Source organism: Equus asinus, chromosome 13 (assembly GCF_041296235.1).
Source record: "Equus asinus isolate D_3611 breed Donkey chromosome 13, EquAss-T2T_v2, whole genome shotgun sequence".
NCBI classification, from domain to species: Eukaryota; Metazoa; Chordata; class Mammalia; order Perissodactyla; family Equidae; genus Equus; species Equus asinus.
The window spans coordinates 15,731,772-15,803,860 of record NC_091802.1 but is presented as its reverse complement, the minus strand read 5'-3'; the positions used below and the strand labels follow the sequence as shown (position 1 = coordinate 15,803,860).

Sequence of the window (72,089 nt, the reverse complement as noted above, 5' to 3'; positions counted from 1 at the left end):
TCAGCACAAACTGGAACCACTCCTTGAGATACTAGGGCTGTGCTACAACTGAGCTCCTGGTCTTTATTCTAGGCTGTGCTGAAGCCTTTCTGGTGTTAAATGTGCAAAGAATTGTATTTCATCTTTTGTCTATGATTTGCCTTGAGGACGGTTATGGTGGAAGTTAAACTTTCTTTCTTTCTAGTATTTTGACAGGAAGTCTCCGAATTTGGAACTAGATGTTATCTAGTCCACTTCGTGTATGTATCACCTTTATAACAGTTCTGATTAATGTAATTATGCCATGATTTAGCCCTTCCTGTGGCAGAGAGGTCACTACCTTTCTGCAGAGGACCATGGTGAAGACTGTGAACTCTGGCTGGGTTTCAGTCCAGGCTCTGCCTCTTACTGCCTGTAACTGACCTTAGACATTTATTTAGTGTAGCTACTCATCTCTGTAATTGGAATAGCAACAGCAACAATCACAACACCCCCATAAAGCCGTTATGAGTATCAAATGAATTAATGTCTAAAAAGTTCTTAAATCAAGCATGGCAAATAATTAGCACTTAGTCGTTGTCAACTGTTATTTTACAATCTCTATACTACTGTGTTTATTGCCTGTAATATTACCCATCAAGTATTTATTTTACTACTAGTCATGTAAATGTTGGACAGTACTCTGAATGTTGAATGACATTTTCCTCTAGACATGCTTCAGTTTATGCCTCCTATTTGCTCTGTTGTTACCTTCTCCATGATGAGATCATGCTCCAGTGTCCAGGACATGGACTCTCAGATACAGAAAAGATGACATCCCATGATAATATTTTCTTCTTGGTAACCACATTTTGTTCTTGGTGTCCTTCTCGGTATCTCTTACTACATTCAAGTTTTGTTTACTGAGTACCCATTAGAGGCAAGGAATTGTGCAACGACATATAAGAAAACCATGAAGAAAATGATACTTTAACATTCAAACATTTGCAAAATATTTTCTGTGGAAAGTGACTACAGCTTTCTTTATGTATCAAAGGAATCTCTGACCTTCTCCTCCCTCCAAAGGTAAAAACTGCTTTGCTGAAAGGAACTAAGTTTAATAGTCTGTTGGCAAATTCCAGGCTTGGTAAATCCTTCTCACTGAAGATGTTTTTAAAAATCTATGAAATATATTTGCAGAGTAAGAAAAGAGGAATAACGTCTTAAATACTTGGAGGAAAAACTTATACTTGAAAGAAATTTGAGAAAGAGAAGAAAAAATTTTTTAGAAATTACTTTTTTTCATGTTCTTAAGACATCAAAAAAGGAGACAGTATAAAATGGAAATAAATTTACGTGAAACTTGAAATAGCGGACAAAAATTAATAAAGAGTAGAAAAAATATTTTAATTGACATTTTAGGCAAAATTGACATCAGAAAAGTAAATTCATAAGAAAAGTAAGAGGAAAAAATTTCTCTCATAAAAGAGAACCCTCCCCAAAGATATCAGCAGATTTCTCAGCAGAGACCTTGCAGTCCAGGAGATAATGGGATGATAAATTCAAACCGCTGGAAGAAAGCAACTGCCAACCAAGAATGTTTACCCCATAAAGTTGTCTTTCAGAAATGAATGTGAGACAAAGACTTTTTCTAACAAACAGAAGCTGAAGGAGTCCATTACCACTAGACCTGGTTTACAAGAAAGTCTCAAAGGAGTTATTCAAGCTTAAATGAAAGGTCACAAATTAGCAGCATAAAAACATATGAAAATATGCAACATATTAGTAAAGATAAGCAAATAATCAGACATACCAAGTGTCTTTTCTGACCACAATGATATGAAAGGAGAAATGAGTAAGAGGAGGAAAACTGGAAACACAAATGTGTGGAAGGTAAAACACATACTCTTTAACAATTGATGGGTTAAATAAGAAATCAAAGGAAAATTAAAAGTATATTTGAATCAAATGAAAATGGAAACACAACATACCAAAACCTACGGGATGCTGCAAAAACAGCTTTGAGAGAGAAATTTATTGTAATAAATATATTAAGAAAAAATAGAGGATTGCTCGGAAGATGGAGATGTAGGAGGATTCTGAAATTACCTCCTCATACAGACAACAAACTTACAACTACTCTCGGAACAATTACTCCTGAGAGAGAACTGAAAACTGTATAAAAAGAACACCCACAACAGGGGGCAGTGCTGACTGAGGTGAAAGAGGAAGAAATTTTTTTTTGGAGAGGACAAAGCCACATTCTAGCTGTGGTGCTTCATGGCAGGGAGCAATCTTAAGGTACAAAGCTTTTCTGGAGGAGTAGGAGAAGGAGCGCATAACCACAATAAGCGGCTTTTGGACTAAGTGAAGCTGAGAAGAGTGCCATAAGATGTGGCTTTGCTGTCTATTATCAACAACGAGGAATACCCACAGAAAAGCTATCAGACATAGGGGGAAAAAAAGCCTGCTCTTAAAAGACCCATACACAAATTCATCTATTTCAGAAAACAACCTAAAATCACCAGAAAGAAAGGTCCACAGTCCTTTGGTGAAAAGAGACTCACTTGATAGGCTGTGGGCACGACTTGGTGAGAAGTGAGACCTCACAGCCTGGGACCACCTCCCTAAGGATTGAGACATTGGTGGCAGCCATTATTATGACTTAGTACAGGTGTGCTGACAAAGATGCTGGCCTAGGCCAGTGGAGTTTTTCCCCTGGCCAGTTAAGTGCAGGGGTCTGCCCCACCCACAGGAGGACTGATTTAATCCAGCTCAGCCAGGCAAGTAGCCTGCCCTAGGGACTGACTCCACTCAACAGCAAGCCCTTGGGCAACTTGTGGGCCCAAATGGGTGGAGTGTGTTGGACCTCTGTGTTGGAGTGAGAGGGTCTGCCTCTGTGGGGCAGGGTGTGTCTGAGGGGCAGGGTGAATACAAGGGGCAGGCTGTGTTGGTGGAGTGTGTGGGGCCTCTGTAGTGGGGCAACTGGGTCTGCTTTAGTGGGTCAGGGCATGTGCATGGGGTGGGACTGTGTTGACAGGGTGTGTGGGCCTGCAGGGAGTGGAGCTTGTCAGATGTAGCAGACTTGTGCTTCTTAAATGGTCACATAGGGGATCAGCCCCAACTTTGAGTGCCTGAAACAGTTGTCTGCTGCTACACCTGGGACCAACCCCACCCAGCTGTACTCCTGAGAGAGCTGACAACAGCCTTGCAGGCTGGAAGTCTACAGCAATTGTAAGCCCCTGTGCCTAGCAACCAGCCATGCTAAGGCCTACTCACTTAACAGAAAAACTGCAGCAGGAATGTGCTATTAGACCTTATAGCCAACTGTGCTGGGGCTCCCCATACCTGATAAAGTGACTGAAGGGACCATAGCAGCCACACGCAGTTGAGCATTACCACCAGCCAGCCAGGGGGACAGCCTAGCCTCCCCTTGCACCTGAAGCAAGAGAAGCCCTGCCACAGCAGAAGGAATCACAGAACCCACATAGGGGACACTCCTGGAACATGTGGAACTGGTCACTAGAGGGAAGCACACTGCTGGGCCTCATAAGGCATCTCTTACATAAGGCCATCTCTGTAAGATTGGAAGAGGTAGCTGATCTGAATAATACATAAATACAAGCACAGAGACAGACACAAAATGAGGGGGAAAAAGAATATGCTCCAAATAAGGAAATAGGACTAATCCTCAGAAAAAGAACTAATTGACACAGAGTTAAACAATCTATCTGATAAGGAGTACAAATTAATTGTCACAAGGATGTTCACTGATCTCAGGAGAGAAATGGTTGAATTCAGTGAGAACTTCCACAAAGAATTAGGAAATATAAGAAAGAACCAATCAGTGGTGAAGAATACAATATTGGAAATGAAAATTCACTAGAGGGACTCAATAGCAGAGTAGATGATACAGAAGAATGGACCAGTGAGCTGGATGAAGGACTAGAGGAAATCACCCAAGCTGAACAGATAAAAGAAAAAAGAATTAAAAAGAAAAATGGCAGCCTAAGGGACCTCTGGAACAATATCAAGCACACTAACATCCATATTATAGGTGTTCCAGAAGGAGAAGAGAGAGACAAAGGGGGAGATAATCTATCTGAAGAAATAACAGTTGAAAACTTTCCTGACCTAGGAAGGAAACAGACATCCAGGTACAGGAGGCACAGAGGGCACCAAACAAGATAAACCCAAAGAGGCTCACACCAAGATACATTATAATTAAAATGTCAAGAATTAAAGATAAAGAGAGAATCCTAAAAGCTGCAAAAGAAAGGCAACAAATTACGTAAAAGGAAACCCCATAAGGTTACCAGCTGACTTCTCATCAGAAACCTTACAGGCTAGAAGGGAGTTGCATGATATATTTAAAGTGCTGAAAGAAAAAAAACTATAACCAAGAATACTCTACTTGGCAAGATTATCATTCAGAATGGAAGGAGAGAGAAAGAGTATTACAGATGAGCAAAAACTAAAGAAGTTTATCACCACGAAATCAGCCTTACAAGAAATGCTAAAGGGACTTATTTAAGAGGAAAAGAACCACAAATAGGAATAAGAAAATTATTTAAAAAAAATCCCAAACAATAAAATCACTGGTAAAGGCAAATATACAGTAAAGGTAGCAGATCAACCACCTATGAAACTAATTTGAAAGTGAAAAGAAAAAGTAATAAAATTATCTACTTCCATGATAAGAAAGTAATGGATACACAGGCACAAAAAGGAGGTTAAACTTGATATCAAAAACATAAAATGTGGGAGGAGGGGAGTAAAAGAATAGGGCTTTTAGCAAGAGGTCAAACTTAATGAGACCATCAACTTAATATAGATTGCTATATACATAGGTTATTATATATGAACCTCATGATAATCACAAACCAGAAACCTATAATAAATACAAAAAAAAATTAAGAGAAAGGAACCCCAGAGTGATACTAAACAAAACCATCAAACTGCAAGAGAGGAGAGCAAGAGAAGAAAGGAACAGAGAACTACTAAACACCCAGAAAAAAAAGTAACAGAATGGCAATAAGTATATTCTTATCAAGAGCTACCTTAAATGTCAATGGAGTTAATGCTCCAATCAAAAGGCATAGGGTAGCCTATTGAATAAAAAAAAAGACCCTTCTATATGCTGCGTACAGGAGACACACTTCAGACCTAAAGACACTCACAAATTGAAAGTGAAGGGATGGAAATGATACTCCATGCAAATGGCAATGACAAGAAAGCTGGGGTAGCAATACTTATATCAGACAAAATAGAGTTTAAAACAAAAAATGTAACAAAAGGCAAGAAAGGCACTACATAATGATAAAGGGAACAATTCAACAAGAGGTTATAACACTTTTAAACATCTACGTACCCAATATAGACGCACCTAAATAAGGCAATTATTATCAGACATAAAAGGAGAAATAGATAGCAACACAATAATAGTAGGAGACTTTAAGACTCCACTTACACCAATGGATAGATCATCCAAACAGAAGATCAATAGAGGAACACTGGCCTTAAATGACATTAGACAAGATGGATTTAGTAGATATATACAGAACATTCCATCCAAAAACTACAGAATACACATTCTTTTCAAATGCACATGGGACGTTCTCCAGGATAGATCCCATATTAGGCCACAAAACAAGTCTCAATAAATTCAAGATGACTGAAATGATACCAAGCTTCTTTTCTGACCAGAAAAGTATGAAACTAGACATCAATTACAGGGAAAAAATCAGAAAAGCCACAAATATTTGGAGATTAAACAAAATGCTTCTGAACAATGATTGGGTCAAGGAAGAAATCAAAGAAGAAATAAAAAAATACTTGGAGACAAATGAAAATGAAAATATGGCATGCCAATATCTATGGGATAGAGCAAAAGCAGTTCTAAGAGGGAAGTTTATAGCAATTCAGGCCTACCTCAACAAACAAAAAAAATTCCAAATAAACACTCTAATAGTGCACTAAAGGGAGTGGAAAAAAGAAGAACAAACAAAGCCCCACATCAGTAGAAGGAAGGAAATAATAAAAATCAGAGCAGAAATAAAGGAAATAGAGACTAAAAAAAAAAAAGCAGAAAAAAATCAATGAAACTAAGAGCTGGTTCTTTGAAAAGATAAACAAAATTCACAAGCCTTTAGCTAGACTCACCAAGAAAAAAAGAGAGAAGGCTCAAACCAATAAAATCAGGAATGAAAGAAGGGAAATTACAATGGACACTTCAGAAAAGCAAAAGATTGTAAAGGAATACTAAGAAAAGCTATATGCCAAAGAATTGGATAGTTTAGAAGAAATGGATAAATTCTTGGAATCACAAAACCTTCCAAAACTGGATCAAGAAGAAGTAGAGAATTTGAATAGACCAATCACCACTAAGGAGATCAAAACAGTAATCAAAACCCTCCCCCAAAATAAAAGTCCAGGACCAGATGACTTCCCTGGTGAGTTCTACCAAACTTTCAAAGAAGACTTAATACCTGTCCTTCTCAAACTCTTCCAAAAAATTGAAGAGGAAGAGAAGTTTACTAACTAATTCTATGAAGCCAACATTACCCTGATACCAAAACCAGACAAGGGCTTCAAAAAAAAAAAAAAAAAGAAAAGGAAAATTACAGGCCAATATCACTGATGAATGTCAATGCAAAAATCCTCACAAAATATTAGAAAATCAAATACAACAATATGTTAAAAATATCACACATCATGATCAAGTGGGATTCATTCTAGGGATGTAGGGATGGTTTGTCATCCGCAAATCAGTCAATGTGATATACCACGTTAACAAAATGAAGAATAAAAATCACATGATCATCTTAATAGATGCAGAAAAAGCATTTGAAGAGATACAACATCCATTTATGATAAAAACTCTAAATAAAATGGGTATAGAAGGAAAGTACCTCAACATAGTAAAGGCTATTTTTGACAAACCCATAGGTAACATCATTCTCAGTGGAGAAAAACTGAGAGCTCCCTCTAAGAACAGGAACCAGAGAAGGATACTCACTTTCACCACTCATATTTAACATCGTATTGGAAGTCCTAGCCAGAACAATCAGGCAAGACAAGAAATAAAAAGGATCCAAATTTGAAAGGAAGAAGTGAAACTGTCACTATTTGCGGATGTCATGATTTTATGTATAGAAAATTCTACAGAATCCACCAAAAAACTTTTAGAAATAATAAATGAATATGGTAAAGTTACAGAGTACAAATCAACATACAAAAATCAGTTGTGTTTTTATACATTAACAACGAAGTAGCAGCAAGGGAAATTAAGAATACAATCCCATTTACAATTGCAACAAAAAGAATAAAATATCTAGAATAAACTTAACCAAAGAGGTGAGAGATCCATACACTGAAAACTATAAAACATTCTTGAAAGAAATCCAAGAAGACACAAAGAAATGGAAAGATATTTTGTGCTCTTGGATTGGAAGAATTAGCATAGTTAAAATGTCCATACTTCCTAAAGCAATCTACAAATTCAATGCAATCCCTATCAAAGTTCCAAGAACATTTTTCACAGAAATAGAACAAAGAATTCTAAAATACATGTGGAACAACAAAAGACTCTGAATAGCCAAAGGAATCCTGAGAAAAAAGAACAAAGTTGGAAGTATCACACTCCCTGACTTCAACATATACTACAAAGCCATAGTAACCAAAACAGCATGGTACTGGCATAAAAAGAGACACACAGATCAATGGAACAGTATTGAGAGCCCAGAAAATACCCCACACATCTATGGACAGCTAAATTTTGACAAGGGAGCCAAGAACATACAATGGAGAAAGGAAAGTCTCTGCAATAAATAGTGTTGGGAAAACTGGACAGCCACATGCAAAAGAATGAAATTAGACCATTATTTTACACCATACCCAACAATTAACTCAAAATGGATTAAAGACTTTAATGTAAGACCCAAAATCATTAAAATTCTAGTAGAGAACAAAGGCAGTACACTCTTTGACGTCGGTCGTAGTAGCATATCTTCAAGTCCTATGTCTGACTAGGCAAGGGAAACAACACAAAGAATAAACAAATGGGACTACGTCAAACTAAAAAGCTTCTGCACAGCAAAGGAAACCATCAACAAAACGAAAAGACAACCTAAAAATTGGGAGATGAAATTTGCAAAGCATGTATCTGATGAGGGGTTAATATCCAAAACATATAAAGAAATCATACATCTTAACAACAAAAGAAACTAACAACACAATTAAAAAATGAGCAAAAGATCTGGACAGACATTTTTCTAAAGAAGATATACAGATGGCCAACAGACACATGACAAGATGTTCAACATCCTTAATTATTAGGGAAATGCTAATCAAAACTACACTGAGATATCACCTCATGCCAGTCCGAATGGATATATCTAATAAGACAGGAATTAACAAGTGTTGGAGAGGAGGAGGAGAAAGGGAATTCTCATACTCTGCTGCTGGGAATGTAAACTGGTGCAGCCACTATGGAAAACAGTATGGAGATTCCTAAAAAAATTAAGAGCAGAATTACCATAATATCCAGCTATTCCACTGCTGGGTATTTATTGAAAGTACATGAAAACATGAATGCATAAAGATATGTGCACCCCTGTGTTCATTGCAGCATTATTCACAATAGCTTAGACTTGGAGGCAACCTAGGTACCCATAAAGGGATGAATGGATAAAGAAGATATGGTATATATACACAATGTAGTACTACTCAGCCATAAAAAAGATGAAATCTTGCCATTTGCGACAACATGGATGGACCTTGAGGGTATCATGCTAAGCAAAATAAAGCAGAGAGAGAAAGTCAAATACTATATGATCTCACTCATAATTAGAAGATAAAAAGAACAGCAAACAAACACAGAGACAGAGACTGGATTGGTGGTTACCAGAGGGGATGGTAGGAGGAAGGAGGGCAAAAGGGTTGAGTAGGCACATGTGTATGGTGATGGATTGTAATTAGTTTTCGGGCTATGAACATTATGTAATCTCCACAGATACCAAAAGACAAGGATGTACACCTGAAATTTATATAATTTTAGAAACCAATGTTACCTCAATTAAAAAGGAAAATGAAAGATGTCATATAGTAAACTAATTTTATACCTCATGAAACTAAAAAATGAGAACAAACTAAGCTCAAATTTAGCAGAAGGAAGGAAATACAAAAGATTAGAGTAGGACTAAATGAAATAGAAGCCCCCCATACCCCAAAAAACAACCATTAGAAAAGACCAACGAAAGTAAGAGCTAATGTTTTGAAAAGATGAACAATAAGGCTGGGGAAAAAAGGAAAAAGAAACAACTGAAAAATTTTAAAATAATAATGTTAATTTAATCCAATATTCCAAAATATCATCATTTCAACATGCAATCATTATTTTATAATAGTATTGAGATATTTTAGAATATTTAAAGTCCAGAGTGTATTTTACAATTACTATAAATTTCAAGTTGAACTAGCACATTTCAAGAGTTCTACAGCCTCATGTGGTTAAGGGCTAAATATTTGGGGTAGCCCCTATAATTGGGTTTTTACTGATTCATGGGCAATGGCCAATGGCCTAGCCATACGGTCAGGCAGCAAGACAGTGGAAACATAGCCTACTAAGGGGATGCCCATATGGGGCACAGCCCTATCGAAATCACCATGGGAATCTGAGGGGTGCATTAAAATAGGACATGTTGATGCCCATCAGAAGAACTCCTTTCCAGGTTGGAAGGTGGTTGAAATTGCAAGAAAACATCCCCATGTGCTCACTTGAGGGGGCCACCTGGATCCATTAAGTGAGTGGACTTGGGGTATTGCAGCAATGCAGAAATGGGCTGAATCCAGACATTTCCCTTGCGCTCCCTGGAGCACAAAATGCCAATAAGAACTGTCATGTCTGCCAGCAAAAGAAACAGACATTGCAGATGTCTATGTAGCAGATTGCCTGGGGGGAAGCCCCTGATCTTGGTGTCCAAGAGATGGTTGGCCAGCATCTTAGGAATGGTTACAGAGGAGAAGAAGATGTCAACAAAGGAGTGGTTGGCAAGGAGAAAATACATGGGGTTGTGAAGACGAATGTCAGAGTGAATGGCCAAAATGGTGAGCAGGTTTCCAATCAATGTGATGGGGTAAATGAACAGGAAAAGGATGAAGAAGAAATCTTCCTGTTCCTGATGACTGCTAACTCCCAGAAGGATGAAATCCAAGTTAGAGGACTGGCTGTTTTCTTTCACGGACACTTCGTCAGGAAAGGAGAGAGAGAAATTCAGAATTATTAGTGAAGAGCTGGATGTAATGATCTTCCTTAACCACCACTTTTGACTCCTGTGGTGGCTGTGTCTATAGCTGAATTTACTAAATCCAGAGATAGCCAATACGTGGGGGGAAAATCCCTGTTGGTCAGTGTGACTAGTTGACAATTAGCCCTGGACAATCATATGTAAGAAGTGAGTAATCTTGAGTCAGAGGTGTCCCTCCTCCCCAACCCCAGTACCATCACCCAAACTTCTACTGTTTACTCATTTAACGTATAACTAAGGTTCATATTCAATGTTATAGAAACTTTGTTAAGCCTCATGGAAAAATCTTAAACAATACAGTTTATTCATCCGTTTACTTGTACATGACACAAGTCTCTGCTCTCCAGGACCTTACAACTTAATGGAGAATCCTAAATCACACTAATTTTATTACACATGAAAAGGAGAGGATAGTATTTTGGGGTCTTTGAAAAAACATTCCAGTACAAAAGCTGTTCAGTGCAAGGAGCACTCTGCATAATTAGAAATTGTTCCACTGACCAAGCTCAGAATGAGCCCCGAGCCCAGGAGTTAACAAGTGTCTATACTGGCATCAGGTGATTGTAAATCACAAAGACCACTGACGTTAGGTTGTAAGAAAACAAGATCAGTGAATTTATGTCCCGGGTATCCCATTTTTAAAGTAGATATTCACTTTAAAAGAATTTTTCTTTCTTTCTTTTTTTTTTTTTGTGCAGAAGATTGTCCCTGAGCTAACTTCTATTGCCAATCTTCCTTTTTTTGCTTGAGGAAGATTGTCCCTGAGCTAACTTCTATTGCCAATCTTCCTTTTTTTGCTGGAGGAAGATTGTCCCTGAGCTAACATCTGTGCCAATCTTCCTCTGTTTTGTGTGGCATGCCACCACAGCACGGCTTGACAAGTGGTGCTAGGTGCATGCCTGGGATCCAAACCTGCAAACCCTGGGTCGCCTAAGTGGAGTGCACGAACTCAACCACTACGCCCCCATGCTGGCCTCAGATATTCACTTTTGATAAGTTTCGTCTCTATTCCAAACCATTAAATATATGTAATCATAATACTTTTCTCTTTGACCTTTCCTTACCCTTTTTTATTATTTCCTTTGGTGACCCATTCAACTCCACCATGGCTTCAACTGCTGCTTAATGGACTCTCAGGTCTGTATCTGTAGGCTTGATCTCTTGTCTCATATTTCCACATTCAGTCACCTGGCTGACATGTCTGACCAAACCCCATACTCTGCATGTCCAGTCTAAGTAGATTGCAAGCTTTTTTGAGGAGGAGAACCGTATCTTCTTTTTATCTCTTCCAGAGAGATTATTGTAGAATATTGTTCAATTTATGCACCAATAATTTTACAGTCAATAGTTTTTAAACTATATCCAGGTTTATATTATGGGTTCCCCCTACGTGGGGTGCTCACAGACACGCTCACCCAGTTTATTCCTCACCTCAACATCTGATCTTGTTGATTCTTTTTTTTCTTTTTCTAAAGATTGGCACCTGCACTAACATCTGTTGCCAATCTTCTTTTCTCCTTCTTCTTCTTCTCCTTCTCTCCAAAGCTCTCCAGTACATAGTTGTATGTTCTAGTTGTCAGTGCCTCTGGTTGTGCTATGTGGGATGCTGCTTCACCATGGCTTGATGAGTGGTGCCATGTCAGTGCCCAGGATCCGAACTGTTGAAACCCTGGGCCGCAGAAGTGGAACACGCGAACTTAACCACTTGGCCATGGGGCCGGCCCCTGATCTTGTTTATTCTTCACTTAAAATAATTTGTACATAACTTTTCTACCTATTGTTTCAGTTCCTTAGTTTTGACCACTATCATATCATTTTCTACTTGAAGTATTGTAATGCTCCCTGAATTACTTGACTACTGGCTCCCTCATCTTTGATTGAGCGTGAGGTATACTAATTGTAGCAGAGACTACTAGCTATTCACCTAAATCCTTATGCTCTCTTCTTGGGCACTCAGCTCAACTACATGTCTCAACCTCCTTTGCACTAAGGTATTGTCATCCATGTTCCAGTTCTGGTCTTCCTACACACTCTCCCCTACTGTGAGCTGAATATAAATGGGTGGGAGCCTGAATGGGATGGTGGGCTCACATGGTGGAATGAGCCTGTGTCCCAAGTTTTTCATATCCAGGAGAGCTGCCATGCACCAAGAAGACACACTAAGACAGTTATATAGAGGAGAAATAAACTTTTATTCTTTTTAAACCATTACACATTTTGTCATGTATTTGTTACTGTAGTCCAGGATAGCCTAAGTAATTTACTTATTTTTTTCAACCACCAATTCTCAGTGTCTCCTATAGTACAGGTGGGAATTATTTACCAGGCAAAGGGGAAGAAGGTAAAATTATCTGTCCCGTAAATATGACATGCTTTTTCATCTTTGCACCTAAATGAATTTGGTTTTCTCTCTTTAAATGCCTTTCCCTATATTGACACAGAATCATAATATCTCACAATTGAGAGGGTTCTGTGAAACTAGAGGGCTCAGAGACTATATGGTTAACTCGTTTGGTAAGGAAGTGTAAGATTAAGAGGCGGGCTCTTGGCAACATTCCCGACTAAATGGTTGTCAACAGGTCACATCCTTATTAACATACATAGACTTTCTAAATACTATAAAAGTAAAGCAAAAAATACATGTAGCCAAACATAAAAGAAAGAAATGGAAATACCTAGATATGAGAAATAAAAAGAAAGCTCAAATGAAGGGTTGTAAGCAGGAGCAGATGCTATGGTGGCCTCGGGGTACACCATCAGGAGTAAGGTCCTAAGGGCTGGGGGCTGGAGTCTGGGATGATAATGCCCCTTTGTTCACAAGGTGGGGACACAGATTTGCATGAAGGAGGGAGCTTAGTGTGCTGAGTCCTCTTCCTCAAAGAAAGTGTTGCTCTATTTGTTAAGGGAACACTAGAGAAAATTTTGCCGTATAAGAATTGGATAGAAAGAACAAAGTGGATAGAATTCACTGAGTTGTCTTTAAAGAAAATTCAAGGGAATCTCTAGATTACCTAAGAGATTTCAGCAAGTTCGTTGGACACAAATGAATATTAAAATATCAAACCTTAAATAATAATAAGTTAGAAATTATAGCTTTAAAAGAGAATCCTCATTTACAGTAGCAACAGAAATTTCTTTCTTTTTAATTGCAGTAACATTGCTTTATAACATTATATAAATTTTGGGTGTGAATCATTATATTTCGATTTCTGTGTAGATTACATCATGTTCACCACCCAAAGACTACAGTCTGTCACCATACACAGCTGCCTAGCAAACATTTGGGCCCTCCTCCTTTTCCTCTTCCCCTCTGGTAACCACCAATCCAATCTGTGTCTCCATGTGTTAGTTTCTTGTTGCTTTTATCTTCTATTTATGAGTGAGTTCATACACTATTTGACTTTCTCCCTCTGACTTATTTAGCTTAGCATAATATCCTCAGGGTCCTTCCATGTTGTCACAAATGTCACACACCCCACGAGCTCTCAGGAAATGAATGCAGATCTATGGGAGCAGTGTGACTGGATGATTGAGGGGAGATTTTTGGTCTAGCTCATTTAAGTAGATCTTTGTTGAAGACATGGATAAAGATACATGCACCTCAATGTTCATTGCAGCATTATTCACAATAGCCAAGCCTTGGAAGCAACCTAAGTGCCCATCAAGGGACGAATGGATAAAGAAGATGCGGTATATATACACAATGGAATACTACTCAGCCACAAGAAACGATGAAATCGGCCATTTGTGACAACATGGATGGCCCTTGACGGCATTATGCTAAGTATTAAGTCAGAGGGAGAAAGTCAAATACCTTGTGATCTCACTCATAAGTAGACAATAAAAACAACAACAAACAAACACATAAAAACAGAGATTGGATTGGAGGTTACCAGAGGGGAAGGGGGGAGGGAGGAGGGCAAAGGGGGTATTTAGGCACATGTGTGTGGTGAAGGATTGTAATTAGTCTTTGGGTGGTGAACATAATATAATCTACACAGAAAATGAAATATATAACAATGTACACCTGAGATGTATATAATGTTATAAACCACTGTTACCACAATAAAAAAAAAATTAAGAAAAAGATTTATTTTCCAAATCCCTCCAGAGCCCCTGAGACGGAAATGTCAACAGAAGCCAGTTTTTGCCTGGATCTTCTCCTTACACCTCACTCCCATTCTACGCTTGGTGTCAGTGATAAAGAATCAATCTGCTCCCCAAATTCCTTGATTGTGTGGAGTGCTATATTTGTAACAGCTGTACATTCCATGGTGTTATGCTTACAAGAAGACTATGAAAATGTTCTGGCTGTTTTTCTTTGAGATTTTCCACATCAATACTTATATGTAAAGTACAATTGTGAGAATGCACAAATTTTTTTACATTGCTTAATAACATAAGATATATGGGAATGGAGTTTGTGTTACAGTAAGTAATTAATGCCAGGAAATGTTGGACTTCATTACTGCTAGCTGTGATGGTACATGAATGAAGAGTAGCCCAGAGAGAGAAGTAACCTTGCCCAAGGTCACACAGCTCCCACAGGCCAGACTCCAGCTCTGGGGACCACATTTCAGTGCCAAATGAGTTCTGAATTGGTTCCCACTCCTCACTCACTTTAACTTTCAGTTCAGAAGAAAGCCTGCTCCTCCTAACCCTAGGGAGAACGTAAATGATGTGTCTCTGGGCCTTCATTCCATGGAAATTGTGCTCAATGGGGGAAAGGTTCATTGTGAAACTGAGCAGGTATCATCTGTAACCCTGACATCTTCCATCCAAATGTTTTCATGATGCTCAGCTTACAGCCTTGCCCCAACCAGCCAGAGGAGACTAACGACTACTGAGGAGGAAGATGAGTTGCATGACAGCCTGAGTTTGCAGAGGAAGGGGTAGACCAAGAGAGGAAGTGCCAGAAGGGTGGGCATGCCTACACTCTCCATCTCCCCAGCACCTTCCTCAGGGCCCTCGCTACATCCCTGTTCCTCAGGCTGTAAATGAGTGGGTTGAGCATTGGGGTGACGATGGTGTAGAAGATGGAGGTAGCTCGGTCTCCTGCTGGAGTTCTAGCAGAAGCCCGCTGCAGGTAGCTAAGCACTGCTCCCCCATAGTAGAGGCCCACCACACCCAGGTGGGAGGAGCAAGTGGTCAGAGCCTTGTGTTTCCCTTCGGTGGAGGGCATTCTAATCACAGCTGCAAGAACCCAGGCATAGGAAGCCACAATGACCCCAAGGGGTAGCAGCAGCATGACCACGCAGCAAGCATAGACGAGGTCCTCAAAGAGCGAGGTGTCGGCACAAGAAAGACGCAGCAGAGCAGGGACCTCACAGAAGAAATGGTCCACCTGGAGAGAGCCGCAGTATGGGAAGCTGAAGACCACGCTCACGTCGATCACGCTGTCGGCCACCCCACCCATCCAGGAGGCCAAGGCCAGGAAAGAGCAGGCCTTCCAGTTCATGAGCACAGGGTACCGCAGCGGGTGGCAAATCGCCACATAACGGTCGTAGGCCATGACCGCCATGAGGAAGCACTCCGCTCCTCCCGCCATGACCACTAGGAAGACCTGAGCCGCACAACTGCCCCGAGAGATGAACTTACGGCCAGAGAGAAAGTTGGCTGCCATCTTGGGCACCACTGTGGCCGTCATGGTCAGGTCCATGATGGAGAGCTGGCTGAGAAAAAAGTACATGGAGGTGTGCAGGCGCCTGTCGGCCTGAATGAGCAGGAGGAAGAGGATGTTGCTGGCCAAGGCAACAGTGGAGGCCAGAAGCACAAGAGAGAAAAGGAAGAAGTCATGTGGTGAATGGCTAAACAGGCCCAAAAGGAGGAAGTCCGATAGGGAGGTGTGGTTCCAGAGCTCCATCACTCTGACCTTGAGAACAGACAAACAAGCAAACAAATAAACAAAACCACCTACCTGGCATGTCCATCATACAAGGAAAATCACCATCTCTTGTTTCTTCTGAAGGACAGAATCCAGCACTGTGACACAGCCCCATCCTTTCTTCCTGCAGTGAAAGTCCATTTTCTCTCAGCTGCCCTCAGTGGTTACCAAGCAAGATTTGACCCTTACTTCTTGTGAAAAATAAGGGAGCAGGCCCCTAGAGGAGGAGAGTCAAAGAAAGCAAGGGAGAGAGGAGATTTTAAGTGGCAGGTGAATAGTCGTAGAGTTAGGCAATGGGGATACAGATTTAGGAGGGGAAGTGACTACTGGGGACAAGAAAGGGAATAAGAAGGGAAAGAGGGTGACAGGTGTAAAGACAAATATAGAGTAGAAATAAGAGGCTTAATTTTCCCTCCCCCTCCCTTTTTGTTAGAGCATTTACTTTAGAAAATTTGTGAGTTCCTTATCTCTGAAATGTACGTAAACTTTTAAAAAGTGAAATAAGATTCTTGCCGGCTTTCTGAGCCAGGAATGTCATTCCCAGGGACCTGGGACCCATCTCGGTGAAGTGTGATCATCAAGGAAGATGATGCCCCATCTCGAGGTTCTGTGGAGGGTAGTGGCCTAACTTCAACAGGCACCTCGTACAAGTTGCAAAACTACTTCTTGTCATAAGATGTGAGAAGTTGTTTCTCCTTTGGATAAAGCCAGTTAATGAACACAAGGATAACCTCAATTTCTAGGTGAATCTAAGATGAACTATGTGTGACAAAGCCCTCTTACTTGAGGACAAGTTGTTGTTTATCTTGAGAGCATGTACATAATGGGTTGTCACCACTTGGCTATACAATAGGCTGAGACTCCTTCTGTCTTTGCAATTTCTTAGCAGGTTACCTGTGATGCACACCACTTTCTGGTTTAACGCTTATCAAAAGTAAGACTGTTTTCTTTCTTGTCTGCCTTTTGGAAAGGTTTTCTGTGTTGGGAGGAGATTTTGTTTTTAATATATTTCCCCAACACAGGCAGGCACTGCAACAGAGCTAAATGTTGTGTCAAATGCATCATGAGAACCTCAGAAATACCTCTCTGGATATATGCCAATCATCCACCCCACACTCCTACTTGGACTGTGAGATGTATGAGGGCAGAGACTGGGGACATGCTCATCTCCTAGCTGGAAATCAGTCACCTCACATAGTGCCTAACCTAGGTGGGCACTAAATTGGTTAGAACCACTGAATGTTCTAAGACATTCACTGACCTTACAAGGGAAGGAAAGGCCAGTACTCACCCCACAAATGGTGGGCCTCCAGTGTGTGCCTTGTTGGACTGTGTTGTTTCTGTCTTGTGTGATGTCACAATAAGAATTCAAGAATTTCTCCTAATACAAACTGGAAAGATTGTCAGAGACAGACTACTGAAAGAGGTTGTGATAGGAGAATAATTCTGCATGGAAAGAAGGAAGCAAGAGCGATATTCCTGAGGTCCTGTGATCCTGACTGAAGTTCTCAGTCATACTTATGTCGCTGGGACATCTCGGGAGATGTTTTAAAAAGTGAAGCTGCCTTGGTATGACACTCTGGGGTCCTGGGTCACTGGGTCTAGAAGAGGCCACGTCGTATATGGTGTTTTAAAAACTTCCCAGGTGATTCTCATGGAGAAATAGGTTCATACACACTGGTCTAGGGCAAACTGTGTGCATAACTCCATTCTCATCTTGGAAGTGGTGAGAAAGCTGTCTGGAGTGAGAAGAAGATCATAGCAGCAGATAGGGGAGTCCTAGACATAGCGAGTTACAGAGACACACCAGCAAAGGGAGCCAGAGCACAGCTCAGGGAGGTGGATTCCAAGATCAGGACAGGCAGGAATGGAACTCAGCCATGGACATCAGAGTGACATGGGAATATGTGTGGCCAGGGCCCAACAGGTCTGCCTGCCAACTTTGAAACTCAGTTCAGAGACTGGAGAACCAATGAACAATGAGAGCAATGTTGCACTAGAAAACTAGGATTACCGTCTTCCTGATCTCCAACACTGACAACCTTTGTTACTTGACAGCAAGGAGCTATCTCCACATCCAGCCTGACCCTCTCTGTACTGAAGCCTGAAGTCAGACCAATTCTTTCACTTCCCTGTCACCTTTTGTTCCTCATCTGTCAGGTCTTCCCTCACCTGCTTCAGCACCTGCCATCCCCAGTTAGCTCCCCATAGTTCACCTGCCACTCCATTGTGTGGTTCTCAGCAGAGTGGGTCAGAGCCTAGAAGCATGCAAAGATCTAATCCTCCTGGTAATCTGTGAGCAAGCGGTGGTTTGGGAAAGGCTCTTACACACACTCTACTTCCCATGGATCCAAATAAAAATTTATAGAACCAACCACCCAGGATGTTCTTCTACTTCTCACAAAATTGGTGATGAGATCATGTCCCATGTTTATACCTCTAGTTTCAGAGTGATGTCTCGGGACATCCAACCCAGCTCATAATGAGCCCAGGGAATAGACAGAAGTTCCACAGCAAGGAGGAAGCCAAAAATAATGAATTGGCTTCAGAACAAATTTCATTCCCCATCGCCCTGGCTCTTAAAAAGATCCCAGATTCCCACCTAAACAAAGGAAGAAGGCACCATGGGACATCCTCTGACATAGCCACCCACACTTCCCTCAGGGGTCTTCACCCTTATCTCACCTATGGGACTGGGAGAGAACATGATCACCATTGAGTGTCAGCATGAATATCTAGCTGCACTCTGTGAGTTTTGTCATGGATGACAGGAAGTGGAGCCCTCAGTTACTGTGTGAATCCTGTACTCAGTTGATGTCTTATACTTTTATGTACTCAATCAATGGCTATTCATTGTTCATTCAACAAATAATTATTGACTACTGTGGAAATAAATGAAGACCAGCCAAATGAGAAAAGCAAAGGCTGTTTATTCAGAGCTTGCTATACCAAGGGAGTTAGCCATGTCACTTGCATTTTGGCAGAGACTCAAAGGCAGCAGAGGAGTGGGAAAACTTTGGAGTGGATGAAAGGGAAGCTTCAGGTGTGCCCTGATTGGAGGCTGTTGGTGTGGAGAAGGTGGAGGTGGGCTAACTAAAAGTGGGGTTATTGGTTAGGGGTACATATTTGGCTTTCTCTGGTTGATCCTAAATTGGAAGTGAGGAAGAAAATTAGGGAAGTGGTCAATTATTAACCCAAATTGTTAATTTGGGGTAATTTTGGACCTAGTGTTACAGAAGTTATTGTTTAGCTTCCTAGATTGCCTAGATGGTTACTAAAGACAGCACTCTGACTTCCTACAAGTCTGACTTAGAGCAGAATGGCTTCCTAAGCAGTTTATTGTAGATAAGAGGCATGACATCCTGAGCAGCTTGCTGCAGGTTGTGGATCAGAGTTACTTTTTACATATGGTCCGGCCACTGTCTGTTTTATATTCAGTCTCTCAGCACCTGTAAATGTGAATATCAATGACTGACTTTTGAATGGTAAAACACTCATGCATTCCTGGAATAAACCCCACTATTTGGGATGGATTATCTTTCTTCTATGTTGGCAGATTCAATTTGCTAATATTTTGCTTAGGATTTCTGCTTCTCTTCATGTGGGAGCTTGGCCTGTCATTTATCTTTCTTGTAATATCTTTATCAGGTTATAATATCAAGGTAAAGCTGGTCTAATAAAGTGAGTTGGGAAGTGTCCTCTCTTTTTATATTGTCTGAAAGATTTTGTTGAAGGTTAGTATCATAAATGTTTGGAAGAATCACCAGTGAAGCCTTCTGGCTCTTTCTAATACAAGCTTTTAATGCTATAAAATTTCTCCTAAGCACAATGATAGCTGCAATTTACCAGTCTAGGTGTTGTAATTGTTTTTGTTGTTATTCACTTAAAATATGTTGTAATTTCCATTGTAGTTTCTTCTTTGACCATGGGTCATTTAAAACTGTGTTGCTTAATTTTCAATTAAGCAATCTGGGTATTTTCTAGTTGTTTCGTTGTTATTGATGAAGGCCCCAAAATCAGAAAGTCCCTCCATTTGAGGGTTGACTTGGGTGAAATGAGGCAACCACATAATGTGTCCTGCAGCCACACTACAAGGAGGTCAGATATGGGGAAAATAGAGGAGGAGTGTGTGACATGACAAGCCAGACAGTCAGCAGAAAGGTCCTTACCCTAGATGCTGTGCATCAAAGCCAGTCTGGTCAACATCTCTCAACTTAGCATGAGCTGCTTTGAGAAGAGTGTTTGCTCAGACATTAGTTTAGTACTCTAGGCTGATGGGGACCTCAAACTCTGTGCTGTCACCAAGGCAAATAATGCTTCCAGTGGGTCCACAGAAGGCTAGAAATGGCTGAGACATGAAGTCTGTATTTACTGCCTTTCATGTCCACCTAAGTCTCCCTTATAGCTATGAGCTTAGCTGAGCCCCTATCTTCACTTACCTGCACTACTTCAATATTTTCCCACTTGACCTCTCTCCCCTGTCCCCTGCCATTTTTCCCCTTCCCAATCCATGTTGCCACAGTGCAGCTATGATATTTCTTAAATGAAGACCAGGTCTTATCATGTCTTCAGTGGTATATTCGTTTTATTGCTGCTGCAACAAATTACCACAAACTTGGTGGCTTAAAACAACACAAATTTATTCTCTTACAATTCTGGAGGTCAGAAGCCCAAAATTAGTTTCATAGGTTTAAGATCAAGGTGTCAGCAAATGGTTCCTTCTAGAATAAGGAGCTTCTAGTGGACACCTGTGTTCTTTGTGGCCCCTTCCTCCATCTTCAAACCCAGCAGCATAGCATCTTCAAATCACTCTCTGCTCCCATTGTCTTACCTCCTTCTATAGTCAAATCTACCTCTCTTTCCTTCTTGTGATTCCATTTAAGGTCAGATAACCTGGGATAATCTCCTCATCTCAAAATCCTCATCTTTATTTTATTTCATTTTTGGTGAGGAAGATTGTCCCTGACCTAACACCTGTGCCAGTCTTCTCCTATTTTGTATGTAGGATGCCACCACATCATGGCTTGATGAGCAGTGTGTAGGTCTGTGCCTGGGATCTGAACCCACAAACCCCAGGCTGCCAAAGCAGAGCATGCAGACTTAACCACTATGCCACTGGGCAGCTCCCTCAAAATCCTCATCTTAATTGTCATCTGTAAAGTCCTTTTTGCCACATGTATTGGTTTCCTGGGACTGTTGGAACAAAGTTCCATGAAGTGTGTGGCTTAAATGACAGACATATTGTCTCAGTTCTGGAGACTAGAAATCTGAAATCAAGGTGTTTGAGGGCTATCAGGGAGAATGTGTTCTATGCCTCTCCCCTGGCTTCCAATAGCTTCAGGCAACCCTTGGCTTTTTGATGGCATTCGCCCTGTGTTGCTTCACATCATTTCCTATCTATGCATGTCTGTCTCTATTTCCCTTTGTGATAAGAACGTCAGTCATATTGGATTAGGGCCATTCTAGTGACCTCATCTTAACTTGATCCTATTTCCCAGTAACGTCACGTTCACAGGTATTGGAGACTTCAACATATCTTCTTTATGTTCTTATTTATAGGAACACATCTATAAGATGATACAGAAATCATAAATAGAAGAGACACATAAGAATGCCTAGTGTATAAGACAATATTAATAAAGAGTTTGTTCATAAAAACGTTTACGCTCATAATCCATTCCTGTGAACCTAGTCTTCTATCCTTCAGCCACACCACTATCCCAGTGTCTAATGCAGCAGTGGGGAACTGAAGCTAAAACATAATAAACCCTCCTCATTTGTCACAGCCGACTGAAGTATAGATTTACTATTGCAGATGTTAAAGGCTGAAAAGATAATTTTAGAGGCTGTCAATTTATATGTAAAAAATGATTACCATGATCTTTAAAACAGTTAATAGTGAAAATAGATGGACAGTTAATGCAAATGTTAAGAGGAAATATTAAGACTGTTATTAACTACTTACTCTTTGGAAGAACATTCTATATTTCTCATCCACAAATGTTTATAAATATTCTAGTAAAAGGAAGGAAAATAAAGATTAGTGTTTATAACATTAAAGAAAATAAATTTTACTATTTTTAATTTTGAATTGTTTCATTCCATTTAGGCTGTGAGTCATTCCAGAAAGAAGTCTATTTGGGAATTTTCTTCTCTCTCAAGAATTCCTGAACAAATCTCTACTTGTCACCACTGAGGCTGCCACAGCCACCTCAGCCACCTTCAAGGGTGACACTGCAAAATAAATTTCCAGAAGTGGAATTCCTACGCCCAATTTAATGTGTTTCACATTTGGAGAGATATTGCCAAATTTCTCTAAAGGTTATGAGAGTACCTATTTCTCTATACCTCATGAATTTCAATGTCATCAGACTTCTTAGTTTCTGTAAAGACAGGTAAAAAATGGAATCGCATCCTTTTTAAAAAAAATTATAAACGAGGTTGGGTACCTTCAGATTTGCTTGAATATCTCTTTCCGTGAATGCCTGTTTCTGTGTTTAAAGCTTTTTGAAGCAGGAAATGAGTTATGTCTCTACATATGTTGCAAATAATTTTGCTTCCCTGTATGTCCTCTAACTTGCTGTGTAATATTCTTTAGCTACAAGTAACCTTTCAATAATTTCTTTATAGCATCTTAGAAAGCTCTTCTCCACTCCAAGATTAATTTTAAAACTTTTCCCTGTAGAGATCCACATTTCAATAGGGGAAATCAAGGCAGACCTGAGTGGGGTTTTCCTGGCTGTTCTGCTGAAAGGGCAGAGAATCAAGGACAGCTCAGTAACCAGGAGCACAGCTAATGCCCAGATCCTTTATCCCAAATACCATCCCCCACTAAAAGAACCAGGCTCCTTGGGGAAGTAGTTGATTCCCCAGCGGGGGCTGGGATGGTAGAAAATAAGCCTGGACATCATGTGGCACCAGGAAAGTCAGGAAGTGCTCAGAAAATGATGGACGCATGTCAAAAGGACAGGGGACAGCTTGAGGGAACCCTCTCTGGGAAAATATGGGGCAACTTAAGCATCAAAACCCCACAAATAATAACCGATTTTAGCTCAGTAAATAAAATATGACTCTGAGTCCATGCTGTAGGTGAAGAAAAATAATTTTCCCTCTACCCTTCTGAGTTCTTAGCTGAGACCCTTGTAATAAAAGAGATTAAGAAGAGAAAAACAAACAAATGTATTAACATGTATATTTCATGTATACGTGAGAGATAACCAGGGGAAAATGAGTAACTCTCTGCGATGACTTACAATTCAGGCTTAAGTGCCATCCTAATTAGGAAAGAGGAGGGAGGATGTAGGCCTCTTAGTGAAGAGTAAATGGCTTTTAGGAAAGGTGACTGGGCCCTTAGAAGGATAGATGGGAGGTGTGATAGTTTGTGACAAAGTGTGTCTGGGTGTGGTATCAACTTCTAGTCTCCTCTTCTGTGAGAGAAGACAATCTTCCCTGGTTGGTGAAACTCCCAGGAAGTGGATTAATGATAATCATGTTCCTTTTGGAGGATCTGTCTTTAGACAGATAAAAGGAGCCCAAAGAAGCACTGTCCCTGTGTTTCTTTTTTTCATTTACCTTCAGCTCAACGTAATCAATAAACCAAGGATGACATATTCTGCTATCCTCCAATAATAATAATGCATAAGTAAGTGAGTTAGTGAGGAAGAAGGAAAAGTTCTTCCTTACAGTAGAAGACTAATAAATGCAGAAATAAGTGGGTTTAGAAAAAAATCATTATTTTGCAAGCATTATAGTAAAACTGATTCAGGAAAGAATCAACGGATGCTAAACATGGTGGAGGGAGTACTTAAGAAAAACACAACATTTATATAGCTCCAAAGTATCTCTTCATATTTACTTATGAATTACATAAGGAGAGTAAGCATAGAGTGAGTGGTCTAAGTTAACATCAACAGTAAATGGGCAAAAGATCATGTGCTTGGAATGTGGTTCTCTGAGAAAGACACATAACTTATGTAGTATTCCAAGAAAAATGCATCACTTGAACCGAATCATGAAGAATCAGAGAAACTCAAATGATGGCCATTTGGTAAAACAGACCTGCATTTTTCAAAAAGATCAACATCATAACTGAGGAAAGAAAGGTTGAGGAAGTATTCCAGCTTAAATCTTCTTTAATGGGCTATACTGATTCTGGACTAGAGCTTCTTCTGTGGTGTCAAAAGGGATATCACTGGGACAATTGATGAAATGAGAATATGAACTGAACCTTAGATTAGAAAACTTTGTGACTATATTAAATTTTCTGAATGTGATAAGTGAATTGTGGTTATATAAGGCACTGTCCTTGCTCAAAATTTTAAGGTGTTTAAGGATGAAGGGGTATAGTGTTTGCAACCTACTCTTCAGTGGTTCAGGAAAAAAGTAAAAATACACATGTATGACAGAGAGAAAGAGAGAGAGAGAGAGAGAGAGAGAACGACAGAACAAGTGTTTTAAAATGGTTTTGAAATGGTAAATCTGGGAGATGGTGCCAAGGTGGTGGCATAGGCGCACTCTGAACTTACCGCCTCCCATGGACACAACAAATTTATAACTAATCTCGGAAACTTGACCCCTGAGAGAGAACTGAAAAGTGGATAAAAAGAATCCCCACAAACAGGGACAGTGCTGACTGAGGTGGAAGAGGCAGAATTCCCTTCCTGGAGAGAAAAATGCCAATTTCAAGCTGTGGCACTTCACAGCTGGCTGGGAGCAATCCTAAGGTATGAAGACTTCCCTGGAGGAGCAGCGGATCTGAGTGGGGGAGTACCACCACAATAAGCAGCTTTGGATCCAGCACAACGGAGATGAAAGTCATAATATCTGACTTTGCTGGCTATTAACTACAATGAGGAATACCTCTAGAAAGGCTATTGGACATAAGGGAAAGAAAAGGTTAGTCTTAAAGGGCCCATGCAGAAATTCAGCCTTTTAGGAAAGCAACCTAAAATCACCAGAAAGAAAGCTACACAGTTCTTTGATGAAAAGAGACTCACTTGATAGGCTCTGGGGGCATCTAAGTGAGAGGTGAGACCTCCCCAGGGAATGAGACATTGGCAGCAGCCATTACTGTAACCTAGTACAGTCATGCTGACACAGACTCTAGCAGATGGCATTGGAGTTCTTCCCATGGCCTGTTAGAGCAATGGTCTGCCCCACCCACTAGAGCACTGATTAAATCAGTTCAGCCAGGGCAGGCAGCCCACCTTAGGGACAGGCCTCACCCAGTAGCAAGCCCTTGGGCAACTTGTGGGCCCACATAGGCAGTGTGTGTGTGACCTCTGCAGCTGGATGAGTGGGTCCGCCTCTGCAGAGCAAGGCATGCATGAGGGATGGGCCTGTATTGGTGGAGTTTGTGTAGCCCCTGCAGCAGGATGACTGGATCCACTTCAGTGGGTTGGGGCATGTACACAGGGCAGGACTGTGTTGACAGTGCATGTGGCCTTGTGGGTGGTGGGCTTTGTCAGCTGCAGCAGACTTGTGCTTCTCAAACAGCCACATAATGGATTGGCCCCACCTTCCAAAGCCTGAAACAGTCATGTGCTGCCATGCCTGGGGCCAGCCCCACTCAGCTGAAATCCCGAGAGAGCTGACAACAGTCTTGCAGGCCTGAGGTCTACAGCAGCTGTAAGCCCCTGAGCCTAGCAACCAGCAACTGGGGGCCTGCTCACTTAATCAAAAAGCTGCAACAGGAATATGTTATTAGACCTTGCAGTCAACTGTACTGGGGATCCCCATGCCTGATTAAGTGACTAAAGGGTCCCTAGCAGCCACACACAGCTGAGCATTACAACCAGGGTGTAGCCTAGCCTCCCTGACACTTTCAGCAAAAGCAACCCTGACATAAGAGAATAACACACATAGCCCACACAGGGATCACTCCTGGAACATTTGGAACTGGTGACAAGAAGGAAGCAAACTTCTGGCCATCATAGGGCATCTCTTACATAAAGCCACCTCTCTAAGATTGGGAGATATAGCTGATCTACTGAATACATAGATATAAGCACAGAGGAAGAGGCAAAATGAAGAGACAAGGGGATACATTCTAAGTAAAGGAACAGGACAAAACCCCAGAAAAAAGAACTAAATGAAACAGAGATAAACCTTCTACCTGACAGTACAAACTAACAATCATAATTATGCTTACTGACCTTTGGAGAGGAATGGATGAACTCAGTGAGAACTACAACAGAGAGTTGGAAAATATAAAAAAGAACCAGTCAGAAATGAAGAATACAATGCTGGAAATGAAAAATTCAGTAGAGAGACTCAAAAGAAGAGTATATGATACAGAAGAATGGGTCATCAAGGTGGACAAAAGACTAGAGAAAATTATGCAAGCTGAACAGAAAGAAGAAAAAATAATTAAAAAGAATGAGGACAGTCTAAGGGACCTCTGGGACAACATCAAGCACACTAATATCCATATTGTAAGTGTCCCAGGAGGAGAAGGGAGAGACAAAGGGGCAGAGAATCTATTGAAGAAACAATAACTGAAAACTTTCCTAACATAAGGAAGGAAACAGACATTCGGGTTCAGGCAGTAGTATTTTAACCCATTTAAGGAAAAATAGTCTGTTATATTTATTTACATATCTATAATTTTTAGTGCTTTTCACTCCTTGTGCTTCCATCTTATATCATTTCCTCTTAGCCTGAAAAACTTCCTTTAGTCTTGTTGTTAAAGTCTGATAAAGAATAATTCTCTTGCTTTTGTTGGTGTGAAAAATGATCTTTTTCTCCTTCTTTCTTTGATAATATTTTGCTATTTATAAAATTCTAGATTAACAGATTTTTCCTTCAGTACTTTAAATCTTTCTATTGGTTTCTTGTGTCCATTGTTTCTGATGAGAAATCAGCTGAATATTGCAATGGAGATCCTTAATTGTAATGTATCTTGTTTCCGTTGGTTACCTTTAAGGTTTTTCTCTCTATTTTTTGTTTCTAGAGACTTGATAATGATGTGGCTACGTGTGGTTTTCTTTTTAATCATTCAACTTTAATCATTCATTAATTTTTTAATCAATTATTTCATCACTCAGTTTCCCTGAGACTGTTTGATATATGAGTTTGGGTATATCTTTAGAATTTTGTTTTGTTTTGTTTTGTTTTGCCAGACAGATAATGTCTTTTCTTCTGTCAGGCACCTGGGAGGAGGTGCTGATCATTTAGAGCCCACTATTGCTAGAACTGAGTTGGGGTTGGGCCAGTTTCAATTCCCCTGTGGTTTAAGATGTGATTGCTGCCCTTCGATCCAACCCTCGACTTTCTGTAATGCCACAGCCACTGAGGATCTTGTTTCTTTGACCACATCAGGAGTTGAGCTACAAAAGGTTGGATTCCACCTTTAATAACATCCGTTCACCTCTGCCTTCGCCTCAAGCAGGACCCTGGTTAAGCATGATGGAGAGAGCTTTCTGTTACCCAGCTCATCTCTTCTGCCAGTTAGCAAAATTTCTCTGGGGAGAAACTGTTAGTTGAGAGATTTATATTTAAATTGGGGACTATTCCAGATTCTAATGTCATGCCAGCACACATTGTCAAGAATTCATCTGGTTTCTCCTGTGTTTGCTTTGAGAACATGAAAGATGGGAGAACTTTCTATAAGGTCACCTTTTTCCCCTTATATAGACCAACTCCTTCCTCCAAATATGTAAAAGATAATGTCTAATGAATGTGAGAGTAGCATTGTTTCTACTCGATGACTATGAGGTCAGGAGCATCAATCCAATTGATATGAAGGGATATATGCCTCTTAGCTGCCTGGTGTTTCACTTATCTCATCTCACATACTCATCATAAATACCCTACGATATATGGGTTTTTACCCCAGTTTAACAGATGAGGAAATTACAACCCAGATAGATGAATAATGCCTTTCTGAGGTGACTTTTGTCAGGAGTAGAGGGAAGCACCAGTGGATAGAAGGCTGACATTGGTTCAAACATCTGTTGCATTCCAGGCATTTCAGACATATTATTTCATTTAACCTTCCTAACAGCTCTGCATAGTCTTTATACCAGTTTGACAGACAAAGAAAACTGGGGCTCAGAGAAGTTGGGCAACTTGCTCAAGGTTGCTGGCCACAATTTGCAGGAACTCTCCAACACACTTGCCCATACCTGTGAACAGAATGTTCTCTCTCTGGACTCAAGAACAAACTTGATTTGCAGTATGAATTCAGTCACCCATTCCTCAACTTTCAGAATAGAAGAAGGAGACGTTCCAATGTTCTAGTACTTGTTTCAAAAAATATCATGTAAAATTTTGTGGATCTCCTCCAGCCAGCTGTTGGGATGACTCTGATTTTGCCCTAGAGGCCTAGTAAAGAGAATGCGGGTGTTTCTCTCTTTTGAAGATTTGGGTCTCCCTAGGTGTTGATTTTGCATCAGATAGATGAGACTGCTTTCAGAATTGAGTGGAAACAGGATGGGGGACCACCTTTAGGTCTTGGGGCTAATATAATTGAGGATGAGTGTCCCGAGTCCACAAGAAGAGCTGATCTTTACATCCCTGTTCTCTGTTGCCCTGGTGATGAACACCTACACGGTTGTCATGTGTAATGAAGAAATAAACATGATCATGTGAGGCTTGCTTTTTAAAAAACTTGTAAAAACAAAATAAAGAACTCCCCTTCAGCCACTCCGGAATCCCTCCTCTTTCCCCATCCCTATGTACACACATAGTTCTATGTGCTTACAGATATGTTCATAGCCCCCCATGGAGCCACTGAGGGCACAGGAAAAAATTCAGGGTAGAGCTAGCAGAGTGCCCAGGGAGACTGGAGGTTGGAAGCTGAATTGCTACTTTTATCCTATTCTTAGTTCTAGTACATGAGGAGTAGATTTCTGAGCATAACTGAACTCTAACCTTACCTGACCACTCCCCATTGACCAATCCAGCTCCCTAGTACCAGAACAAATGGTTTAACTCACACACCTTAACAGAACCTTCTAAGATAGGGTGACACTTCCACCTCTTTACCCTCTTTTTTCCCCCCTCAAATGCTAATTTGGTGTCTAATGACGATGATGGAAAAATTATAAAAATAAAGTCAGAGAAAAAAACGGAAAGAAAGTTGTTTTTACCTCGTGCCTTTTTTCAAAATTTCGGGTGGATCTAGGATCCAAAATTTGTGTCAACAATAAAACTGTGCAAGAAAAATAAAGTGAGGGGTTTTTGCCTGTGTTTTTTAAAAAATAATTTCACACTTACACACAATTTGCAGGAATAGTACAAAGAACTGTATATTCTTTACCCAGATTTACCATGTTTTTATTGCAGTAACGTTGGTTTAATAACATTATATAAATGTCAGGTGTACACCATTATATTTCAATTTCTGTGCAGATTACGTTATGTTCACCTCCCAAAGACTAATTACCATCCATCACCATACACATATGCCTAATCTCGTTTTGCCTTCCTTGCCCCCACCTTCCCCTCTCGTAACCACCAATCCAAGCTCTCTCTCTATGTGTTTGTTTGTTGCTGTTTTTGTCTTCTATTTATGAGTGAGATCATATGGTGTTTGACTTTCTCCCTGTGACTTATTTCACTAAGTGTAATACCCTCAAGATCCATCCATGTTGTCACAAATTGCCAGATTTGATTGTTTCTTATGACTGAGCAGCATTCCATTCTGTGTGTGTGTGTGTGTGTGTGTACCACATCTTCTTTATCCATTTGTCCCTTGATGGTCATGTAGGTTGCTTCAAAGTCTTAGCTATTGTGAACAATTCTGCAATTAACATTGGGGTGCATATATCTTTACACATTTGTGTTTTCATGTTCTTTGGATAAAAGCTCAGCAATAGGAATAGCTCAGGAATAGCTCAGGAATAGCTGGATCTTATAGTAGTTCTATTCTTAATTTTTTGATGCATCTCCATACTATTTTCCATAATGGATGCACCAGTTTGCACTCCCACCAGCAGTGTGTGAGAGTTCCCTTTTCTCCTCATCCTCTCCAACACTTGTTATTTCCTGTCTTGTTAATTATAGCCACTCCGACAGAAATGAGGTGTATCTCATTGTGATTTTGATTTGCATTTCCCTGATAATTAGTGATGCAGAGCATCTTTTCATGTGCCTGTTGACCATCTGTATATCTTCTTTGGAGAAATATCTGTTCAGATCTTTTGCACACTTTTTAATTAAGTTGTTAGTTTTTTTGTTGTTGAGATGTGTGAGTTCATTCTGAATATTAACCCCTTATAAGATATATGGTTTGCAAATATCTTCCCCCTATTGTTAGGCTGTCTTTTTGTTTTGTTAATGTGTTATTTCATTGCTGTACAGAAGCTTTTAGTTTGATGTAGTCCCATTTGTTTATTTTTTCTATTGTTTCCTTTGCCTAGTCAGACATGGTACTTGAAAATATACTCCTAAAACCGATGTTGAAGAGCGTACTACTTATGTTCTCTTCTAGAATTTTAATGGCTTCAGGTCTTACATTCAAGTCTTTAATCCATTTTGAGTTGATTTTTGTACATGGTGTAATATAATGGTCCTTCATTCTTTTGCATGTGGCCGTCTAGTTTTCCCAACACCATTTATTGTAGAGACTTTCCTTTCTCTATTGGATGTTCTCGGGTCCCTTGTCAATAATTAGCTTTCCATAGATGTGTGGGCTTATTTCTGGGCTCTCAATTCTGTTGCATTGATCTGTTGTATCTGTTTTGTGCCAGTGCCATGCTGTCTTGATTACGATAGGTTTGTAGTATATGTTGAAATACGGGAATGTGATACCTCCAGCTTTCTTCTTTTTTTCTCAGAATTCCTTTGGCTATTTGGAGTCTTTTGTTGTTACATTTAAATTTTAGGTTTCTTTGCTCTATTTCAGTGAAAAATGTTGTTGGAGTTTTGATAGGGATTGCACTGAATCTGTAGATTGCTTTAGGAAGTATGGACATGTTAAATATGTTAATTCTTTCAACCCAGGAGCATGGAATATCTTCCTACTTCTTTCTGTCTGCTTCAATTTCTTTCAATAATGTTCTATAGTTTTCAGGGGAGAGGTTTTTCACGCCTTTGATAAGTTTATTCCTAGGTATTTTGTTGTTGTTGTTGTTGTTGCAATTGTGAATGGTATTGTATTCTTAATCTCTTTCTGCTACTTAGTTGATAGGATATGGAAACACACCTGATTTTTGTATGTTGATTTTGTATCCTGCAACTTTGCCATATTCATTTATTTCTAAAAGTTTTTTGGTGGATTCTTTAGAGTTTTATATATATAAAACCATGTCATCTGCAAATAGTGACAATCTCACTTCTTACTTTCCAACTAGAATCCCTTTAATTTCTTTTCCTTGCCTGATTGCTGTGGCTGAGACATCCTATGCTATGTCAAATAGAGAGGTGAAAATGGGCATCCTTGTCTGGTTGCTGTTCTTGGAAAACTTTCATTTTTTTCTCCGTTGAGAATGATATTACCTGTGGGTTTGTCATATGTGGCCTTTATTACATTGAGGTACTTTCCTTCTATACCTATTTCCTTCAGAGTTTTTAATCATAAATGGATGTTGTATCTCGTCAAATGCATTCTCTGCATATATTGAGATGATCATGTGATTTTTATTCTTCATTTTGTTAATGTGGTGTATCACATTGATTGATTTGCAGATGTTGAACCATCCCCGCATCCCTAGAATTAGTCCCACTTGATCATGGTGTATGATCTTTTAATGTATTGTTGTATTCAATTTGCTAGTATTTTGTTGATGATTTTTGCACTGATGTTCATCAGTGATATTGGCCTGTAATTTTCTTTTTTTGTGTTGTCCTTGTCTAGTTTTGGTATCAGGATAATGTTGGCTTCATAGAATGAGCTAGGAAGCCTCCCCTCCTCTTCAGTTTTTTGGAAGAGTTTGAGAAGGATACGTATTAAGTCTTCTTGGAACTTTTGGTAGAATTCACTAGGGAAGCCATCTGGTTCTGGACTTTTATTTTGGGGGAGATTTTTGATTACTATTTTCATCTCCTTACTGCTGATTGGTCTATTCAAATTCTCTTTCTTCTTGATCCAGTTTTGGAAGCTTGTATGATTCTAAGAACTTATTCAATTTTTCTAGGTCATCCAATTTTTTGGCATACAGCCTTTCATAGTATTCTCTTATAACCTTCTGTATTTCTGAGGTGTCTACTTTAATTTCTCCTCATAGCACTTTGGTCTTCTTCCTGATCATGCCAAAACTTTCTATTGTTATTTGGAGATTTAGTTTTACACTTTCTTTAGACAGAAAAAAAATAGTTGTTGAATTTTAAAAAATCAGTAGAGGGGCCGGCCCAGTTGTGCAGTGGTTAAGTTCGCATGTTCTGCTTCTCAGCGGCCCAGGGTTTGCTGGTTCAGATCCTGGGTGCGGGCATGGCACCGCTTGGCAAAAGTCATGCTGTGGTATGTGTCCCTCATATAAAGTAGAGGAAGATGGGCATGGACGTTAGCTCAGGGCCAGTCTTCCTAAGCAAAAAGAGGAGGATTGGCAGCAGTTAGCTCAGGACTAATCTTCCTCAAAAGAAAATAAATTTTAAAAATATCAGTAGATAACTACACTTTCAGATATATTTCAGCAATAACTGAGTTCCCTCTAATGTCTTGTAACATTCCCTCTGTGTTCCACTTCCTTCTCTCTGGAATGCATCATTCAATAGCTGTTTCAATGGGAGCCTGTGGGTGGTGAACACCCTCTCTGTTTTTATTTGCCTGAAAATGTGGACTTTTTTCTTTTTTAAATGACAATGTGATGAAATGCAACTTCCAGGTAAACAGTTTCCCTATAGCTCTCTGGAGATCCCACCCCACTGTCTTACTCTTGACTGTCATGATGAGGAATGTGAAGAACCTGACTGTCAGTCATTGATGGTTGACCTTTCTTTATCTTTCTGTTGGCTTTTATATTCTTTCGTTGTCCTTAGTGTCTGCAGCCTCATTATAGTATATCTGAGAGGCTTTCTCTTTATTATCTTACTCACAATTCAGAGAGCATTTCATCCTGAGAACTCAGGTCTGTCTTCAATGCTTAGCAAATTCGTCTTCAAATGTCTCTTCTCCAGCATTCATTCCCCCATTGCCTTCTTCTAGAGCTCATCTTAGGCTAATTTGAAGCCTCTCAATCTATATTCTGGGTTTCTGAACTGATTCTTCATCTGTTTATAATCTGTGAGTCTCTATGCTTAATTCTGAGTGAGTGCAGATTGGTCCCAGCCTTCCGTTAAGCAATTTTCTCTTCACCTAGCTCTAGAGTTTATCTCAGCTATGGCACTCTTAAATTTTTGATGCAGCATTTTTATCCCACATATTTTTCATTGGTTCTTTCTCACAGCCACCATTCCTGGTTCATTTCTGACTATTTTTGCTTTACTAGTTTGTATTCTACTTTGGTGGAAGTCACTTGCCTCTTCATACACCTTTAAGATCCTCTCTTAAATTATTCATCTAATTCTTCTATACTAATACTAATTCTCCCTTGAAGGAACTATAGTGTTGATTGGACTTATGTTTTAGTTTCTTGTTTGTTTTCAGGCTCCTTTTGAAGGGGAGATTTAAATTTCTTATTTTATTATCATTTTTTGTCTCTCTCATGCATGTCCCCCTGCAAAAATGTGCCCCCACCTTGCTGCTCTGCTCTGTGGTTTGTGATTGCTTCTTTCCAGGTTTCTGGGCACCACCTCTTGAAGGAAGTTTTAAAGTGAGAATTCGCTATTGCTGTGCACTTGATGTTGACAGTGTGGCAGAGCTAAGTGGCTGGTCACTGGGCCCCATGTGCCTCCCCAGGCACGCAGTTCACCAGAAGCAGAGCCCCAGGGGCACTCGGCAGTAGGTCTTTCAATTTCTTTTCAGGTTCAGATATGGAGCCCTTCGCCAGCCTCTGGCTCCAGTCCAAAAGCCTGGCTCCTGCTCCTCATCTTTCATGGACTTTTGTAGGGATCTTCACTCTGCATGACTGAACTTTAGCCCCCCTAGGCATGTCAAATCCCAGACCTCAGCAAGCCCATGGTTTCAGCCCTACTCACTGTTTGGCATTTCTCTACCGTTTCTATTCCACAGATTTTCTTATCTTGTATTTGAAACCAGTTGCATCTTCTTTGTTTTATCTTTTTATATTTTACCGTCATTGCTAAATGTTTTGAGGAGAGAGGTTTATGATGCATGAATGTACTGCACCATTTTGATTCAGAACTCAGATGTCCTCATCTGTAAAAAATCATCGCTCAACTCCCCCAGTCCCACCATGGCCATTTCTACCCTTCCCTGTCTACCAGGGTCAAACATTGACAGTAGATGTCTCTACTCCCTGGGAATCCTCCCTGAATGCCCTTCTGCTCAGCCCGTGCTGCCAACTCTCAGTCCATTACAGAGGTGGGCTGTGACCTGGGTAGATTCAGGACAGCGAGAGAGGCAAAGGGAAGAGACTTGGCCCAACTGTCAAACTATGTCACAGAAGCCACAACAGGAGGAGCCCTTCTGGTATAAGGGCTGATGAATATGTACACATATTCACAGTTAAATACAGTTTTCCATGAGAAACACAAATCTTAATAGTCATATTCTTGCAAAAGCACCACTCAGGATAAATCAAGAGTGATTTCTCTTCTGCTCAGGATGTGACAACTTTAGTGATGTGTTTAAAGGGAGTAAAGCTTTCTGATTAACTAGGACCTTATCATCCCAGATGCAACATTGAATGAGCAAAGGGAAATGAGAGATACACAAACATAGACCTGCCCATTTGGACAGGAGCTCAAGCCAAAATCTCCGTGATTTTGAAGTGCAGGCTGAACCTGAAACTATGTTCCATGTAGCCTTGGCTACTCTGAATCACAGCCTTCTCCAAGCCTGCTGGAAACTGACTCCAGGCACACTTAGGGTTCCTGTGGCCAAGACTTACCTGCATATTACATCTTCCTGTATCTCCTAGTCGTGGCCTTAGAAGCACCAGTAAGCACTTTAAAAGGCAACTAGGAAGATGTAAGTAATGTCTATAAGTTGCATATAAAGTTTATATCCGTAACTTTTGCTTCTCTCAAACACAAGCCATTGAGATTTTCATCACACTTCAGGTCTTTTGATTTAAACCGAGTCTTGAGAATGAATGCTTCTATCAAAGTTTTATCTTGTTATTTTGTTATTGGCTTCCTTGAGTGGAAATATAGGGAAGGTAGGAGTGGTGGAAAGGTTTCTGCTAGGTCCCACCTAAGTCTTCCCATATGTCTCCTCCTCTGAAGAACCTATTCACATCCTCACTTCTGCGAGGATGTACCGGTCCTCAAGAAGAACACTCCTTCGATCGCAAGAATGCCCTTCTTCTCAGCTCTCATCACTTCTCAGTACTTCCAAGTCTGGTCAGAGTTGAGATGTAGGACACAGCAAAACTCAAAGAAGCAGAAAATTCTTAGAACTCAAAGCTCTTGGGGCACGGAACTCCTGGAAAGAGTTTCCTAAGGCTGTTCCCAGGGTCAGGATGGAGGTCGAGATCTGAGAGTCATCTTAGAGGACATCATGGAGAGATTGAGCACATGTAAAAGCCCTTCTTCTGTCGGGCATCCTGCTGTGGGCACTTCCCTCTCCTCTCCTTTGTCGTGTCCAGTGCTTCCTGCTGCCCTCTGGGTTCCCAGGGCCCAACAGCCTCATCCATGGTTGCTCCTTCAGCTCTACCCAACTATCACTTAATCTCCTTCCCAACTCAAAGCTCATCCATCCTGTGGGGAGCAGAGAAGCCTAATTTCTTTACTTGAGGAGTGAGTGTCCCATCTGCCCTTGTCCCCACCACATGGCTCCCATCATTGAGGCCTCCTCTCTGGACCTATGGGCACTTTAGTTTGCAATCCCTGCATTAAACTTGTCTTAGATGTATCTATGATGCCATTTGTGACCTCTCGCTGACACTAACAATGGAACAGGTATCCACATTGTACCTTGAGTGCATGTAGATAACCATACTTGCAAAACTCTACTTTAGCTTACCATCATTCCTGAGTTTCCATGTATCACAGATTGGATTTCCCAGAAGCAGACTGAGACAGGTTTTACAATGGAGGAGGTTTATTGGAGAGTGCTCTCAGAATTGAAACTTATGGTAGGGGAAAGGAGTTAAGGAAGTGAAACTGGATGCAGGGAGAAGTTGCCTTTGATGCCTGAGATGATGCTACAGGGAGCTCTGGAGCTGAGATGGCCCTTCAGAGTCAAATTGAGGCAAGGTGGCCAGGTCTTTATACTCTCCTTTGACCAGTAATAGGATTTAGGCAACTCCCCATGGAGAAACATGACCTTGGGCAAGGTGCCTCTCCTTAGCCATGGGCAATTCCTGGAGAGGGAAACAGCTGAAAGCTATCACCTGCGAACTCTGTGGGATACAGGCTCTGTGTCTTCTATTCTTTGTAAGCTGTTGGTCCAGCCATCCTTCAAAATTGTAAACACTCAGCATGGACTTGCTGGATTGAATTGATGTGTTAATCTGATTAACTCTAGTTAGAGAATGACTTACTTTTAGCAGGGCTCATTTGTTTCTACTCCAATCAAACTTCAGGTGGCTAATTCAGGTTCTAGGTCCCAAGGCCCACATCCCCTGGCACCAAGGCTGACCTAGTCCTGCTCCCTACTACATAGACACCTCCACAGGAGTTTTTTGAGAGCCCTGGCCACTTCCTTGTTCCTCAAGCTGTAGATGAGCGGGTTGAGCATAGGGGTGATCATGGTATAGAAGACAGAGACCACCTTGTCCTGTTTGGAGGAGTGGTAGGTCTGGGGCCTCATGTAGGTGATCATGGCGGCCCCGTAGAAGAGGGAGACCACTGCCATGTGGGATGAGCAGGTAGCAAAGGCCTTCTGACAACCTTCAGCAGAACGCATACGGAGCACAGCCACTAGGATCTTCAGGTAGGAGGCAGAGATGACAGAGAAGGGCAGGAGCAGCATGAGGATACAGCAGACATAGATCATGGTCTCATAGAGAGAGGTGTCAGCACAGGCCAGCTTGAGCACAGCAGGGACATCACAGAAGAAGTGGTCAATCTCCTGGGAGCCACAGTAGGGAAAGCTTAGAGTGAAGACAGCCTGAATCAGCCCATCTACCAGGCCAAAGAGCCAGGAGCCTGATACCATGAGCCAGCATACATGGCGGCTCATGACCACTGAGTATCTCAGGGGATTGCTGATGGCCACATAGCGGTCATAGGCCATGAAAGCCAGCAGGAAGCACTCACCCCCTGTGAGGGTAAGGAAGAAGAGGATCTGGAGCCCACAGCCTGTGAAGGAGATGGAGCCCATGAGGAAGTCAACGGCCATCCGTGGCACAATGGTGGAGATGAGCATGAGGTCCATGAGTGACAGCCAGCTGAGGAAGAAGTACATGGGGGTGTGCAGGTGGGGGCTGACATTGATGAGGAGGATCATGAGCCCGTTGCCAGAGAGAGCCATCAAAAACATGATCATGGTGATGGAAAAGAGGAAGATGTGGAGTGGTGAGTGGGTGAAGAGGCCCAGGAAAATGAAGTGGGAGATGAGAGTCTGGTTTCCCACCCAGACCATTGATCCTGCAGAGGGATGCGCCAGAGCCAGAGTTGGGATCTGGAAACAGGAGGTTTAAGTTTAGGGCCATACTACTGAGGACATTACAACTTTACCCAATGCATTGCCCTCTTTAAATGGTACTCGGTTTAGAATAATAGACAAGCCCTCATTAAGAAAAAGGATCTCTAACAGAGATGCACGTTGTTGTTGTTGTTTTAACTTCTACGACTTTCTGCACATAAGTGAGAAGCAAATTTTAAGCTATTTCTTGCTAAAACGAGCACTGCTTCTGCCTCTGTTAGGAGCTGTTCTGTTCTCCAGCCCTCATAATTGCTTCTCCTAGAAAGCTCTAGGCCAGCCTTACCCAAGGATTTGATTTTTCAGGAAAAGGTACTAAAGTGGCAAAGACATTTACCAGCTGTGTGAATGGGACACTTGTATAACCTTTTTGAACCTCATTTCCTTGTCTTAAATTGAGATAACAATATTATCTTATGGGGTGATTGCAAAGATTGAAGGTGATAACAAGCAATGCCCAGTAGTTTAGAAGTGATGACAGCTGAGATGACTTGAGTATTTCTCATGTGCCAGGCACCCAGTGAGCACTCTGCCACAACCTTGCGTTTAACCCTCATAACTGCCCTGAAAAATTGATCATTACCCCCATTTCACAAGTGGGGAAACTTAAACAGAAGGAGGTTTATTAATTTTTTCTTTTCCTATATGAAAATCTTAAAGTATTTCCGAAGTAGCTTAGTAAATGAGAGACTAGAGGAAATCCAAAAGCCCAACACAAAGGAAACACTAAGTGAATTATGGTACAATCACACGATAAAAAATATGTAGTCAATGGGATATGTATGACATTTTAATAGATACTGCGCAAAAACATATATGTATCTACTGATATATTTCTAAAGCCTAGGAGAACATGCCAAGATATCAATAGTGTGGTTCCTTCTCGGTAGTGGGATTTAGGGTTATCTCCTCCCAATTTCTCTGTATTTTACACATTTTCTATGAGGAATGTGGAAATATAACTTTATTTTTAAGGCAAAGTTATACTATATACAGGATCAACACTCAAAAATCAGCAGTATTCACATATAATACTACTAACCAATTAGTAAAAGTAGTAGAAAAAAATATATCTTATTCACAATTGCAACAAAAACTGTGAAGTACCTAGGAAAGAACCCTCATGCTAAAAATTATAAAGCATTACCGAAGACAAAACAGAAGGCCTGAAGACAGCTATGCGTATTCTTGTACAGATAGGTCCCACATTGAAAGAATGTAAATTCTCCCAAAAATTAATCTGTAAAATCTACATGATCCCAGTTAAAATCCCAATAGGACACTTGCAGTTTGGAAATGGCAGTGTAGAGTTAGAATTCTCTGAGAAGTCCCCCAAAAGCGGTGAGAGATTGAGAGCAGAAGCACAGTCCATGTTGGATGAAGTTGGGATACCTGAAAGCGGAACCCTCAAGATAAAATTGGAAGGGACACCAAAAGCAGTAGAAACTGAGCAGGAGTGAAGGAGAAAGTGGAAAAAGGGCACCTATGAGCATAGACCAAAGTGTCTTCTCTAAAAAGAAGGGAAAAACCAAAATTGCTTGTTTGTGCCAGTGGAAGCAAGGAACCTCTTGGGACCCAGTTACTCCAACGAGCAGAGAAGGAACTGAGCAAAGAATCACACAGACTAGCCTCATTCGCAGGAAGAATTCTGTCTTGGTGGCAGGGAGAGAAGAGGGGATGTGCATTAAGAATAGCCCTGCAGCTCTCCATCTCAGTAGCCTGAGAATAACTAGAGGTTATCCTTAACACCCAGGGTCGTGAGAACCATGATGTACAAAGAACTCCGCTTCTGGGTTAAAATGGCTGATTGAACACGCTCAACGACTGTGCCCTCCAAAAGTCCCACTAGAAAGCGAGTAACCCCAGGTAAAATGAGTACAAGTCAGAGGAAAACAACAACGTTATTTGGGAGCTGAAACCAGACGAGTCGGGGTAATGTTCTTGCAGATCTAAGAAGGCTGAGGAACTGATTAAGCTATGGTCGGGGCAAGACCGAAAATGGGGATAGCTTGAAAATCTGCTGAAGAAGCACAAATCCCTCCCTACTCCACACATGTGGGCCCTGGCCCTTCACCCTGTCAGAAGACAGGAGACTAATTCTCCAGAGAATGTGAAGCCAAGAATCCCAGGCTCAGGGTAGGGTGCTGTGAACCCAATGGTATATGGGAAGAAAGTGGGCGCCTGGCATGGTTTACCAGTAAGCTCCTGGGACCCAGATTTATTCCCTTCAGGTGTGAAAATAGATGAGCCTCTCCCTCAATCCAGGAATCTGACTGGTCCAGGGAACATCTAACGATACTGATTTTGGAAGATTAAAAAAATAAATAAATACCCATTCATTTCACCCAAAGTGAAGCCAAAATTAGCACGACCCAGCTACAGGCTCTGAGCACCCAATTTGTTTTTTATTACCCCGTATTTTAATCTGAGCAGACAACTGAGGAGAAGTGGACATCTGAAAAATGTTTGCATCCTCAAAGAAGGGAAGGAAAATCAGCAAAGCAAAATGGATGAAGAAAGAGACTCTTTGCAGAAACAAAAAGTTAAAAAAATGTTTTATAATCAACATTGGATATTATAAACATGAAACAAGAATAAGATGCTACAGAAAAGGAGCATTCAGAAGATGGAGTTTTTTAAAAAATAAAAGCACCTTTTGCCTAAGCAGTCTTACTTATAGGCACTCATCCTACATCTATATTTATACATATGTGAAAAGACACATAGACAAGATGGTTTAGTGTAGATTTGTTTACAGTAGAAAAAAGATTGCGAACAATAAATATCTATCAAGAGATGAAAGGTTGAATAAACAATGGAGTAATATGAAAACAAGAAACAGATTGAGTTACATATAAGTTACATATTAGCATATGTACATTACATATTATTACATATTATTACGAACATATGTTACATATTACTATATAAATTACATGTTATAATCATATAATTATACTATCTCATATATAATGATATATCATATATCATGTAATATTATCTAATATTACATTTTGCATACATATGTATATAAAGATATGTATATATATATATACACACACATGCACTCTTATATCTATAAATAAAATCTTTGGAATGAAACATGAGAAACTAGTTACACTGCTTGCCTCAGAGGAATGAATCAGAAGAATCAGATTGCTAAGATCTAGGGTAGAAAAGAGAATCTTTTTGGTATATGATTTTGTGCCTCTTGAATTTTACTCTTTGTGAGACCACAACATTCTTTAAATAAATACATACATATCATGCTGAAGTGACGCCCAACAGGATTTGTCGTGGAAATTGATAAAGTGAGAACCAACATGGATACAGAGCATGCTGTGGGTGCTAAATAAATATTTGCTGAACAAATAGCCAAAATAACTTTTGAAAAAGTAAAGCAATGTTCAACAGGTTAGACTAAAAAGTAAAACTGCCTCATCAGTTATCAAAATGTAGATAGTCTGCTATTGGTGAAAGAATAAGCAAATTGACCTACAAGACTGAGTGATTCAAGATTCAGAGCCATATGCGTGTAAAAACTTACAATTTGATTCAAATAATAAAATTTTGAATCTATGGGAAAAGAAAAGCTATTCAATAAGTGATTTGGGACAATTATTCACCTGCTTTAAAAAAATTAAGTCCTTACCTCATACCACTCACAGAAATAAATTCTTGGCAGATTAAAGAATTAAATGAAGAAAGAGACATAACATTATTAGAAGAACATATAGAAGAATGTGTCTATGACCTTGGAGTAGAAATGGTCTCATTAAATAAGGCATACAGAATGAATAAAATATATATAATGTATATTATATATAATAATAAATATTTACAATGTAATATATCATAAAATACATTCTAGAAAAGGATTCATATTATTTTCATATTCAAAATATATACCCACAAAGCAATAAGAAAAAGGATAAACAAAAGGAGCAGTGATTCTCAGGAAAGGAAGTCTAAATAAACATTTTAAGACTGTTTAATCTCACTAATTACTAGCAAAATACTAGCAAAACTTAGGACAGAGATACAACTTTTTACTCATCAAGTTGATATGAAGTTTTGGTAACATTAAGTGTGGGCAGGCAAAAATAGGAGAAACAAGTACACACAACTTGCTGAAGGACACAGAGTATGATAATAGTGTTTACTTCTGGAGAGGGTTAGGACTGGGTGGAGATGTGGTCAAAGAAGGACTCTAGGTTGATCCATAATATTTGAATTTTTGACAATAAGAAAGTGCTCATGTATTCTTTGAATTTAAATGAAGATTGTCATGAGCAGGTAACTGATGTATCTAGAAGATCTTTTCTCTTTAAATTTGTTTTTTAGCATAAAAATTTAAAATACATAAAAGAAGTAACAATTAAAATTTTGAAAACGTTTAAAAGCATTAATTCATATTTCTCATATATTTTTTACAAAAAAGGCAAGATCAGATACTATTCTCAATGTCATCTCTGGGGTATTGTGGGGGATCTCTTTGTTGCCAAAGCTACCTGGCCAAACAAATCACAGTCATAGCACATAGCAGCAGATCGAGACTCCCATCCCATCTCAGGGAATGACGGTGACCCTCATAAAGTGATAGCAAAGAGTGTGAGAGAGGCACCAGAGAAAGAGATGCGGGATTAGAAAGGAGAGAAATGAGGAGAAATATTAACCAAGGCCAAAAGTGGAAGGGAGAGATGAAGGAGTAGTGGGAAACGTCAAGGAAAAGGAGACAAGATAAAATGTAGAAAAATAAAGAGGAATACACAATGGACTACTACTCAGCCATAAGAAACGACGAAATCCAGCCACTTGTGACAACACGGATGGACCTTGAGGGTATTATTGTAAGTGAAATAAGTCAGAGGGAGAAAGTCAAATACCATATGATCTCACTCATAAGTAGAAGATAAAAACAACGACAAACACATAGCAATGGAGACTGGGTTAGTGGTTACCAGAGGAGAAGGGAGGTGGAAGGATGGCGAATGAGGACATGCATGTAGTGATAGATTGTAATTAGTCTTTGGGTGGTGAACATGATGTGGACCTTGAGAAGGGGAGAAACTACTATGACGCAGCTGTGATGGTCCAAACACGAGATGGACACCAGCTATGTGACCTTGGGCAGGTTCCTTAACCATTGTGAACCCCAGTTTCATCATCTATGGTGGCTGTGAGGATAAAACAGGATAATGTATGTAAAAGCCTTTACTCTAGTGCCTCACAGATAGGAAGTTCCCAACACATAGTGGCAGATATTCTGATGTCCACAACCTCTATCACTTATTATGCTGTAGACAAAGGTGGTAGCAGGAGGAATGCAAAGGAAGAGTAAGATTTTTTAAAAAGTTTATTGCATTGGGAATTAGAATTTTCATGTTGAAAGAGAACTTGGACACAATTTGCTCTGACTGTTATGGATGCATCAACTCGTGTTCAAAAAATGCGTTATAATCAATTGATCAGCCAAACTACTTTTTGCTAATGAAGGAGGACCCATTCCAATGTAATATATGCCCCTGCTACCAAAGGAGGTGAAATTTCTCCTGATAAAGCCTTACCAGGTGGCTACAGCACTTACAGCTTCATTTGGGCAACGAGCAGCAGATATTTTAGGGTGGGAAAGCCTTCCTGCACCCCTCAGATCAGACTTGCCAGAGCCCTAGGCTATGCATAAGAGACTCCTGCAGAGGTGAGGTGGGAATTTCTCAGAGAGCCCTGCAGCAGAAAGGGGAGAAGTCAGACCCATGGGACAACTTTCTCCAAGACAAAGATAACTGCAGGGTGGGAAGAGAAGGGAGAAAACACACCAAAGTATGTGTTTTCAAATAAGAGCAGAACCCTGACTGTCCTTCAAGAAGAAGGAGAGTAGGAGAAAATATCCAAAGAGAAAAAAATACACGGCGCGTGGGAGAGCAGCAAGCAGAAACTTATTTCCAAGAGGTGGAAATATAGGCACATGTGGGTGGGCAGGAAGGACTTCACCAGTGCTTTTCAAAATCTAACAGCCAGATACCATCAGGAACAGACAACTCTCCCAGTACCCTAAGGGGGCTGGTTTCAGGGGGTCTGGCCATTGTTACATCCTCCTTAGACCTAAAAAGACAAAATAGTGTCCACCCCTCCTAAAACCTGGTGTGAGACCCTGTGGAAGTCACTTCCCCTCTCTGATTCTCAGTCTCCCAAACTGTCAAATGTCAGGTTGGGTGAAACAATCCTCAGGTCTTCTCTAGTTCTACCCACACACACACAAAAAGAATTAGGAGAAAAAACACGATACTTTAGAAACCAAATCTAACCAGTCAAGAGTTCTCTACCTCAAGAGAAATAGAAAACAGGAGAAGACAGGGATAGTTGTGGGATGAATGAACTTTTTAAGCACTTGATAAGAGAGAAGGGAAATACAAGACACAGAGAGGAAAAACCTTACCTGAAACCACGTAATCAATGACACCAGAAGGGCTGGAGAGTCCGAGGCACACCCCAATCTGGAGCTGTATGTCCTTGGTGAAGAGACTCCAGCACCCAGGGAAGGATGCTCTGATCAGTCAGTGGAGTCAGCAATGGGGTCTCTCTCAGTCCATGGAAGCCAGCACACCTCCAACTCCTTGAAGGAAGTGGTCTTGAAATGGAAGCAGAAGGGATCTAGGAAAGGTAGAGAAGAAAAATTTCCAAAAGAAACACAGGTTTCTGTGTTCAGAACTCCTCAAGAATCTCCTCCTATCTTGTGAACATAAGAATTGACTGAATTGCTTGGGGCACTCCCCATCCACAGGCAGAAAATATCCAATGTCTCCCACAAGGGCTGTGGAAAGGTTTTTAAGAAATGCATTAAGATTGGATAAAATGGAAATATGGGTTCTGACAGAAGGAACACAGAAAAACCTGGAAGAGAAAACCCTGTTAAAACCCTGGCAGGATCTTTTGGGTTTAAGAAAAAGCCTTCCAGAAACAATGATTATAGTACAGAAAGATCATAATCCTTTATCCAAAAAGAAAGCACATTGGGAGTGGGCTTCACCAGGAGGGGAGGGGTTACTTGCTGGGAGCCATCGCCGGGCCTCTTGCCAGGCCCAGTGCTCTGCTGAGAGATTTTATTGCCTGCCACTTCTCACTGCCACCTCCTGTTCTCCCCTCTGATGTAACAAAGGAAATTTGCTTCTGTTTTCACAAATCCTTGGAGAGCCCTCCTCTGCCACACCTCTGTCTCCAGTCTCTGACAATTAAACATCTCAAGGAAGAAAGTTTCTGGCAAAGTTCTCCGCTAATGTCAGCCACTCCAACAAACAAACTGTCTCCCAGGCGAGGTGGAGAGGAAAACTGGGGAGAGTTTCTCTGGGTCAACCTGGGAAGAATTGGCTTTCACTCCATTCAAAAAGGAATAGGAAATGTTGGCTTTTGCTCTGTGATGTGGTCATTGGGGACGGCCATTAAACAATTTACGTAGGCAAAGCCAACAGAGCACCTTCCAGAGTCTTCCAGATCATCGCCCCCCTCTATATTCTCCTACCATCTCCCATTACCTGAGCTAAATGAGGAGGTTCCTATCTGAGATCACACTGACCCTTCTGACTTTAGAGCTCAATTCTACTGGAAATCACCGCAGTCCCCAAGAGGTGAAGGATTCAACAAACACACTGTGTTGTGACCATGAGGTCATCTGTCTCTGGCACTGACCACCTCTTGCCTACTCTCCTATCAGCTCCCACCCAGTGCAGTTTCTCTCATACTAATAAATTTACAAAAATAAATGTAGTATAGCACAGACACTTGACCTTGAATTCAGACAGAGCTGGGTGGGAATTTTATTTAGACATGACCTTGGGCAAGGGACCAATCTGAATCCCAGTGTCCTCATCTGTAAACTGGAAAAATGATATTCACTACAAAATATTTGTTGTGAGAATTAAATTGAATAGACAACCTAGAGTCATTTCCCTGTTATAGGTTTTAAGAATGTAGTTACTAGTGTCATTGACGTCCATTCTCTTTCAATCTCAAAAGCAAAGGCAAAAATACAGATTTTACAAAAATAGTTTATAAAACTCACTAAACAGATAGCTGAAGCCTATAGCAAAGAACAAATCAAATGCTGAGGAGGGGGAAGAATCTGATGCATGGAGTTACGACATTGTAATATTCAAAATGTCCAGTTTTCAATGAAAAATTACAAATCATGGAAAGAATTAAGAAAATATAATCCATTCACAGAAGAGATAAACAGAAACTGTCCTTGAGAAAGTACAGACATCAGTCTTACTAGACAAAGACTTTAACTCAATTGACTTAAATATTCACAAAAAGCAAGAGGAAGCCATAAGCAAAGGGCCAAAGGAAACTAGGAGACCAATGTATGAATAAATGCAGAATATCAATAAATAGATAAAATTATAAAAAGGAGCCAAACAGAAATTCTGGAGTTGAAAAGCACAATAACTGAAATGAAAAACTCACAAGAGGCTTTCAAGAGAAGATGTAAGAAGGCAGAGGAAAAAAATCAGCAAACTTGATGATAGGTTAGTTCACATTATTGGGTCTAAGAAGCACAAAGGAAAAAGAATGAACAATAGTGAACAGAGCCTAAGAGACCTGTGGGATACCATCAAGCACAGCAACATAGGCATTTGGAAATCCAAGAAAGGAGAAAAAGATACAGTAAGATTATTTAAAGAAATAATTGTTGAAAATTGTTCACATTTGATAAAAAACATGAATCAATAGAGTGTTAGAAATTCAATGAACTCCAAGAAACACAAATTCAAGGAGATCCTTACAGAGACACATCATAATCAGGGTATTGGAAGCCACGCACAAAGAGAAAATCTTGACAGCAGCAAGAGAGAAACAACACATCATATAGATTGGCTCAATAAGATTAATAGCAGATTTCTCATTGGAAACCATGGGTACCAGAAGAGAGTTGACCATTCAAACTACCGAAATAAAAAAAATTGTCAACTAAGAAGTCTATGTCTGGCAAAACTATCCTTCAAAGTGAAGGAGAAATTAAGATATTCCTAGCCAAACAAAAGCTGGAGGAGTTCATTATTAGTAGGGCTTCTCTACAAGAAATGCTAAAGGGAGTCATTCAGGGTGAAATGAAAGGACACTAGACAGTAACTTGAAGCCACATGAAGAAACAAACAGCTCTAGTAAAAGTAATATAGTTACATATAAAAGCCAGTATTATTGTATTTTTGGTTTCTAACTTTCTATTTCCTACATGATTTAAAGCTAAATGCATTAAACAACATTTATAAACCTACGTTAACTGATATGCAATGTATAAAGTTGTAATATTTGTGACAACAATAAAGAAGGATAGAGCTATGTAGGAGCAGAGTTTTTGTATGCTATACAAGCTAAGTTAATATTAATTCAAACTAGATTATTGTGAATTTAGAATATGAATCATAATCCCTCTGTCAAACACTAAGAAAGCATCTTTAAAATATACACAAAAGGAAATGAGAAGGGAACCAAAACAGTACACAACTCCCAAAAATCAATTAAACACAAAAGAAGGCAGTAATGGAAGAAATGAGAAACTAAAAATGTAGAAGCCATACAGAAAATAAATATCACAATGATAGAAGTCTATCCTTATCAATAATTACTTTAAATTTCAATGAATTAAACTCTTCCATTAAAATGCAAAAATTGGCAGAATAAACTTTTAAAAACATGATTCAACTCTATGTTGTCTACAGGAGATTTAATTAGATTCAAGTATACAAATAAATTAAAAATAAAAAGCTGGAAAAAGGATGGTGCATGCAAATATAGCTACGAAAGAGCTGAAGTGGCAATACTAAGATCAGGAAAAATATAGTTTAAGAAAAAAACAGTTTCTTGAGACAAGGTATGTTAGTCATTCATCAAGAAGATATAACAGTTATAAATACACCTTCACACATTTTTTGGCTCTGTTTTTCATGAAACAGAGCCAAAAAATGTGTGAAGAAAACTTTGACAGAATTGAGGAGAATATAGTTCTATAATAATAGTTGGAGACTTAATACTCCACTTTCATTAATGAATAGAACATCTAGACAGAAGGTCAATGAGGAAATAGAGGATATGAACAACATTATAATCCAACTAGAGCTACTAGACACGTATACAACACTCTACCCATCAACAACAGAATATATATTCTTCTCAAGTGCACATGGAACATTCTTCAGGGTGGACCACATGTTAGGCCACAAAAAAGTCTCAATAAACTTACAATATTGAAATAATGCAGTATCTTCTATGACACAATGGATTAAAACTAGATATCAATAACAGAAGGAAAACTAGAAAATTCAAAAATGTGTAGAAATTAACATACTTTTAAACAACCAATGAATCAAAGAAGAAATCACAGGGAAATTAGAAAATATCTCAAGACAAATAAAAATGAAAGCACAATATGCTAAAATATGGGAGGAAAAGCAATGTTCAGAGGGAAATTTACAGGTGTAAATTTATAGCCTAGATGAAAAAAGAAGAAAGAGCTCAACACAATAATCTAACATTATACCTTAAGAAACTAGAGAAAGAGCAAACTAAACCCAAAGCTATTGGAAGGAAGGAAATAAAGATTGGACTGGAGATAAATTATGTAGAGAATAGAAAAATAGTAGAGAAAATCAACTAAACCAAATGTGGTATCTTTGAAGATCAACAAAATTGACAAAACTTTAGCTAGACTGGCAAACAAAGAAAGAGAGAAGACAAAAAATCTAAAATCAGAAATGAAAGTAGGGACATTACTATAGACCATATAGATATAAAAAGGATTATAAAACAATACTATGAACAATTTTACATAAAAAAGTAGATAACTGAGATGAACAAATTCATAGAAAGACACAAACTACCAAAACTAACTTGAGAAAAAATAGAAAATGTGAACTACATATAAAGAGGGGGAGACATTGGTCAAAGTCTACAAAGTTTCAGTTTTACAAGATTAATAGGTTCTGGAGATCAAATGTAGAGCATGGCAACTATAGTTAATAATACAGTATTGTAGATCTTAAGAGATCTCACCACAAAAAAAGGTGACTGTGAGGTGATGGCCATGTTAATTAGCTTGATCATGATAATCACTTCACAATGTATACATATATGAAAACATCAAGTTGTACAGCTTAAATATTTACAAAAGATGCAGAAAAAGCATTTGATAAAATACAACATCCTTTCATGATAAAAACTCTCAGCAGATTCTATATGGAAGAAACATACCTCAACGTAGTAAAGGCCATAGACAACAAATCTACAGCTAACATCATACTCAGTGGTGAATTATTGAAAGCTGTCCCTCTAAGATCAGGAACAAGCCAAGAGTCTCCACTCTCACCAGCCTTATTCAACATAGTACTGGAAGTCCTAGCTAGAGAAACCACACAAGATAGAGAAATAAATAGCACCCAAATCAGAAATAAAGAAGCAAAATTGTGTTTATTTGCAGATGATATAATCTTATATAGAGACAATCCTGAAGACTCAGCCAAAAAACCGTTGGTACTAATTAACAAACTCAGTTAAGTAGTGGGATATAAAAATCAACATACAGAAATTAGTTGCTGTTCTATACACTAACAACAAAATATCAAAAAAGAAAACAATCCCATACACAGTAACATCAAAACCATTAAAATACTAAGGAATAAATTTAACCAAGGAAGTGAAAGATCTATATAATGAAAACTACAAGATTTTGGTGAAAGAAATTGGAGAAGACACAAACAAATGAAGAGCTAGCTTGTGTTCATGGATCAGAAGAATTAATATTGCTAAAATTTCCATACTACCCGAAGTCATTTATAGTTTCAATGTAATCCCTATCAAAGTTCCAATGGCATTTTTCACAGAAATAGAAAAAAATATCCTAAAATTCATATGGAACCACAAAAACCTCATGCTAAAGCAATCTTGAGCAAGAAGAAGAAAGCTGGAGTCATCACACTTCTTGATTTCAGACTAACTACACAGCTATAGTAAAAGCAATATGGTACTGGGCCAGCCCTGTGGCTGAGTAGTTAGGTTTGTATGCTCCACTTTGGGAGCCCAGGGTTTTGCTGGTCTGGATCCTGGTTGTGGACCTAGCACCGCTCATCAAGCCATGCTGAGGCGGCAGCCCACAAAGCAGAACTAGAAGGACCTACAACCAGAATATACAACTACGTACTGGGGGACTTTGGTAGAAGAGGAAAAAAAGATTGGCAACAGATGTTAACTCAGGGCCAATCTTTAAAAAAACCCACAAAACCAGTATAGTACTGGCATAAAAATACCCATAGACCAATGGAACAGAATAGAAAGCTCAGAAATAAATCACTGTATATATGGACAACTAATATTTGACAAGGGAGTAAAGAATACTCAGTGGGTAAAGGATAGTCTCTTCAATAAAAGGTGTTGGGAAAACTGAATAACCACATGCAGAAAAATGAAATTGGATGCTCTGTCTAACACCATTCACAAAAATTAACTCAAAATGCATTAAAGACTTAAACATCAGACCGGAAATCACGAAATTCATAGAGAAAATATAGGGAAAATGCTCTTTCGTATTGGTCTTGGCAATGATTTTTTGGATGTGACCCCAAAAGCACAAACAAAAAAAGAAAAATGAAAAACCAACAAGTGGAACTATATCAAACTAAAAAGCTCTGCACAAAAAAGGAAACATTCAATGAAATGAAATGGTAAGTTACAGAAAGGGAGAAAATATTTGCAAATCATATAACTGATACGGGATTAATATCCAAAATATCTAAAGAACTCATACAACTCCATAAGAAACAAAAAACCAAAAACATGGTCCGATGAAAAAATGGGCAGCGGAACTGAAAAGACATTTTCCCAAAGAAGATGGACAAATGGTCAAGAGGTACATGAAAAGATGCTCAACATCACCAATCATCAGGGAAATGCAAATCAAAATCATAATATCACCTCATACCTGTTAAAATGGCTATCATAAAGAAGACATGAGATAACAAAAGTTGGCAAGAATGTAGAGAAAAGGAAACCTTTGTGCACTGTCAATGGAAATGTAAATTGGTTCAGCCGCTATGGAAAATAGTACAGAGCTTCCTCAAAAAATTAAAAATAAAACTACCATATGATCCAGCAATCCCAATTATGGGTATAAATTCAAAGGAAATGAAAAGAGGATATCAAAAAGATATCTGCACTCCCTTGTTTGTTGCAGCATTATTCACAATAGCCAAGATGAATAAAGAAGATTTGGTATATATATTCAATGGAATATTATTCAGCCCTGAGAAGGAAGGAAATCTTGCCATTTGCAAAAACAGAGATGAACCTGGAGGATCTAAGTGAAATAAGCCAGACACAGAAAGACAAATAGTGAATGATCACACTTATATATGTAATTTAAGAAAATCAAACTCATAGAAACAGCATGAAGAGTGGTTACCAGGGCCTGGGGGTGGGAAAAAGAGATTTTTGTATGTTGAAACATCTTTGCATTACAGGAATAAACACCACTTGATCATGGTGTATAATCCTTTTAATATGCTGCTGAATTATGTTTGCTAGTATTTTCTTGAGAATTTTTGCATCAATGTTCATAAGGGATATTGTAGTTTTCTTTACTTGAAGTGTCTTTGTCTGGCTTTGATATGAGCATTATGCTGGCATCATAGAGTGGGTTAGGAAGTGTCATCTCCTCTTCAACTTTTTTGAAAAATTTGAGAAGGGTTGGCATTAGTTCCTCTTTAAATGTTAGAATTCACCAATCCACTAGGTCTTGGGCTTTTGTTTCTTGGGAAATTTTTGATTACTGATTCAATTTCCTTACTAGTTATAGTTCTCTTCAGATTGTCTATTTCCTCATGATTTTGCATTTCCAGGAATTTACCCATATAATTATTCATAATACTCTCTTATAATCCTTTTTATTTCTGAAGGATTGGTAGTAATGACACCATTTGCCTTTCTGATTTTTTAGTTCAGACATGTTGCTTAACGATGGGGATTCATTCTGAGAAATGCATCATTAGGCAATTTTGTCATTGTATGAACATCAGAGTGTATTTACACAAACCTAGATGATAGGGCCTACTACACCCCTAGGCTATATGGTACTAACCTTACGGGACCACCATTGCAAATGCAGTCTGTCACTGACTGAAATGTTGCTATAAGTTGAGTGTTCTCTATTTTTTTCTTAGTCCATCAGCTAAAGGTTTGTAAATTTTGTTGATTTTTTTGGAAAACCATCTTTTGGTTTTGTTAATTTTCTCTATCACTTATCGATTCTCTATTTCATTTTTCTCTGCTCTAATCCTCTTAGTTCCTTTCTTTTGCTAGCTTTGGGTTTAGTTGGTTCTTCTTTTTCTCGTTCTTAAGTTGCAAAGTTAGGTTGTTGTTTAAGATCATTCTTCTTTTTAATGTAAGCATTTATAGCTATAAATTTCCCCTTTAGCACTGCTTTTGCTGCATCCCATAAGTTTTGCTATGTTGTGTTTTTATTTGTTTTTAAGTATTTTCTAATTTCCCTTATTATTTCTTCTTTGATTCATTGGCTCTTTAAAAGTGTCTTCTTTAATTTCCACAATTCTGTGAATTTTCCAGTTTTCTCTATGCTGTTGATTTCTAATTTCATCCTGTTGTGGTCAGGAAGGACACTCTGTATTGCATCTATCTTTTTAGATCTATTGAGACTTATTTGTGACCTAACATATGGTCTATCTTGGAAAATGACCCATGTGACCTTGAGAAGAATGTGTTTTGGGGTTTGAGAGAATTGGGCTTGAGTCTTGACTCTACCAATTTAAGCTGTGTGCACTAGACAAGTTATTTTTCTTAATTTTTCTGAACATCAATTTCCTCATCTTTTAATGGAGATAGCAAATAGCTTCTACTTCATAGTGTAACATGACGAGTATATAAGATAATATAGGTTAAGAACTTTGGAAAGTGTCTTGGGGAGTAAGTTCTCATATGTTGTTAATATTAAGATAATTTCATAAACATTTATCTTTGAAATTAAAAATTTCTTGTACTTGAAATTGATGCATTTTAAAAATCTCTCAGTGAGTATATGCAGAATATGGAGAATCACTTAGATTTTCAAATGCAAGACTTTTCAATTTAGTAAAATTTGCATCAGGATCTAATATTTTGCTGTGTTCCATTAGAGTTTCTAAAATTCTTGGATTGGGTTTTGAGTCTCTATTCTCTATAACTATAATTTCTTTTCTTATTTTTTATCTCTCTGTCTTTCCTCAGAATTTTTTGAGAAAACCTTAAGTTTGTACTCTATGAAACAGAGGATATTTTCTGGAGTCTTTATATTAATATTATCTTCATGCTATGTAGACTTTTTCAAATTTTTATTTTGTAAAATACACCAAATATAAAATTTACTATCATAACCATTTTTAAGTGTATACCGCTGTGGTATTGACTGTGTTTATAATGTTGTGCAACCATCACCACCATCCATTTACAACTTTCTTGTAAAACTGAAACTCTATATTATGTAGATTGAATTCACATTTTTGTGCTGAAATATTGTAATGCAAATTATAGATATCATGATATTACATCCCTAAATATCAGCATACATCTCTAAAGTAATCCTCTTCTACATGCCCCAAATAGCATTTTCACAACTCAATAATACTTTCTTATTATCCACAAGTAGTTCTTGTTCAAATTTCTCCACTTATCCTCAAACTGTCCTCATTTGGTTTGTCAAAATGGGAATCCAATTCGGACCTTCCATTACAACTGGTTCTTATGAGTCTTGGGTCTTTTTTCATCTCTAATGATTCAGTTTTTCAGAACAGTAACTGATTGAAGAGATTGCCCCAATCTCCTCTTTCTCAAAGTCAAGTTTCCACTGACAGGAGCATCATCATCACCTGGACCTTGCTAGTAATGCAGATTCTTAGGTCCCACCCAGATTCACCGAATACAAATCTGCATTGACTTGTATGCCAATGGTGACTTACATGCACTTTAATGTTTGGGAGGCACTGCTGTACAGTGTCCCACCTTATGATTTATGTGATTGTTTCCTTTTGTTGGAGGTAATTTGCTCCTTGAAATGCTGTATTCCTGTAAGTGGAATTTACTGCTAGCTGTTTTATTACATTTAAGTTAAAATTTTGGGGCAAAAATCCATCATGTTATATTGTGTGCCATTGATTGATGGTAAGATTCACCACTGGATTTGTGATATGATAACCCAATCCCTCCATTTTCCAAGTCTCTATGTTAATATTATCTGCACACTATTTGGAATTTTTTTCAATTTTTATTGGAAGTCGTATTCTCATTCCTGCGACTGGGAAGTAATCTGTGTGTTGTTACTTTAGCGTCATATAAATATCCAGGTCTCCATCAACCATTCACCGAATGGCTTTAAGATCATTTGATATGCTTTTCATCTTTGCATGGATTGATACTTTAATCAGTTTTTTTAAAGTGTTCCTCATATAGATCTGGAACACTCCTTTTTAGGTATTTCCCCCTACCTATTTTGTATTTTTTTTAGTTGTTATTGTACAAGAGTTCTTTTCTTTTATTACATTTTCTAAGTGGGTGTTTGTATATATGAATATGATGTATTTATGAAAGTTGATTCTATACAATTTACTTTTCCGAATTGTCCTATTGTTTCTCAGTTGATTTTCTTGGGTTCACCAGAAATCTTTTCATCTGTAAGCAAAGAGAATTTTACCTCTTCCTTTCCAATTTTTATGCCTCCAATTGAATGTGCTAACTGCATGATGCCTATCCTCCAATACAATGTTAAATAGTAATTTAAACAATGGATATCCTCATATTATTCTTGCCTTTAATATAAATGCATCATTCCCTCCCCCATTATGAAGTTGGCCTTTTGATAAAGATATACAATATTTTATCTAGTTAGTGAAATATCCATTGATTTCTCAATTAATGATTATTTTTAACTGAGAAATGGATTTTGAATGCTCTTAAATGCCTTTTCAGCATTCCCAAGGATGATGATACTATTTTCCTAATATTCAACCAACCTTGCATACCTGGAATCATCTCCATGTGGTTTCAATAGTGTTCTTTTCATGTTTTCTTGGCTCCTGCTCATATTTTTCTGAGAATTTTTGTATTAATATTCACAAGTGAGATTCTGCTGTGGTTTTAGGCTTGTGAAATTTATCAGGCTTTAAAATCAATATTATACTTGCTTTATGAAATGATTTTGGAAGGTTTTCTTCCCTTTTTATACTCTGAATGAGCAGCTCTCCTCAGAGGGCACCAGATTCTCACTATCTTTTTCTTCAGGATAAGGAGGGGATGATTTTAGGGAAGAAATACTTCTTCTGCTCTAATTTTTGCCCAAGATCATGGCCCAACTCCACATTATTTAATCATTCCCAAGACTTCCTGGGAAACCAGAGGCACGAAAGGAGTCTGATAGCTGTGATTATCTCCTTGTGGAATTCCTTGGCATCCTCTTCAGTGGCACTGGATGCATTTGGATGGACTGAGTGATGGTGCTGAGAATGGGAACTGAGACTAGAAGGATCACTTCTCTTTCCTGCTTTAAAGTTTGACAACTTCTATGGCCACGCTTCCTACTTCTGTCCTATAGCTCAACTATTGTCATGGCTGGAGTGTCCTCTCTGCTTGTCAAAAACCTAGCAATGTTTTCTGCTAGTGCACACATCCCGATGTACTTAGGCATTGCTCCCTATTATTTTATATCTCCTCTATGGGCCAACTGTTGAGTCAGGTGAATGCATTGGGCATGAGGAAAACTGGGATCATATCCTCATCTGCTTTTTTCCAATCGAAACACATCAAATAAGTCACTTCTCTTTTTGGAGATTTGGTTTCTTCATCTGTAAAAGAGGGTAATATTATCTGTGCTGTGGGGCTATTTTAAAAATTAAAAGAGACAATAATACATGTGATATAGTAAAATCACATATGTACACACTTGTATATTTGACATTTAATGAAGTATCTACTTTCTCTTAAACTGTGTGGCACATTTGGATCTTCCTTTGTAGCACTCATCACTTTCTTCCTTGTGATGGCTACTGTCTCATTTTTTCAAAAACAAATATGTGTATGCCCACTCAATAGTATTATGACAACACACTGAAAATACACTGTGCTATGTGCTTGGACTGATGGAAAACTGAGAGAGACACAGGGCATGACTTGTAGGGTCACCAAGTCAAGATTGTACAAGCTTCTTACTCTCCTCACTAGAATCCTCACTCTCCATTGTGGCCCCGTCTCAAAATTCAGTCATTCTACAGAGTCTCTTAGATGATTCCATCTCTATATCCAAACTTTACTTATCAACTCCACTCTGATTCATGCTCTGTTAAATTTGCTGCAAAGTTTCATATCTTCATTCTACAATTTATTGAATCCTTCCATGAAAGTGTCCCACATGACCCCTTTCTGCCCAAAATGGAACTAATGTTTTAAATAATTACTCTCTTCTTCACTATTTTCTTTTTCTTTTCTTTTCTGGTTATGTAAAATTGGCAGCAAAAAACCTGGAAGTTAAAATAAAATGTGTTTGTGCAAACAGGTTTCATTTGCATTGACATAGTAAACATTCAGAGACATTTAATATAGATCAAAATTTGAATCTCAATGCTCATAAACCTAACATTTTGCAATTCAAATTAACATTAATTTTTTTGTTTTTAATACATATATATTTTTTAAATGGATATTCATAATACTTTACATCATTGTGAAATTTCAGTTATACATTATTTCTTGTCTGTCACCACATAAGTGCTCCCCTTCACCCCCTGTGCCCACCCCTACCCCACTTCTCCTGGTAACCACTGAACTATTTTCTTTGTGCTTGTGTTTGTTTATATTCTGCATATAAGTGAAAGCAAATGGTGTTTGTCTTTCTTGGTCTGGTTCATTTCGCTTAGCATAATAACCTCCAGATCCATCCATGTTGTTGCAAGTGGGATGATTTTGTCTTTTTTAATGGCTGAGTGGTATTCCATTGTATATATATATATGTATATACCTCATCTTCTTTATCTCATCATTGGTCAATGGACACTTGGATTGTCTCCAAGTCTTGGCTATTGTGAATAGTGCTGCAATGAACATAAGGGTACATATGTTACTTTGGATTGTTGATTTCAAGTTGTTTGGGTAGATATCCAGTAGCAGGATAGTTAGATCATATGGTATTTCTATTTTCAGTTTTTTGAGGATTCTCCATACTGTTTTCCATAGTGGCTGCACCAGTTTACATTCCCACTGGCAGTGTATGAGCATTCCTTTTTCTCCACATCCTCTCTAGCATTTGCCATTTTTGGTCTCAGTCATTACAGCCATTCTAACTGGTGTAAGGTAATATCTCATTGTAGTTTTGATTTGCATTTCCCTAATGATTAGTGATGTTTAGCATCTTTTCATGTGCCTGTTGACCATTTTTATATCTTCCCTCGAATAATTCTGTTCATATCTGCTGCCATTTTTTGATCAGGTTGTTTGGTTTTTTTTGTTGTTGTTGAGTTGTGTGAGTTCTTTGTATACTTTGGATATCAACCCCTTGTCTGATAAATGATTTGCAAATATTTTATCCCAGTTGGTGGATTGTCTTTCCTTTTTGTTGATGGTTTCCTCTGCTTTGTAGAAGCTTTTTAGTCTGATGTAGTCCCATTTGTTAACTTTTTATTTTGTTTCCCTTACCTGAGTAGACATAGTATTCGAAAAGATGTGGCTAAGACCAATGTCAAAGAGTGTACTGCCTATATTTTCTTCTAGGAGTTTTATGGTTTCAGTTCTTACATTCAAATAGTTAATCCATTTGGAGTTATTTTTTGTGTGTGGTGCAAGAATAATGGTATACTTTCATTCTTTTGTATGTAGCTGTCCAGTTTTCCAACACAATTCATTGAAGAGACTTTCCTTTTTCCATTGTATGTTCTTGGGTCCTTTGTCAAACATTAACTGTCAATAGATGGGTGGTTTTATTTCTGGGCTTTCAATTCTGATCCATTGATCTGTTTGTCTGTTTTTGTGCCAGTACCCTGCTGTTTTGATTACTATAGTTTTGTAGTACGTTTTGAAGTCAAGGATTGTGATGCCTCTAGGTTTGCTCTTTTTTCTCAGGATTGATTTGGCTATTCAGGGTCTTTTGTTGTTCCATACAAATTTTTGGATTCTTTGTTCTGTTTCTATGAAGAATGTCGTTGGGATTCTGATAGGGATTGAATTGAATCTGTAGATTGCTTTAGGTAGTATGGACATTTTGACTATGTTTATTCTTCCAACCCGTGAACATGGACTATCTTTCCATTTCTTTGTATCTTCCTCAATTTCTTCCAGTAATGACACAGTTTTTAGTGTACAGGTCTTTCAACTCTTTGGCTAAGTTTATTCCTGGGCATTTTATTCTTTTTGTTGCAATTGTGAATGGGATTGTATTCTTGATTTCTTTTTCTGCTAGTTCATTGTTAATGTATAGGAATGCAACTGATTTTTTAAAATTTATTTTGACCCTGCAACTTTGCTGTAGTTGTTGATTATTTCTAGTAGTCTTCTGGTTAATTCTTTAGGGTTTTCTATATATAGCATCATAGCATCTGCAAATAGCAAAAGTTTCACTTCTTCCTTTCCAATTTGGATTCCTTTTATTTCTTTTTCTTACCTAACTGCTCTGGCCAATACCTCCAGTACTATGTTGAATAAGAGTGGCAAGAGTGGGCACTCTTGTCTTGTTCCTGTTCTGAGGGATGGCTTTCAGTTTTTCACCATTAAATATGATGTTGGCTGTGGGTTTTTCATATATGGCCTTTATTATCTTAAGGTACTTTCCTTCCATACCCATTTTATTGAGAATTTTTATCATAAATGGATTTTGGATCTTGTCAAATGCTTTCTCTGCATCCATTGAAATGATCATGTGATTTTCATTCCTCATTTTGTTAATGTGGTGTATCACATTGATTGATTTGCAGATGTTGAACCGTCCCTGTGTCCCTGGAATGAATCCCACTTGATTGTGATATATGATGCTTTTAATATATTGCTGTGTTCAGTTTGGCAATATTTTGTTGAGGATTTTTGCATCCAAGTTCATCAGTGATATTGGCTTGTAGGTTTCCTTCTTCATGTTGTCCTTATCTGGTTTTATAATCAGGGTAATGTTGTCCTCATAGAATGTGCTAGGAAGCATTTCATCTTCTTCAATTTTTCGGAATAGTTTGAGAAGAACAGGTACTAAATCTTCTTTGAATGTTTGGTAGAACTCTCCGGAGAAGCCGTCTGGTCCTGGACTGTTTTTTGGGAGGTTTTTGAATACTGTTTCAATCTCTGTACTTGTGATTGTTCTGTTCTGATTTTCTGTTTCTTCTCGATTCAGTTTTGGGAGCTTGTATGATTCTAGGAATTCATCGATTTCTTCTAGGTTATCAAATTTGTGGGCGTATAGTTTTTCATAGTATTCTCTTATAATCCTTTGTATTTCTGCACTATCTGTTGTAATTTCTCCTCTTTCATTTCTAATTTTATTTATTTGAGTCTTCTCTCTTTTTTTCTTGGTGCGTCTGTCTATGGCTTTGTCAATTTTGTTTATCTTCTCAAAGAACCAGCTCTTAATTTCATTGATCCTTTTTACTATTTTTTTAGTCTCTATTTCATTTATTTCTGCTCTGATTTTTATTATTTTCCTCCTTCTGCTGACTTTGGGCTTTGTCTGTTCTTCTTTTTCTATCTCTGTTAGGCATATTTTAAGAATACTTCCTTGAGATTTTTCTTGCTTGTTGAGGTGGGCCTGTATTCTATGAATTTCCCTCTTATGACTGCTTTTGCTGCATCCCATAAGAATTGGTATGTTGTATTTTCATTTTCATTTGTCTCCAGGTATTTTTTAATTTCTTCTTTGATTTCTTCAATGGTCCAATGATTGTTCAATAACATGTTGTTTAGTCTCCACATATTTCTGATTTTCCCAGTTTTGTTCTTGTGGTTGATTTCTAGCTTCATAGCATTGTGGTCAGAAAAGATGGTTGGGATTATTTCAATCTTCTTGAATTTGTTGAGGCTTCCCTTGTTTCCCAACATATGATCTATCTTTGAGAATGTTCCATGGGCACTTGAGAAGAATGTATATTCCACTGTTTTTGGATGGATTACTCTATATATGTCTATCAAGTCCATGTGGTCCAGTGTTTCATTTAAATCTACTATTTCCTTATTGACTTTTTATCTGGATGATCTGTCTATAGAAGTAAGTGGGGTGTCAAGGTCCCCTACTATTATTGTGTTGCTGTTAATTTCTCCCTTTAGGTCTGTTAATAATTGCCTTATGCATTTTGGTGCCCCTGTGTTAGGTGCATATATATTAATAAGTGTTATGTGCTCTTGGTGGAATGTCTCTTTTGTCATTAAATACTGTCCCTCTTTGTCTCTCATTGTCTTTTTTAATTTGGAGTTTGCTTTGTCTGATAAAAGTATGGCAAAACCTGCTTTCTTTTGTTGGTACTTAGCTTGGAGTATTGTCTTCTGTCTCTTCACTCTAAGCCTCTGATTGTCTTTGTAGGTGAGGTGCATTTCCTGGAGGAAGTATATTGTTGGGTCTTAGTTTTAATCCATCCAGCTACTGTGTGTCTTTTGATTGGAGGGTTGAGTCCATTTACATTTAGAGAGATTATTGTTATATGAGGGCCTAAGGCTGCCATTTAATCTTGTTTTCTGCTTGTTCTATGTTTTCACCGATTATCTTCCTTTGTACTTCTGACTATACATTTCATTTTATTGGTTTTCTGAGAGGGATTTCTCAGTTCTCTCTCTTTTTGTGAATTGTGGCTCTGCTCTTATTTTTTGTTTACTGGTTACCATGAGGATTGTATGAAAGATATTGGTGATGAGATAGTCCATTTTCTTATGGCTTCTTATCTCCATCAACCTAAGCAGGTTTCTTCCCTTTCCTCTCCCCTTCTGAGTAATTGCTGTTACATACTTTTCTGTTTTTAATTTTGTGACTTTGTGCCTAAGTTGAAGAGTTTATCATTACTTTTGATGCTTTCTTTCCCTTTCTCTTTTAAGTTGTAATTGAGCCTTTGCCTCCGTGTTCTAGTAGACATCCGAAGGCTTCTGATCGTGTCTGTCTCTTTATCTCTTTGCTCAAAGCTTTGTAGACCTTTGCCTTTTTGTTGCCAGTATGAGGGCACTTTAATTATTTCTTGTAGGGGACATCTAGTGGCAATGAACTCCCTCATCTTTTCTTTATCTGGGAAAGCTTTTATTTCTCCATTGTATCGGAAGGAAAGTTTTGCTAGATGGAGTATTCTTGGCTGAAAGTTTTTGTCCTTCAGTATTTTGATATATCATTCCATTCTCTCCTAGGCTGTAGAGTTTCTGCTGAGAAATCCACTGAAAGCCTGATAGAGTTTATTTTGTAGGTTATTTTCTTCTGCCTTGCTGCTCCTAATATTCTTTCTTTATCACAAACTTTTGCCATTTTTACTATTATGTGACTTAGAGAGGGTCTTTTCACCTTGATAAAATTGTGCTTTTGATTAACTTCATTTATCTGTAAATCTGAAACCATCCCCATATTTGGGAAATTCTTAGCAATTATTTCTTTGAACAAGCTCTCTGCTCCTTTCTCCTTCTCTTCTCCCTCTGGGATACCTATAATCCTTATTTTGCTTTTCCTAATTGAGTCAAACTTTTCAAAGAAATTCTTCACTTTTTAAAAATCTTAGTTCTGTCTTCTCCTCCACCTGTAGAATTTCTACATTTTTATCCTCAGGAAGACTAATTCCTTCCCCCAAGTTCAATTCTATTTCTTCATGATTCTAGATTATTATTTATTTCATTAATTGTGTTTTCATATCTAGAATTTCTGCTTGATTTTTTTATGGTTTCAATCTATTTGCTGAAGAGATTAATTTTATTACCAAGCTCCTTGAATTGTCTTTCCGTGTTTTCTTGTAAGCCCTTGTAATTTCCTTATGATGGTTATTTTGAATTCTCTGTCCTTTAGATTGTATATTTTTATGTCTTCAGTGTTGGTTTCTGCAGAATTGTCATTTTCCTTCTGGCCTGAATTGTTGCTGCAGTTTCTCATGGTGTTTGATGAACTAGTCTTCTGTTGGGGCTCTTGCGGTACTCTTAAGATGCAGATTCCCCTTGTTACTGCTAGGGAGGAGCTGGAGCAGTGTTTCTGGCCCCACCCCATCTGCTGGAACCTTTGAGGATATTATGGGTGCTTGCCCTATCCTGGGATGCATTTAGGCACTTGTGTGGACTGTCCTTGTTGGGCAGGTCTTCCTGACTAGGCTAGGGTGCCTCAGGGTTACTCTGAGCTCCCCCTCCCAGCCAGAAAGTGATCACCAGTGGGCTCAAAGCTTCAGGGTCTATTCCCACAGCCATCCAGGAGATGTTCCCTCTTTAGGACTGCAGCTCCACAGTGAGCACTCGCGCATGACTGGGAAGTGTTTGCCCCAGTGTGGAAATCTACTGAGGTCCCTGTTTACCATCTGCAGTCTGAGGGGCCACTGAACTTGGCTGGTGGGGCTTCTCTGCTGGGACCCGCGCTATGCCTGCTACATTATGGCACAGGGGCATGGTGGGCTCCATCTCTCCACTGGGAGAGCGACCACAAGCATGGGCTAAGGGTTACCACCGCCTCCTCTTATGGTGGCCCCACTGTATGTTCCCACTTTCTGGGCACTTCTACCAGGTTATAAAGCATTTGTGTGCATGCACAGGGCTACAGGCGAGAAAGCAGGGTGTGCTCACCTGTGTCCACCACTTCCTGGGGGGCCAGTGCATCCATCCTCAGAGGTGTAGCTGCATGTGTCTCTCAGGTATTGTCTTGTGCTGTGTAGGCTTCCTCCATTGGTCAGTGAGTGTTCATTTAGTTGTAGTTCAAAAGAGGGAGAGAGGAAGGGAACAGCTCAGTCCACTATGTTTCTGATGTCCCTCTTCTTCACTATTTTCATTAAAGACATCCTTTACTATCATAAAAGTTACTACCTTCTTTTGTTTTTATTTCCACACTATTTTTGTATCTTGATTCTTTGTCTATGTCTTCACTCTCTTTTCCTTAGACTGTTCTGAGATGCCTAATTAAACTCTGGTCTCACCACTTCACACTTCTCCCTACTGCTCTAGCTCTTTATCCAATCCTTGATTAAAGAAATATTCTCATTATTGCTTCATGAGGAGCTCCTTACTTTTTACCTATCTACATCTATCTGTCCATCCACCTAGGTGTCATTTACCTATTTATCTATTCATAATGAAAATATTGTAAACACCCATTGATACACCATCAAACGTGAAAATTAGGACTTTAGTAACAACCAATATCAATGACATGGTACCTTATTTCCATTCTCTAACTCTCCTTCCTTGAATATCCTTTCACCCTGAATCCTATACTTATCTTTCTCTTGCTTTTGTTTTTAATGCACTTTTATTGCATCTATATTTATTCCCATAAAGTGTATCTTTTGGCTGTTTTAGTTGTTTATACCCTTATGAAAAGGTTATCAATAATAATCTTTTTGAATTTACATATTTTCAACTTATATTATTATGGTATGATCAAGTAAATTATAGCATGACTCTGTGGGCCATTCAGAAAACAAAGAATTTCTCTAGTGGCTGGAGTGACTGATCCCAATCAGAACTACATTGTGTTGATATTACACAATGGGGTTCCAGGAGGTCCATGTCTACAACTATGTCAGATATATTTGTATTTCCATGCCCAATTGAAAAGAGTAGAAACTACATCAACCAAAAAAAAAAAAAAAAAAAAAGGCAGACACTCAGGAGTGAAAGTCTGGGTCACCTCAGCAGGAGGGGACCAAGTGGCATCAGTTTAGCAACTCTTCTCAGAGATCCAAGCATCAGGTATGCAGTCATACCTCTTCTGAGCTCCTAGGTTCCTGTAACTCCACCTTTCCTTTAGTTGTCCAAGACCTAGTGGAAGTAACTTTTTCCTGCAGTTCATAACTTTGAGATACATCAGAATCCATCTTTTTTCTCTATTAGTCAATTTCAGAATAGACCTATGTATCTAATTCCTTGTTTTAAGTCTTTGTTTAAAAATAATGGGTATGATTTCTGTTTCCTGAACAGACCCAAATTGACTTTATGACATGCCAGGTACATGATGGAGTGGAAATAACATTGAATCTATCACATCTAACCATGATCAGTTTATAATTATTCACTTATATTCATTCATTACATCTCCACCAATTGTTGTTGGATGCACTTTAATGACCAACATTAGAAGAAGTACAGTGATGCGTTAAGATATCTCTCACCCTCAAGGTTTGCAAGTATGGTAGAGATTATTAAACGTAACAGTCCAAAAAATTGACATTTGATTAGTGATTTATAGCCTTCAAAGCATGAACTACTATGATACTCAAATTCTGTGACAGAGAAAATGTAGATATTGTTCTTTCTATTAGTAGATGTGGAAGCCAAGGTTCTTCCCTTCTCAACTTTACTCTGCTAGTCAGTAGCATAGCTGGGACAGACACTTAATATTCCTGTGTTTCCACTCTGTCAAAAGGGGCAATAATGTCTACAAAGTGATAATATCAATAGGATATCTTGTCCAACTATTGCAAGATTTCTGAGAAGAGGAATTTAGTGGCTGGAAAGAATAAAGCCAGCTTCTTGGAGGGGGAAGAGAATGGGGATGGATTTTCAAGTGCATCCTAATTGTTCACTGCAGTCTGCGATATATGACTTCACATTGGTGATGAGGAGATTCTCTTGCTGAAAAGTTTCCCCAGGGTAGCCTTCATGTCTCAATTTCTCAGACTATAGATGAAAGGATTTAATATTGGGGTCATTGCGGTGTACATCACAGTTATCACAACATCCTTTAGGCTGCAACTAGTCAGAGGGCAGAAATACATGCCCATGACTATCCTATAGGACAAAGAAACAACTGAGAAGTAGGAACCACAGGTGCAGAAGGCTTTGAGCACATCTTTGGTGGAAGGAACCGGTAAGGCTGTGGAAAAGACTCGAACATAGGAGATGACGATGGATAGTAAAGGCACTGAGAAAACACCAACCCCTAGATAAATCATCCTCACATTGAATTGGATGTCACAACAGGATAGCTTAAGAAAAGGAAAATTGTCACAGTAGAAGTTGGCCACTTTCTAGTTTCCACAGAAGGACAGACAAGCTGTGAGCAGAGTGTGGGGGAAGGCATTGGTATTTCCAATCACCCAAGACCCAACAACTAGCAGGACACAAGACCGTGGACTCATAATTGTTGTGCAGTGAAGCAGGAAGCTGTTGGCCACAGCACGATCATATGCCATTGCTGCTAAGATATAGTTATCTGTGTTACCCAAGGCCAACACAAAACACATCTCTGTTAGGCATCCTCCAAAGGAGATGGTTTTGGTGCCCAGGAGATGGTTGTCAGCATCTTAGGAATGGTTACAGAGGAGAAGATGTCAACCAAGGAGAGTTTGGCAAGGAGAAAATACACGGGGTTGTGAAGGCGAATGTCAGAGTGAACGACCAAGATGATGAGCAGGTTACCAATCAATGTGATGTGGTAAATGAATAAGAAGAGGATGAAGAAGAAATCTTCCTGTTCTTGCTCACCAATAACTCCAAGAAGGATGAAATCCATGTAAGAGGACTGGTTATCTTCTATCGTGGACACTTTAGGGGAAAAGAGGAGAGGAAACCAGAATTATTAGTGAAGTGCTATGTGTGATGATGATCCTAAACCATCATTTTTGATTCCCACGGTTGCTGTGTCTATACCTGGGTTTACCAAATCCAGAGATAGTCAATACATGGGGGGAAAATCCCTGTTGGTGTGTAGGACTAATTGACTATTAGCCCTTGACACTCACATCTAAGAATTGAGCAATCTGTGAATCACAAGTTCTCCTCATCCCTATCCCCAGCATCATTACCCAAACTTCTAGGGTTTAATCATTTTACAAATAATAAAAGTTCATCTTCTATATGCTTTCTTATATCTCATGAACAAATCATAATATGTGAAAAATACAATTTATTCATCCATTTATTCATATATGTCATAATCTCTGCTTTCAAGGGTCTTACAACTTAATGGAGAAGCCTTAATAACACACTAATTTTTATTACACATGAAAAGGAAAGGACAGTATTTTGGGGTCTTTGAAAAAACATACCACTACAAAGGATGTTCAGTGCAAGGAGCACCCTGGAAAATTAGAAGTTGTCCTCTGACCAAACACTGAATAAGCCCAGAGCCCATGAGGTAATGTGTCTACACTGGCATCAGGTGATTTCCTTTGGTGACTCATCCAACTCCATCATGGCTTCAATTGCTTCTTAGTAGACTCTCAGGTCTTTATCTATAGGCTTGATCTCTTTTCCCTGTATTTCCATGTTCAGTCACCTCACCAACATGTCTGACCAAAGCCCATACTCTCTACATCCAACCTAAGTAGACTGCAACCTTTTTTGAGGATGAGAACAATATCTTGTTATTTTTATCTCTTCCAGAGAGATTATCGTGGCATATTGTTCATTTCATGCACCAATAAGTTTGCAGTCAACAGTTCTTGAATTATATTCAGGATTTTTTATGGGTTTCCCATATTTGGGGTGCTCACGGGCACACTCATCCAGTTTATCCCTCACCTCTATATTTGATCTTGTTTATTCTTCATTTAAAATGATTTGTACATAACTTTTATACTCATTGTCTCAGTGCTTTAGTTTTGACCATTATCATATCATTTTCTACTTCAAATATTATAATGCTCCCTTAACCACTTGACCACTGGTTCCCTCCTCTTTGATCCATATCTAGGCATAATAATTGTAGCAGAGACTACCAGCTCCTCACCCAAATCCACATTACTCTTTTCTTGGGCACTCAGCTATACCACATTTCCCAGCCTCCCTTGCACTAAGGTGCTGTTATGTAACTTATTTTCAGCCAATCCATCCATGTGTTCCAGTTCTGGGCTTGCTCTACACTCTCTTTCCTCTATTGTCAGCTGAACACAAATGGCCAAGAGGCTGAATGGGATAGTGGAGTCACATGGTGGAATGAGCCTGTGTTCTAAGTTTTTCATATCCAGGGGAGTCTCCATACACCAAGAAGACACATTAGGACATAGAGGAAAAATAAACATATTTTTCTTAAACTGTTACCCATTTTGCCATGTATTTGCTACTGTAGTCCAGAATATCTTATGTAATTCACTAATTTTTCTAAAGAGACTTCTACTCAATAATTGATTCCATCAGTAATTCATTCAACCACCAATTCTCAGTGTCTCTTACAGTACACATGGGAATTATATACCAGCCAAAGAGAAGGCAGGTAAAATTATCTTTCCCCTACATATGATGCGATTCTTCATCTTTGCACCTAAATGAATTTTGTTTTCTCTTTTGAAATGCCTTTCCTTATATTGCCACAGAATCGTAATATCTCAGAATTGATAGGTTCAGTAAAACTGGAGGCCTCAAAGACTATATGGTTAGCTCATTTGGTAAGGAAGTATAAGATTAAGAGGAGGGCTTTTGCAACATGCCTGACTAAATATATGTTGACAGGTCACATTCTTATTAAAATGCATAGACTTTCTGCAAATTAAGTAAAACAAAAAATACTTGTAGTCAACATAAAATAAAGAAAGAGAAATACCTAGATATGAGAAATAAAAAGAAAGCTCAAATGAAGGGTTCTAAGCCAGAGCAGATGCTATGGTGGCCTCTTGAGGTTCACCATCAAGAAAAAGGTTCATTGAAAACAAAGAACGCAACTGAACTGAAAACAAAAAGGTCAACAAGACAAATAAATAAAAGGGAGACCAAAATTCAACTACGAAAATAATTAGTGCAGACAGTGATTGACTAAACAAATAATGGTTAAAAAAGCAAGACCCAATTATATGCTGCCTACAAGTGAAACATTTTAAATGAAAAGAAGCAGGCAGGTTGAGAATAAATGAATGGAAAAAGATATATCATACAAATTATATGCATAAGCAAGCTCAAATGGTTCTATTAATATCAGATGGACTTGGAGACAAAAATATGATCAGTTTATAAACAGGGATATTCCATAATGATAAAATAGTCAATTCTTCTGGAAGTCACAACACACAAATGTGGGTGGGCCTAATAAAAAAGCTTCAAAGTACCTTGAGCAAAAGTGACTGAATTAAAGGAAGAAATGGAAAAATCCACAATGGAGACTTTTACAGACACCCCCACAGAAGTTTATAGGACAGCTAAAACAAAGAACAAAAACAGTGAAGACACATACATGATTTACAAAAATACCAACCTAATTGATGTTTAGATAATGCTATAGTCAACAACTGCCAAATACACCTTCTTTTAAAGTGAAAATGGCATGTTAACTGAAATAGAGCATACAGTGAGCCATTAAATACCTATCAATAAATTTAAAAGAAATGAAATTAGAGAGTGCTGCCAGCATCATGGTGGAGTGAGTTGTTCCCTTTGTCTCTCTTCTCTAAGTTACAACCAGGTGGACATCCATTGACCAAAAGGAAACTTGCACAGCACACCAGAATGCCTGAGAGCTCCATGCATCTATACACCTGAAGGTGGGTGGGCTGGATCCCTAGGAGGTAGTGGAACTAGCGGAGCAACTCCCTCCCGCTCCCCTGGCAGCGGCACTCCAAAATGTGGATTCTCATCTGGTGCATACTGGTGAACAGAGGCTGAAGGGGCAGACACAGCACTCATAGCTTAGACGTTGCCCCCACCCTCCAGCTGTGGGTAGTGCACATGTCCAGAGGCTTCAGACAACAGAGCAGTGCCAGTGACCCAGCCACCTCCCCTTCCCTTGGCAGTGGCGCTGGCCTTTCCAGCAGGAGAGGGGCAACATCCAATGTGGATTTTCCCAGCAGGGGCTGGGTGCCATGACTTGAGGTTTTAAAAGCACAACAGTATGCACCCGTGACCAGAGTATACAGAGCCAGCAACTCATGGCTTAGCCCCCTGCTCCTCCTGAAGCAGTGGCAGGTGGCACCTGTGACCTGAGGCTTCAGTAATCACAGCAGAACCTGTGACACAGCTTCCAGTGGTGGCACTCCTGAAACTGCTCTACCAGCAGTGGGGGCTGCATGCAAAACCCTAGACCCCAAGCAGTGACAGTGACACCTGTCAACCCAGCATCCCTGGCAGCAGTGCTACCAGTACACCCAGTTAACCCAGGAGGCAGATGCACAGGTGATGCACAGGACAGTAGCACCTCAGCCTGTGGAGAGTCTACAGAGAGCCAATGGGGGAACATGAGTCCCAGGTGATCCCAAAAGCAGCAGAAGTTCTTGCAGCCTGGTGACCCCCGTGGCAACAACTGAGACTGCAGTGACATTGGAAGCAGAAATACACCAGCAATCTCAGAGGCACAAGCAGCACAATGAGGGCACTGACTATGCCTCTAGTAGAGGAAGTGGAGGTTGAAAAGTACAGGCTTTCAAATACAACCAGAAGCAGCTCAGAACCAAAGTAACCAAAGCCTTACCCAAATATGAAAGATGTTTGCTACCACAAATGTGCTGGCAGAGGATCAAGTCATCAAAAACCACTAAGAACTTTGTAACATGGCAGAACAGAAAGAAAATGACAACTCTTCAGAAACCAGTCTTGAAGTCACAGATGATTACAATCTAACTGACAGAGAGTTCAAAATAGCTATTATGAAGAAACTCAACAAGTTATAAGAAAACTCAGAAAGACAGTTCAATAAGCTCAGGAATAAAATGAATTAATGGAAGGAGTAGTTCACCAAAGAGATTGAAACTCTAAGAAAAAAGCCAAACAGAAATTTTGGAGATGAAGAATACAATTAAAGAGATGAAAAATAAAGTAGAAAGCATTGAAAATACAGCAGACCATATGGAAGAGAATATTAGCAAGCTCAAAGATAGACATCTAGAAATGATTCAGGTGGAAGAAGAGAGAGAACCAAGATTTAAACACAATAAAGAAATTCCATGAGAAATATCCAACGGAGTTAGGAAAAGCAACATCAGGATAATAGGTATCCAAGAAGGAGAAGAGAGAGAAAGAAAGGAACAGAGAGCTTATTCAAAGGAACAATAGCTGAGAACTTCCCAAATCGGGGGAAGGCACTGGATATAAAAGTACATGAAGCTGGGGCTGGACTGGTGGCACAGTGGTTAAGTGCCCACGTTTTGCTTTGGTGACCCAGGGTTCGCTGGTTCAGTTCCCGGGTGCGGACATCGCACCACTTGGCAAGCCATGCTGTGGTAGGCGTCTCACATATAAAGTAGAGGAAGATGGGCACTGATGTGAGCTCAGGGCCAGCTTTCCTCAGGAAAAAGAGGAGGATTAACAGCAGTTAGCTCAGGGCTAATCTTCTTTTTCTCCAAAACAAAGTACATGAAGCTAATAGGACTCCTAATTATCTCATCACAAAAAAACCTTCTCCAAGGCATACTATATTAAAACTGTCAAAAGTCAATGACAAAGAAAGAATATTGAGAGTGGTCAGAGAGGCAAAAATAGTTTACAAAGAAATCCCCATCAGTTTATTAGCATATTTCTTGGCAGAAACTCTACAGGCTAGGAGAGAGTGGAGTGATAAATTGACAATACTGAAAGGCAAAAGCCATCAGCTAAGGTTACTCCATTCAGCAACGTCATCTTTCAGATATGAAGGAGAAATTAAGACTTTTCCAGAAAAACAAAAACTGAGAGAGTTCATCATCACTAGGCCTGCCTTACAAGAAATGTTGAAAGGAACCCTCCTACGTGAAACAAAAAGGCAAAGGACTACAGAACTTCAAGCAAAGTGATAAATAAACAGACAAAAATCAGAAAATTGCAACTCTATTTAGAATAGGTAATATAAAATTATAGCACAAAATCTAAAGGGAAAGAAAGCATTGAAAATAGCTATAATCACTTCAATTTGGTCACAAACTCACAACACAAGCAAGGATAATTTGTGAAAACAAAAACATAGAAAGGGAAGAGGAAGAGGATGGAACTTATGTGGACTAATGGAGACAAGGGGCTATCATAAAATGGACTATCTCATCTGTGAGATCTTTTATACAACCCTCATGGTAATCAAAAAACAAAAAACCAGAGCAGAGTTACAAATCATAAATAAAGAGAAAAGTGAGAAAAATGTGAGAAAAAGCCACTAAACTGATATGGCCAATAGAAATACAAGGAAAAAGAAATAAAGAAACTATGGAACAACCAGAAAACAAAAGATAAAAGGGAAGTATTAACCCTTCATATGTCAATAATCACTCTACATGTAAATGAACTGACTTCTTCAATCAAAAGACACAGATTGGCTGGAAGGATTAAAAAACAAGACCCAATAGTATACTGTCTCCAAGAGACCCATCTCAGCTTTAAAGACAAACATAGGCTGAGAGTGAAGGGATGGAAGATGATCCTCCAAGCAAATGGCAACCAAAAGAAAGTGGGTGCAGCTATACCTAGAGCATACAAAATAGACTTCAAGACAAAAAAGATAACAAGAGACAAAGATGGACATTGTATAATGCTAAAAGTAACATTCCACCAAGAAGACATTACACTTGTTAATGTATATACTCCTACCATGGGAGCACCAAAGTATATAAAGCAACTATTAACAGACCTAAAGGGATAAATTGACAGCAACATAATTTAACATCACATCTACATCTATGGATAGATCTTCCAGACAGAAAGTCAAGGAAACAGTGGTTTAAATGAAACACTAGACCAATAGGACTTAATTGATATATGGAGAACTTTCCATCTAAAAGCAGCAGAATATACATTCTTCTCAAGTAACATGGAGCATTATCAAAGATAGACCACATATTGGGAAACAAAGCAAGTCTCAATAAATTTAAAAAGACTGAAATCATATCAAGCATCTTTTCTGACCACAATGGTATGAAACTACAAGAAGAAAGCTGGAAAAGTCACAAATATGTGGAGACTAAACAACATGCTACTGAAGAACCACTGGATCAAGAAGAAATCAAAGGAGAAGAAAAAATACCTGGAGACAAATGAAAATGAAAACACAACATACTAAAACGTATGGCATGCAGCAAAAATGGTACTAAGGGGAAAGCTTATAGCAATACAGGCTTACCTCAACAAACAAGAAGAATCTCAAATAAACAAACTTAACTTACACCTAAAAGAACTAGATAAAGAAGAACAAACAAAACCCAAAGTCAGTAGAAGGAAGGAAATAATAAAATCAGAGCAGAAATAAACAAAATAGAGACTGAAAAAAAACCCAAAATGAAATGATCAAGGAAACTAAGAGCTGGTTCTTTGAAAAGAA

At 39.0% G+C, this 72,089-nt stretch overlaps 2 protein-coding genes and 2 pseudogenes across 2 annotated transcripts; all 4 read right to left on the bottom strand.

Annotated features, from left to right (window-relative positions):
• LOC106821945 (olfactory receptor 1A1-like) overlaps positions 1-11,372 on the bottom strand; it is a 20,227-nt pseudogene extending 8,855 nt beyond the window's left edge.
• Positions 11,373-15,195: 3,823 nt separating this feature from the next.
• Positions 15,196-16,128, bottom strand: LOC106821987 (olfactory receptor 2V1-like). Its single transcript, XM_014826905.3, has one exon. The coding sequence runs from the start codon at positions 16,126-16,128 to the stop codon at positions 15,196-15,198; it is 933 nt and encodes a 310-aa protein (XP_014682391.1).
• Positions 16,129-36,736: 20,608 nt separating this feature from the next.
• Positions 36,737-37,681, bottom strand: LOC106821944 (olfactory receptor 2V1-like). The gene has a single exon (XM_014826847.1). The coding sequence runs from the start codon at positions 37,679-37,681 to the stop codon at positions 36,737-36,739; it is 945 nt and encodes a 314-aa protein (XP_014682333.1).
• Positions 37,682-64,491: 26,810 nt separating this feature from the next.
• LOC106821943 (olfactory receptor 1A1-like) lies at positions 64,492-68,500 on the bottom strand (annotated as a pseudogene).
• Between the last annotated feature and the right edge of the window lie 3,589 nt (positions 68,501-72,089).

What these genes read in the sequence shown, in the direction of transcription:
- LOC106821987 (XM_014826905.3), bottom strand. Translation starts at nt 16,128, where the DNA reads ATGGAGCTCTGGAACCACACCTCCCTATCGGACTTCCTCCTTTTGGGC.
- LOC106821944 (XM_014826847.1), bottom strand. Translation starts at nt 37,681, where the DNA reads ATGGTCTGGGTGGGAAACCAGACTCTCATCTCCCACTTCATTTTCCTG.